This window comes from Ipomoea nil, unplaced genomic scaffold, assembly GCF_001879475.1.
Source record: "Ipomoea nil cultivar Tokyo-kokei standard unplaced genomic scaffold, Asagao_1.1 scaffold1310, whole genome shotgun sequence".
Lineage (NCBI taxonomy): Eukaryota > Viridiplantae > Streptophyta > Magnoliopsida > Solanales > Convolvulaceae > Ipomoea > Ipomoea nil.
In genome coordinates, this window is record NW_017617738.1 from 1,699,827 (window position 1) to 1,762,241 (window position 62,415).

At 35.7% G+C, this 62,415-nt stretch overlaps 1 protein-coding gene and 1 non-coding gene across 2 annotated transcripts; one reads left to right on the forward strand and one right to left on the reverse strand.

The window, feature by feature from the left end:
• Nucleotides 1–27,181: 27,181 nt before the first annotated feature.
• On the reverse strand, nt 27,182–27,254 carry TRNAE-UUC. The gene has a single exon. It is a non-coding gene; the product is annotated as a tRNA-Glu (tRNA).
• Nucleotides 27,255–54,207: 26,953 nt separating this feature from the next.
• Nucleotides 54,208–56,863, forward strand: LOC109185076. Its single transcript, XM_019335072.1, has 9 exons — nt 54,208–54,279; nt 54,456–54,726; nt 54,833–54,938; nt 55,037–55,161; nt 55,229–55,280; nt 55,398–55,482; nt 55,974–56,258; nt 56,342–56,569; nt 56,729–56,863. Exons 1-9 carry the CDS (start codon nt 54,208–54,210, stop codon nt 56,861–56,863), a joined length of 1,359 nt encoding a protein of 452 aa, XP_019190617.1.
• Nucleotides 56,864–62,415: the final 5,552 nt, after the last annotated feature.

Consider the following 62,415-nt stretch of genomic DNA (forward strand, 5'->3'; position numbering starts at 1 on the left):
TATATTATTTGCGAAACATTTAAACAAGCTACAAACAAAGCTTCTTGGTAACTACACGACTTTCACTGCAACCACCAATGCTGAAAATTATGGAATTTTCGACCAGCTGAAAGTAATCTTAAATCAAGTTGAAAGTCTTGTTCCGACCACTTTTGGTATCTGGAAAAACCTTTGTTGCTATTTCCGACCACTTTTTGCTTTCAACTTGATTTAAGATCACTTTCAGGTGGTCGGATATTCATATATAATTTCCAGCAGTGCACTTTGATCATTTTAATCCTTCAAAAGCTTTTAAAAGTCTATTATAATTAAATAGATGAATATTATGTGAAATTATGTTGTAATCAATGTTTGCCACTAAAATTGCATTCAAGTTGGTGTCAAGTAATTTGGTGTGAACTAGGTATTAAATATTGTGGTCACTTAAAATACAACTATTTAGTGCCTCTTAAAATGATTATAATTGTGAAAATACATTTTATAATCACACATTTTTCAACTTTTTTGTGACAAATATGTTCACTATCACTTATTTTTTGTCACATCAATTCCTATGAATTGCTTGTTCTGCTATTAATATGGCATCTTCATCCCAAAGTTTGATTCAAAATTAATCAAATTAATTGAATGACTATCGTAACGACATTAGTCTACTATTTGTACATTAAGAGATATCCAATGTAATGTAGTACAATTTTTACAATATGGTTGTATCAAATATATAATATAAAATAAATTATATATAATAAAAATTAGTTATTTGGACGAATTAATCAAATTAGTTAAAGTATAATTTAGTTTGGTTGATTAGATAACAATTTGTCAAAATAAAAATTCTATTAGTTTGAATCAAACTATGAAAGAGTGTGATACCCGTTTTTTCTAGCCTTTTTACATTTTTTTTTTCCAATTGATCACCCATTTCCTTTCTGATCAAGCCTTTTAAAAATAAAATCACATCATCTTTATCCTATTGAGTCAATAACAATTCTCACAAATAAGTATAAGTATTGTGACTAAATTGTTGTCAAAATAATACAATTAATTGCAACGATTTTAGTTGTCACTCTATCAATTTTTTATAATAACATATTTCGTCACCAAATGTACATTTATTGAGACAACTATTGATATCACTAAAATACTACTTTTAGTGTACGTAAACATTGTCACAAAAGTCTTAGTAATTGTGACAACTTTTCAAAAGTCGTGACTACTACAATAGTGAGAGGATATAGTGACGACAAGTGACGACTTCAAAAATTGGTCACTAATTTCAATAGTGACCAAAATCGATAATTTTGGTGACAACTTCTATTTTCACTAAATGTGAAATTTCTTGTAGTGATCCTCTATCCCTATACTCATTTACTTTACTACTCGAACAAACTCAAATAGATGCGAATTATTTCTTATATTATTTGCGAAACATTTAAACAAGCTACAAACAAAGCTTCTTGGTAACTACACGACTTTCACTGCAACCACCAATGCTGGAAATTATGGAATTTTCGACCAGCTGAAAGTAATCTTAAATCAAGTCAAAAGTCTTGTTCCGACCACTTTTGGTATCTGGAAAAACCTTTGTTGCTATTTCCGACCACTTTTTGCTTTCAACTTGATTTAAGATCATTTTCAGGTGGTCGGATATTTCATATATAATTTCCAGCAGTGCACTTTGATCATTTTAATCCTTCAAAAGCTTTTAAAAGTCTATTATTGCCCCCCCCCCCCCCCCCCCCCCCCCCCCCCCATTTAGATTTTTAGCGTAGTGATAAGCGTTTGGTCTCAACAACCAGTATTAGAGCATTCCATGAGTGCCAATCCTATTGAAAGCATGTTGTGTAGTTGAGGCTAGTAGATGCTCCTACAATCGAAATGTGACACTAACTGCTATGCAAGTAGAGAGAAATAAAGAATAAAATTATGCCTTGCTACTAGCTATAACTTTTTGTGCATTGGTAAGTGCTTAATCCAAACATTTATTATACAACAAATTGAATACATCTTTTTGTCTTATTTTGCCTATTTCATTCATTTAAGGAGACTTGAACAAGTGATTCGTAAATCAATTTTGCCTAATAAAAATAAATGACAATATGTCAACAATTTTATGAAACAAAATAATTTTATTAATGCATTAAATATTTACTATATATACACATTCTTCCCCCCATGGATCGATGTGTATGTAAGTGAAGAATATTATTCTATAAGTAAAAGATGGGTCCCCAAAGCTACATTCATTTTCCATCTTTTCCCAACATTTCCGTGGTGTCTTTCCATGAGATTCTGCGAAAGGAATCATTTGTTTCTCCAACATAAGCTATATGGAAAAATTGGTTCTTTTTTTAACTAACTTACATGGGCAATCAAACAAAACTTTTTGTTCTCTATTTTCATTTTCCCATGGCCCATAATGTGACATATCTTTAATTTGAAGTATAGTGCCTAATGATTTAAACCCTATTTTCCAGTCTACTTCCTACCCAATTATATTTTGAACTGAACTCAAGGTTTCAAATCTTGGATGCAGTAATTCAGTTTTTTTTTTTTTTTTTTTTCCTGCAAATAAACTAATATTAATTGTGGTGCGTGGCTCTACAATATACAATGTAAATGCATGTGTAACTCAATCGGCAGTGATAACTATGATAAGAATCTATATATGATCTATTTGAGTCATTGATTCAAATCTCTAGTTTAGAAAGCATAATATTGAATCAAAACATTTATAAATTTAAAAGTTTGAAGGTATTGGATTTATACTTTTAAATATATTGGGGATGTTTGACAAATAGTTGTTAGCTGACAGCTGATAGCGGATTGGGTTGCGGGTTTGACTAGCTAATAATATTAGCTGGTTGTAGAAGATGCTTGGTAAATTAGTTGTTAGTTGTAGTTGATTACATGCAAAATGATTTTAAGGGTATAATTTATATTTTTTTCAAAAAGGTTATCGAAAATGCTACTTTGAACATCTTTTGAATTTTAGCATTTTGGAGCAATAAGTTGTTACAAAAAGTTAATTAATCAAATAATCATATGAGCTGTTTAACCAAGTCAAACAGCTAATAGTGGTTAAACAAGTTAAAATTGACTGATAGGCTATGTTACCAAACAGGACCATAATATTTAAAAGTTGAGTGATATCAATTCACATAAACAATTTTAGAAAGTTAGATAATATTCAATTTATACTTTAAAGAAAATTATTGATATTCAATAAATTATGAACTTTTGTAGACAAGTCATGTCTTGTAAACGTGTAACTTGTAATTGAGTCTCGTCTTATTTCTTAGCAACTTTAACGTGTCATTAGTCAGTGTTATGGTTGAGAGTTTGAAGTTTGCACAGTATGGTATTGATGGGGATATGGGACCCTAGGGGGTCCATTTTATTGAGAAAGTATTGGCCCAAGTGGGGGTGGTGAAAGAAGGAGGTTGGCCCAAGTCTTGTTGGGCTAGGAAGACAAGCACGCATGGTGGGCCGGGGTGAAGAGCATGGACCGGAAGGGGGGAGGTAAGTATGGCGTGAGGGGGGAGGTAGGTACGACATGACGGGGGAGGTAGGTATGGCGTGAGGGGGAGGTAGGTGCAGGAGGTAGGTATGACATGAGGGGGGAGGTAGGTATGGCGTGAGGGGGGGAGGTAGGTGCGGGAGGTAGGTACGGCGTGAGGGGGGAGGTAGGTGCGAGAGGTAGGTACCGCATGAGGGGAGAAGTAGGTGCGGGAGGTAGGTACGGCATGATGGGGGGAGGTAGGTACGGCGTGGGGGGGAGGTAGGTGCGGTGTGCATGGTGTAGGATGTTAGTCAGCGTGCGCGGTGTGGATGCGGGAGTCGCGGGGATAGCGGCGACGTGACATGCATGGCGACAAAACAAGCAGAGTGGGGGAGGAACAACGTGGGACACGCGGACGCCAGAGGAAGAAGGGGGCTTGCTATAAATAGGGGCCCTAGATCTTTGGCTAAGGGCAACTCAAACACAACAGGAACACTAGTCTAGTGGTCCTAGGTCTATACTCTCAACCCAGCCACCTAGGTTCCATTCCTATCAGCAGCATATTTAGCTATAGCCCACCTTGTGAGCCTTACTCTCTGTATTTGGGCCGCCATTCTGGCCTGTACCTCGGGTTTCCCGTCCTATGTTCCTATACCCGATTTATGGTGGACCCGATCCCAATAAAACCATCATTGGCACCGTCTGTGGGGCCCGTGTTTATAGTCTCTATTTGTCTGAGCAAGGTTCCGAGGTACGCCCAAATGGTTGATTCGCAAGAGGAGCTACCCTATAAGGTAACACACTTAGCACATCGAGACGCTACTCTGGTGAGTACACTTTTACGCTTAGTTAGGTAAAGATTGTGTTTATTTTCCCGGACAATGTGCTCCTATGTACCCGGACAATGTGCTCCTATGTGCTCTGCATGCTTGGCCCACGGCTACCTCAACTATGTGCCCCTGTGTGCTCCTATGTGCTCTGTATGCTTGGCCCACGGCTACCTCAACTAGTGCTCCTATGTGCTCTGCATGCTTGGCCCATGGCTACCTCAATTATGTGCTCTTATGTGTTATGCATGCTTGCCCTACGGCCATGTCGGATGGGGCCTGTGGGTTATCGTAACCCACATGCGCGGACTTGCCCCCGGCAAGCTGCATGGTGTTGGTGGATGGGGCATGTGAGTTATCGCAACCCACATGCGCGGACTTGCCACCGGCAAGCCGCATGGCGTTGGCGGATGGGGCGTGTAGGTTATCACAACCCACATGCGCGGACTTGCCCCGGCAAGCCGCATGGTGTTGGCGGATGGGGCGTGTGGGTATCGCAACCCCCATGCGCGAACTTACCCCCGGCAAGCCGCATGGCGTTGGCGGATGGGGCGTGTGGGTTATCGCAACCCACATGCGCGGACTTGCCCCCGGCAAGCCGCATGGCGTTGGCGGATGGGGAGTGTGGGTTATCGCAACCCACATGCGCGGACTTGCCACCGGCAAGCCGCATGGCGTTGGCGGATGGGGCGTGTAGGTTATCGCAACCCACATGCGCGGACTTGCCCCCAGCAAGCCACATGGTGTTGGCGGATGGGGCGTGTGGGTTATCGCAACCCACATGCGCGGACTTGCCCCCGGCAAGCCGCATGGCGTTGGCGGATGGGGCGTGTGGGTTATCGCAACCCACATGCGCGGACTTGCCCCCGGCAAGCCGCATGGCGTTGGCGGATGGGAAGTGTGGGTTATCGCAACCCACATGCGTGGACTTGCCCCCGGCAAGCCGCATGGCGTTGGCGGATGGGGCGTGTGGGTAATCGCAACCCACATGCGCGGACTTGCCCCCGGCAAGCCGCATGGCGTTAGCGGATGGGGAGTGTGGGTTATCGCCACCCACATGCGCGGACTTGCCCCCGGCAAGTCGCATGGCGTTGGCGGATGGGGCGTGTGGGTTATCGCAACCCACATGCGCGGACCCCTTGCCCCCGGCAAGCCGCATGGCGTTGGCGGATGAGGCGTGTGGGTTATCGCAACCCACATGCGCGGACTTGCCCCCAGCAAGCCGCATGGCGTTGGCGGATGGGGCGTGTGGGTTATCGCAACCCACAGGCGCGGACTTGCCCCCGGCAAGCCGCATGGCGTTGGCGGACGGGGCATATGGGTTATCGCAACCCACACTACCCCATCCTACAACCATCAGTTACCTTAAATCGACAAAAATTAAAAAATAAAAAAGGCAATTATACGTTAAAATTTATTAAAAAACAAAAAAAAAAAAAAAAAAAAAAAAAAAAAAAACCAAAGAAGAAGAAGCGAGCGAAGTAAAAAAAAAAAATGGTCCCATGTAGGTGCAGCACGGAGAAATTAGCAAACGCATGACAAAGCGCCTGGGTAGGAAAGTGTAAAACAACAAAATAGTCGGGTAATGACTAGCAAGGAAGATATCCAATGCAATAAGTGTGTCCAGAAAACCAGATCCTGAAAGCGAGGTGAGGAAGCAAGTAATGAGTCGATGGTCATCAGGGCCGTGCGATAGCGACGCGCGGTAATGGCATGATGCATGGCAATCGCGGGGATGGCAGGGGGTAGCGACGTACGATGGTGTCAGGAATGACAAATATCTACAAAATTTGGAACCAGAATTTGAGTTGGGGAAAGAGATGAGGTGGTGATACCCAATTCTACTTCCTTTAGGCATCCAGATACCTAAAAGAAGTGGGGGACTTGTGATGGGGATATCATGAAAGCTTGGGAACTAGAGGTTAAGTTTGGGAAAGAAAGGAGGTGGTTATACCGAATTCTACTTCCTTTAGGAATCTAGATGCCTAAAAGAAGTGGGGGACTTGTGATGGGGATATGGAACCCTAGGGGGTCCATTTTATTGGGAAAGTATTGGCCCAAGTGGGGGTGGTGAAAGAAGGAGGTTGGCCCAAGTCTTGTTGGGCTAGGAAGACAAGCACGCATGGTGGGCCGAGGTGAAGAGCATGGACCGGAAGGGGGGAGGTAGGTATGGCGTGAGGGGGGAGGTAGGTACGACATGAGGGGGGAGGTAGGTATGGCGTGAGGGGGGGAGGTAGGTGCGGGAGGTAGGTATGACATGAGGGGGGAGGTAGGTATGGCGTGAGGGGGGGAAGTAGGTGCGGGAGGTAGGTACGGCGTGAGGGGGAGGAGGTAGGTACGGCGTGAGGGGGGAGGTAGGTACGGCATGAGGGGAGAGGTAGGTGCGGGAGGTAGGTACGGCGTGATGGGGGGAGGTAGGTACGACGTGGGGGGGAGGTAGGTGCGGTGTGCATGATGTAGGATGTTATTCAGCGTGCGCGGTGTGGATGCGGGAGTCGCGGGGATAGCGGCGACGTGACATGTATGGCGACAAACAAGCGGAGTGGGGGAGGAACAACGTGGGACACGCCGACGCCAGAGGAGGAAGGGGGCTTGCTATAAATTAAATATGGGCCCTGGATCTTTGGCTAAGGACAACTCAGACACGACAGGCACACTAGTCTAGTGATCCTAGGTCTATACTCTAAACCCAGCCACCTAGCTTCGATTCCTATCAGCAGCATATTTAGCTATAGCCCACCCTGTGGGCCTTACTCTCTGTATTTGGGCCGCCATTCTGGCCTGTACCTCGAGCTTTTGTACGCATTGTTCTGGGCCTAGCGCCCTACCACTCGTCCTATGTTCTTATACCCGGTTTATGGTGGACCCGATCCCAATAAAACCATCCGATATGATGCTATATATAATCTTGTAACTTGTAATTGAGTCTTCTTTGCAACTTCAACATGCCATTATTAATTAGTGTCATATATGCTTGGTAGGTTTGGAGTCTGAAACGATGGTATGTATAATCATATAAACTAATTGTTACTTCTAAGTGAGCATCTTCTTGACAACCCTAACATCCAGGCCATTAATTAGCTAGCGTAGTCATACTTGTTAAGTTTAGAGTCTGATCGATGGGATTGATATAACTAGGAGTAATCTCTAGCGGAGTTGATCAGATAGTTAATTTGATAATTATAACATTATAAGTTGTTTGAGTTGGTCAGTTAAGAGATTGTTTATCGCTTTATTATGATCTTTTACTAGTTAGGACTTCACTTATAGTACACATTCGGATAATTATTGTGTATTTTTCTATAAATCAAGGAATTTATATAATTTATATACACTTTGTTTAACTGGGTTGGCCTCTTCTTAACACTCACAACATAGCATTGGCTTCTACCACAAATGTTTCTGTGAACCATGAATAAAATGTACATTTTTAATAGAGTAATGTTAAATATCCCTATTATTTTTTTCCCCTCCAATTCATCCCTCATTATATGTCATTAGTTAATTGGTTACTAAATTCTTTTTTTAAGTAGTGGTGGATTAGCCAATTCATGGACACCTAATGAGTGGAAGTGACATTAGGAGGGGTAAGAAACATTTTCTTTTTTAATATAATATGATACATATATTATGTTATGAATGTACATTATTTGATAGTATATAAAATAATAATGTAACTTCAGTACTCATTCTCAAATAATATACCTTCAATCCACAAATAATATACATTTAGTATATTAAAAATGTAAATTTTATTTATGGATTACAGAACTGTGTGAACCAGAATACATTGAATAATGAATGGGCAGCTCATATGGTCACATGGGTAAAGTTTGGAAAGAATGATCAGGGATCGAGTCTCACCAGTGGCAATGTGGGAGCAACCTCTCAAAGGGGGGGCTCCTTGTGCGCAGTAAGCAAACGTCTAGCCGAGACCTCTCAAAGTGAGGGGCTCCTTGTGCTCAGTAAACAAAGGTCTAGCCGGGTTACCATAATTTATATCTTCCCAATTACTCTGTCGGGCCAGAGTGTGAGAACCTTTGCGGTTGGAGATTCATTTTTTTGGGAAGAAGAATGATTGCGCTTCCACTTAGTGGCTTTAGAGAAATCATTTCCCCATTTTTTGCAATAAATAAATAAACAAGCATATATATATATATATATATATATATATATATATATATATATATATATATAGGGTCACACTCTTATTCGAATAGCCGCCTAGGAGAGAAATAAGAACTATTCAGCGCCGTCCACGTGTCCAGATCAACGAATCAGATGTAATTTTAAAAAAAAAACGATGCGGTAGTATTTTCGTAAATAACTCAAACTTTGGTGCATGTAAATTTGTTATAAGTGCAAGTAGTTGGTGCACCTTGCAAGTAAAAGTGTAGGTACAATCACTTACAAGTGCACCTATTTTCACTTACAAATGCATATAATTTTACCTTGTTAACATTCATGCACTTAGGTGCAACTACTTATAACTAAAGGTGCACCTAGTTATAACGTTAGGTGCACTTAGTTTTGATGTTCAGCGTAAATTTCACTTGCACATGTAATACATTTTACATGCACTTGTAATACATTTTACATGCACTATATGAAACTGCTACTTGCACTTATAATATATTTTACTTGTACATGTAATACATTTTACTTGAACTTCGATGTTCAATTATTTACGAAAATGTCACCTCATTTTTTTTAAATCAGTGTTTCTCATCCTTAAATCTGAACAGATGGACGGCACTGAATTATTCTCATTTCTCTCATGAACGGGCAGTTCACACCTAAACAACCTCATATATATATATATATATATATATATATATATATATATATATATATATATATATATATATATATATATATATATATATATATATATATATATATATATAGGGACGCACTCAGGTGCGAATAAGTGCCCAGGAAAGAAATGCGAACGAATCTGCGCGTGACACGTGTCCAGATCTAATAACTTAAAAAAAAATGCGGTGGCATTTTCGTAAATAATTGAACATCGAAGTGCAAGTAAAATCTCTTATAAGTGCACCTATTTTCACCTATAAGTGCATGTAATTTTGCCTTGTTAGCATTCACTTTCCGCAACCATTCATGCACCTGGGTGTGCTTATAACTATATGTGCAACTATTTATAACTATAGGTGCAACTACTTATAACTATATGTGCACCTACTTTCACCTATAAGTGCATGTAATTTTGTATTGTTAACATTCATTGATCTGAGTTCAGCGGGTAGTAATACTCCTGAAAACCACTCGCAAACATTCATACACCTAGATGCAACTATTTATACCTATGTGTGCAACTACTTAGAACTATAGGTGCAACTACTTAGAACTATAAGTGCAACTAAGTATTGATGCTCAGTGTAAATTTTTACTTGCACCTATAATACATTTTACATGCACTTGTAATACATTTTACTTGCACTTCGATGTTCAATTATTTACGAAAATGCCACCACATTTTTTTAAAAAATCAGTGTTTCTCATCCATTAGATCTGGACACGTGGACGAACAGAATCCATTCCTATTTCACGCCTGGGCGAGCCGTTCGCACCCGAGTGCAACTCTATATATATATATATATATATATATATATATATATATATATATATATATATACACACACACACATACGCAGTAGTGTCTAGAATATAATTTCTTTTTGGAAAGATCAGTCCACGAAAACATCGATGCCTATGGGACAAGAAACATCAAAAATCGTATTAAATTACAATTACAGGAAGGCATTGTAAAGCAAATCCCAAATTAAGCACACCATGCATACACATTATTAAGTTTTGCCATCAACTAGTCAAACCTACTAACTCAATCAGTTAACAACTATTTACCAAGCACTGTTTGTCAATCTTATCCAGATGAAAAGTTTAATTAGCTCAAGGATATGTAATAGATTTTGTTTTTTTTTTTTCCTTTTAACATAATAAAACACTTAACATGCTTGATACACATGCACTACTTGAGTCAGTGAGGCAAAGTTAGCTTGTGATTGATTACAACTAAACGCATTTTAGTCAAATACTAACTAAATACTAAGTCTTAGTCCGCTTAAATAGTTTTCACCACATAAAATACTTAACATTATTAAACATTATTATTATAATAATTCTAATAATAATAATATTAATAATTAATGAAAAATGTTAAACTCAGACTAGACCGACGCATGCAGTCGCCGTGCTTACTGCACGATCGAAAGGCTGCAAATATCTATATATACACATGCAAATATGAGAAGAGAGCAAAGCCAGCAGATGGAAAAGAACAGAATAGACTGACACTAAAATCCACTTGTCCATAACAGAACAGAACATGCATGACATTCCATCAAATGTTTGAAGCAAACGGTTGTTCTAAAGCTGGACAACTACAAGGGTCCATCACTCAATGATTGTTGTTAGGGGGGTCCCATGAATGAACAAGTACTCCGAAAAGGCTAAGTAAAGGAAAATATGAATAGACTGGGCTGCATGAATAGTCCCTTTCATGTCCTCCCAAATTTATTATTGTTAGGGTTCCCTTGGACGACTGTGGTCATGTATGGTACAAGAGGTAAGTTCATGTCTCGAGTGATCACAAAATAATTATATATAATGCTTAATTTTCAGGTCAACTATCTTGTTAGGTGACGAGATGAACATCATGATGCTGCCCATCCCCACTTGTGGGCTGGGCTTGCATGCAAGATAAAAATATCTTTTTTTTTTTCTTATAGCACGATATTTTTTTTTTTTTGAAAGCAACCAATGTGGTTATATTTAGAGATAAATTGAAATAGCGTCAGGGACAAAGTCCCCATACATAGTCGTAGAAAGCTGCGTAGCTGTAGAAGCTAATGTGTGAGCTAATAAATTCCGCGATCTAGGAATAAAATTAACTGAGCAAAAAATAAATGAAGACATGCTAGCTTTGCACGCATCTATAGCATATCCAATATATGATCTGGGCGGAACCCCCAGTGAGGATAAATAGCTCTGTAATGTTTGACAATCCGTGTAAATCTGGACGGCCTGTTCACCACGCTCTCGTAGTCATGATAAAGCTTCTTTACATGCGAGCGCCTCGGCCATGAGCGGGGAGAAGCAGCTCGGTAGTGGGGCACTGTACGCCGCAACGTACCCTCCATTGGCGTCTAGTAACACTGCGCCTACTGTGGCCGTATTCATGGTGTGAAGATATCCAGCATCTATAAAACACCTCCTTCGCCGTGAGTTTCCCATAGCCACAGCAGTCGGTTCTGGCAGTGAAGATCCGGCAGTCACGGCAGCAGTCCCGTTGTCGGAAGCCATACATTGCACTCGACGCCATGCATGCATTGTGGAGGTCGCCATGGCAATCAGTTTCCTGGGTAGGGGTAAACAGGCATCTCATACTGCTCCATTCCGTGCTCTCCAAAGATGATATAGAATTGTAGCTGCATACATAATTCCATTAGTGTCTAGAACATTCAATGTTGCACTAAACCACTCATGGAAAACATTTGTCACAATATTGGGGAGTGGGAGGTTGGATTTAGCCCATATGGAAAAAGCGTAGCCACACGATACTAATGAGTGCATAGTGTCCTCTTGCATGATCCCACACATGGCACACATCGGATCCACATCCACCCTCTTTAATTATAAGTAAATTATTTGTAGTGGGGAAGATATCACTTATAGCTCTCCATAGAAAGGTCTTCCACTTTGGTGGGATTTTTAGTTTCCACATGGTTAGCCATTTATCAAATGCCCCATTATTAGCATTTGTATAGTTCCCAACAATACGCCTATAGCCATCTTTGACAGAATAGCAACCCTTGGGGTACCCATGCCAATACCATACATCATCATAGTTTGGGGAAATTGGTATCTTTAGGATTCGGGGCACATCACTTGGTTGGAAAATATCTGAGATAATAATATGGTGATCCCAAGTCCCTGTATTCTGATCTACCAAGCCAAATACTTTGGCTCCCGCCAGCTGCGGTGGCATCTCCGTATGGACCATAGGATCTAAATCATCCTGAAGTCACGGGTGCTCCCAAATTAAAGTTGAATTTCCGGTCCCAATACGCCTTCTCACTCCACCACAAACCAGATCCTTAGCCACCATAATATTACGCCAACAATAGCGGGGATTATTTCCTAAACATGCCTCAAAGAAAGTCTGTTTAGGGTAATACCTCGCTTGATACACACGAGACACCAATGAGTCAATATTGGTATTAAATTCTCTTAGATCTTTAAAGCCCAGGCCCCCATACTTCTTTGGGATACACAGTTTATCCCATGCTTTCCAATGAATACCATGGCTTGTACCTGATCCCCACCAATAACGGATCATTGTCCTTTCAATGGCCGTGCAAACAGCTAAAGGTAACAGAAAAACACCCATTGAAAACGTAGGCATAGACTGGGCCACACTTTTCAATAAGATTTTCTTACCTGCCTGTGTAAGTAGCTTCTTATTCCATGATCCAATTCTTTGCCTGATTTTATCCTCAATATAAGCAAAAGCTGCTTTCTTATTTTTCCCCAATAAAAGAAGGCAGTCCTAGATATTTCCAAAATTAGGAGCCTGAGTAACTCCTAAAATCTGTGCCAGTTCCTCCCTGTCATCATCTCTCGTATTCTTACTATAACAAATACTTGACTTATGATAGTTGATTGATTACCCAGATAAGCTCTCATACACAGACAAAGAATTTTTAATCTCAGTGGTCTCTTGCACATTAGCCTTAAAGAACAAAAGGCTATCATCAGCAAAAAATAAATTGGAGATTGGGGGCACCTCTAGCAACTCTGCACCCATGAATTAAATCATTATTCTGCGCCTGCTGCAGTTGTAAAGATAGACCTTCTGCACAGATAATAAAAAGATAGGGGGATAGGGGATCTCCTTGCCTTAACCCACGCGTGGGTGTGATTGGGTTACTGCGATATCCATTAATCAGAAAGCTATAAGATACTGTAGAGACACACAACATAATAAGCGTTATCCATTTTTCATCAAAACCCAGAGCTACAAGCATTCCCTGTAGGAAGGACCACTCCATACGGTCATAGGCCTTAGCCATATCTAATTTTAGCGCCGCCCACCCAACGGCCCCACACTGCTTCCTATTCAAAAAATGCCCCACCTCCGCAGCTATTAATATGTTATCTGTAATAAGCCTATCAGGTATAAAAGCACTTTGCGAGTCCGATATAATATCCCCCATCATAGGTTTCATTCTGTGGGTTATCATTTTAGCCATAATCCTGTAAACCACATTACTCAATGCTATAGGCCTTAAATCAGTAACTTGTTCAGGATTAATTTTCTTCGAGATTAAAACCACATCCGTATCATTTAAACCAGAGAGAAAAGAACATGAATTCAGACAATGCACTACAAATTTCGAAACATCCTCACGCACCACATCCCAAAAGTGCTGATAAAAACTCGGGTTCATTCCATCAAGGCTTTGGGCCTTATCAGGGAACATTTCAAAAAGGGCCTCCTTAACCTCATTTATCTCAAAAGGCCGCAACAACAACTCCTTTTGAGCCTAGGTAACCCGTGGTGCCACCCTTCCAAATAACAAATCCCCATTGACCGGACTACTAGAGCAAAAGATTTTATCAAAGTAATCCATGATAATATTCTCCATGGCATCCCCTTCCACCCAATCCCCACTATCATTCAGAAGTCTAGACAAAGTATTCATTTTTCTACGGTGAGAGGCATACCTATGGTAGTATTTCGTGTTGGCATCGGCATTCTAAAGCCAGTGTTGCTTGGCTCTTTGTCTCTAGTAAACATCCTTCTGGGCCTCCATACTACTCAACGTTTCCTCCAGGCGCTGAAACTCAGCCAATGATGCTACGTCAGTGCACCCTCTGAGGCGCAATTGCTCTCTACGTAGGTTCATGATCCGCTCACCAAACTTATGAAAATGATCACCTCTGACCCCCACTGTGACAACCAATGACCGCAATGTAAAATACAGTCCTACAAACCCATACTTCTCCCATCCTCCCATGACTTCTCCACCACCTTCCTGCATCCCTCATCATAGAGCCATGCCATTTCAAAGCGGAAGCCCCTCCTCCCCGCACCACCCCGGTTACCATTATCCTGGATCCCTAGAAACAAAGCCGAGTGGTCTGATGCCTGTGTCAACAGATTAGTCACAGTAGCCCCACTAACAACACCACACCAATCGTCAGTGGCCAGTACCTTATCCAACCTCTCCTCAATACAGTTCGCTGTCCCCTTTCCTTTGTCTCATGTAAACTGGTACCCGTTCATCGGTAGCTGAGATAGCCCACAGTGTTCAATAACCTCCCCAAAGCCGCAAAGGAGATTATCTGGATGTGGGTTACCCCCTCTTTTCTCATGTTGGAATAAGAGATCATTAAAGTCGCACACCATAACCCACGGGAGATCAGATTTTGGTGTTAATGATTTAATCAGATCCCATGCCTCATAACGCCTATGTCGTTGTGGAAAGCCATAATAACATGTCATACGCCAATTTGGAAAACCAGTGATACTAACCTCCACATCAATATGATTCTTTGAAAAACTCATAAGCCTCACTGTGTTATTTTTTCCCCACAGCAAAGCTAGACCACCACTCAAACCATTATTATTAACATAAAAGAGACCATCGAAACCAAGCTTGACATGAACACGTTCAGCATGTATTCGTTCCACCTTAGTTTCCATAAGAAAGATAAAATCTGGCTTCTTACGCGACGCAAGGTCTATATGTAACACCCCACTTTTCTAACTCTTAATTATCTCTCTAAACAGACTTTAACATAATTTAAGCAGCGGAAAACTAGATAAAAGTAGTGAGGGTGTCACCGCCACAACCACCTCTTGGTGAATGCACAGGCTAAAAGGGGTAAAACTATAACATACGATTAAGTCTGGGTACTAAAGTAAATACTGAAAAGTGAGGGGGAAATACGTCACCCCAAAACAGTCTACAAACATCATCATAAAGTATAGGGTCATGAGTCTAAATCCATAAAGACATCATAAATAGAACTAGAGTTTAGACAGTTCAAACTAAGAGACTAATCTAACTCGATCTTCTCTCACTGCTGGGCCCACCTGAAAGGGGTTTTGCAAGCAACACATATACAAACACGAAAACACTCGTTAGCACGAAGCTAAGTATAACCACACTCAACCCTGTAAAGCATTCTAGCATGTACTTGGAAAAGATTTGATATCATTATATCAATAAATTAATCTCAAACCATCTTTAGATTATCGTATTCTTTCTAGATGCTTGCACCCTATAATAACAACTGACATGCTTATCAAGCAATTCATGCTTACAGATAGGATCATGTTTAAAGATCATATAACAGATGTTTACTTACGATCACGCTCTTATCACATAACTTATTAAGTAGAACTTCTGCTACATCAAAATAATCGTGCTCAAGAGAATATCTCCAGTTAGTTTTCTCATTAAACAATCTTTTACGATACTCTATTCGCATACAATCATGTGTAACATTATGATCATGCTTCCCACGCAATCTAGTGTAACAATATAGTCATACTCTAATGCAATCTAGTGCAACAATATACTCATGCTCTTATGCAATCTCGTGGAACAACATAATCATACTCTTATGCAATCTAACGCAACAATATAATCATACTCTTATGCAATGGCACATAGCTGAGCCACAAGGGCCCGGCCACTGCACAACATCTCATCAGAACCATACCCAAGCACTTGGGGCGGGACTCTTCATGGTTCAATACATCAACGAATGATATACCACATGCGTATGGTTTTTGAAAGTATTCTTGGACTCACGTTGGCCCTTTATGCATTTTTGAAATATGATTCATGTGAAATGTCAAATGCTCTATAACATGCTTCTAAATCATGTATACATTAACATGAATTATTCAAGGATATATCATCATGCTCGGTTTGCAAAAATAGCAATTTCTAAACATTTCACTCAACAAGTATGCTTCTATTTTCATGGATCAAATAATACATTTTAATCATGCTTTCATAATAAATCCTATTCTCAAAGGATCATGCTTCTTTACTCAATCAGAACATTATTTGATCACAAAATCATCAATTTCTCAAACACAGATAACTTAGCAAAATATAATTTATGAAACATTTCTTCACAAAATCATTCATAGCATATTCGTTTTTAGTCCAAATTCAACCAAATCAAAGCCAAGACGTGCGTCAAGACGATCCCGAAGAGCCGAGCCACAAGGGCCCGTAACACTCGGTCCGAAACGACACGTAGTTGAGCCACAAGGGCCCGGCCACTACACAACATCTCATCAGAACCATACTCAGGGACTTGGGGCGGGACTCTTCATGGTCCGCCCCTATAGTCCCATTACTACGCCGGGACTAGGCTACGACCCTCTTCTAGGGCCGTGTCCTAGTCCCGTGGTGGCACGACTCTAGCCGGCGGCCCTTCTGATGGGCCGCAGCTAAGGCCGCCACTCTGATCTGGTGCACACTGTGTTGTGCACCAGATAGAGTTCTACCTGCAAAAATTTGTCCAAACACTTCCAAAACAATTCCAACAATTCACAAATACATCCTAGATCACTTCCAAACATAAACACATTAAGAACTCATAATTTCTACTCATTTCTACTCAATACTAGGCTTCATAGAGCCAAAACTAGAGAGGAATCCATGGGGTTATACCTCTTGTAGACCTCTTCTTTTTGCTTGGTTTTTCAGCTTCACTTCACTCAAGGATCTCTACTTCTTTCACCACCTAAACATCTCAAACAACCACACAAGGCCTAAGTCTAAAACCTTAAGAAGAGATGTTATGCAGAGAAAATGAGAGAAGGAGAAAATGAATGGAGAAGAAGCTTACTACTATGGTGTTGGCAGCCAAGGAAGAGATCAGGAGGAAATGAGGCCAACACCATGTTATTTATAAGGGTTCAAAACCCTAGGTTTATACACAATGATTGGTTGAGGGCAAGGAGGTAATTCTTCTAGCTAAAAAGATGAATCAGGATAATATTTTGGATGCTTTGTGGTCCACCTTGCATCATGAACCATGGGCTAAAAGTGATATTTCTTTATTACTTTGGGGTGGAAAGTGAATTTTCCTAAAAGTTAAATAGATGAACACTTGTTCAAAATCCCCTTTTTAATTCTCCTGGTCTCACTCGGGTAAAATTCTCGATTTAAATCTTGGTACGCAAAGTACCCGAAAACTTTGGAATTTTCGAATGAAATTCATTTCTTTGGTGTTGAATTAACTTTAAAATGGAACAAAAATTATTTTATTCAAACACCGATTGCTCGCAAAAATTTTTAATGGAGTAAAAAAGCTACTTTGGGATTTCTTAAAACTGGATTTATAAAATGAAATTTTGGGTTGTTACACTATAACTTCGCGAATTGTTCATGGATTGCCCAAGCCACGACAGTTCCAACTTAGGGTACTCAGCGGGAACAAGTTTTTTGAAACCTCCGTCATTGCAATATCTTCATCAACCCCTTCAACCCTCCCACTATTTCCATCGACTTCCCCCCTCCATCTCTTTGCAGCAACCACCACAGCCGGCTCGGCATCCTGCCGGCCAGAACCGGAGACCGCCACAGCGCCGGTAGATGGCGTTCTCGGCGATGCAACAGTCACAGCCGACACTGCATGGACCGGCTTCCCTTCCTTATCAAGTAACCACGGCGCACCCACCTTCCGTGGACCCCTCCTCTGCCCAGTACGCAACTCATCGGTATAAGGGTATTGATCGACCAATAAAGCCGCCTCCTGGGCCTTCAGACAATACCTATGCAAGTGTCCAAGCATACCACAGAAAAAGCAGAAATTATGCAGGCGTTCATACTTGAAATTTACCCAACAAGTAATCTTATCCCGTTTCAAGAGCGTCATACGTTGTTTGAGTGGTTTCATAACAGGTATCGAAACACTAATACGGTAGAACGTTTTCCATGGTGCATCCCCAAACCGGTCATCAACTTTAATGAATGTCCCCAGAAAATTCCCGATCTGTTCCAGTATCACATCAGAGGTATATCCAAGTGGTAGCTCATGAATATGGATCCACATATCAACAGTATCAAGTTGAATCATAACAGGCAATGTACCATCCCGAACTTGCTTCCAAACCAAGGTATGGTTCTCAAACGACCACGGGTCGCCGTCTAGGACGTGTTGCATGTCAGTTTCATGATAGAAAACGAACAAGAAGAGGCCAGATTGTATCTCAGTCACCTAAACACCCTTCACCGGTTGCCACACCGAGGCCATTACCTGACTCATATACCCAACTTTGATAATTTTCGTCGTCAAAAACCTCCCCACCAACCGCCACGTCTCCCCTACCGCCGCAGACCCCTCATCGTCAACGTGCTCAGCCGGGGCAAATACATCTTCCTCCTCCTCGAGGGCCGTATCAGCCCATCGCCGCGTCAACCCCTCCACCGCTCCATTAGACGCTGCTGCCTCCATAGCGACGAACTCAGATAGCCGGCACATTTGCCATAGAAAGAAACCGGAAGTTTATCGAGCAAGAAACCTTGACGTTCCAAGGAAGAGACCGAAACCCTAGCTAAACCCTAGAGAGAGAATTTTTTACTTTAGTGTGTATGTAGTTTATAGCACGATATGATAGATGACGCTATTTTAATTTATCATTCTTTATAGTTAAGTTTGAAAATTTATGATAAAAATAGTGTCACATTTGGATTGAAGGTTGTTGGATTCGACCTTCCAAATTGTCGACAATCACCCTTCCTAACACTTGCTAGCTAGTCTCAACGGCACTTGGCCTTGTAAGCTGCTAACAATATAATCCCCTCCCAAGACCTACCAGTCTTACTCGTGACTTGCTCTAATATCAATTGTTAAGTTCACGTGCATACCATTGCACCAAAAAATAATATCTAGTAGCGAAAATGCAATTTTATTTCCTTATACTTGTATAGCAATTAGTTTCATTCTTCCAAAAGGTTGAACCCCAACCGTAGGGCTGGGCACTTCGGTCTTCGGTTCAGTTTTTTTCGGTTTCAGTTTCGATTTCAGTTTTTCGGTTTTAGAAAAGTTGAACCATTCGGTTTAATATTATAGTTCGGTTCGGCTTCAGTTCGGTTTCAATCGGTTTAGTTTCGGTTCGGATTTAATTCGGCTGGGCTTCGGTTCGGTTTAAGACTTTACGAGAATTACGATCATCAAATTTCAACATTTCTTAATTTTTCAAACATACTAACAAACAATACCTATCACATAATCCACATCTAAAATATAAACGTTATATAACAAAATAATAATTCAAAGTTTAAACATACTACTAAATAGTAAATACTAACATCACATACTAATAGCAATCTAATTACCAAAACATCACATACTTAGAAATTAGAATCCAAAGTTCAAAGTTCAAACATTACAAACATGAATCACGTAGTTCAAACTTCAAATCCAATGTTTAAAGAGTACAAACATGAAACATCAAATAAAAATATTCAGTTGGAATATTTTTATTGATAAGATGAATAATCATCTATCTGTATAGTTGATATTAAAAGAACAAGTGTCAGTTACTATATAGTTAATTTTTGGACACAATCTGTCATTGCTAGTTCACTCGAAATATATTCCAGTACTAGAAAATAATTATAATGCACTAGAAATCAAAATTAGAATGACTGTAAAGCACATTAAATTTATAGAAAAACATGAAACTAAGGAAAATACTGAATATTGTAAATATAACTCAAGTTAGATATAATTGTGAGGTAAATAACAATTGCGACAAACAACAAAAGTGCAATGTAGAAAACAAGCTATAAAGAAATCAAATAAAAACTTTAAGGTTCGGTACCAGTAAGAATGAGAACTGAACGGCGGAGCAAGCATCAAAGAACTTGAATTTACTTTATTATTATTAATATTATTATTATTAATATTAATATTATGATTATTATTATTATTATTATTATTATTCTTATTATTATTATAATATTATTATTATTATTATTATTATTATTATTATTATTATTATTATTATTATTATTATTATTTATTAAAAAATTATATAGCATTCGGTTCGGTTCGGTTTTTGCCAAACCGTTTGGTTTCAGTTCGGTTCGGTACTAAACCATTCGGATTACAAAATCCCGAACCATTCGGTTTTCTATTACTAGTTCGGTTCGATTCGGTTCGGATAAACCGAACCGAAGTGCTCACCCCTACCCAACCGTATAGCAATTAGTTTCATGTTTCAATGATAGAATGTTGGACTCAACCTTCTAAGTCGTCACCTAACATCATTTTTTTAAAAAAATTTTGAAACAAATTAAAATCTAGTATTTTATATAGTTAGCTTATCATTATTATCATAAATCATAATATATATATTTATTGATTATGATTTTAAAATATATATTATGCAATTATATACATTAAAAACCCCTAATCACATTCATGTTAAGCCTACCCTTAATAATCATGTTAAATTACTTCATAATGATTTGAAATTAGTATATATATTTATAGTATTATTAAACATAGACATAAGCATAAATCATACATATATAACCATTTATTAATTATGATTACACGATAATTCTCCATTTATTTTTTTTAAAATTATTGTTATCTCACTTGATATTTAGTTATCTAAGATATGTTCTTATTTTAAATTTAATTATAAATAGTTTTTTTTCGAAAACTAATTATAAATAGTTTGTTTGGTATTGTAATTATTAAGTAATTGTACTAAGTATTATTATAATTAATGTTTGATTACGAATGTGATATTAATAAATATATATATATATATATATATATATATATATATATATATATATATATATATATATATATATATATATATATATATATATATATATATATATATATAGTAAAATTCTTCTAGTCAAGTTTTCCCCCAAATATTTAGGGGCATTTTTGTAATGTAAAAATAATAATAATAATAATAATAATAATAATAATAATAATAATAATAATAATAATAATAATAATAATAATAATAATAATAATAATAATAATAATGATGATGATGATGATGATGATGATGATGATGATGATGATGATGATGATGATGATGATGATGATGATGATGTATAAAGTAAAATCCTTCTAGCCAAGTTTTCCCCCAAAAATTTAGGGGCGTTTTTGGAATAATAATATTAATAATAATAATAATAATAATAATAATAATAATAATAATAATAATAATAATAATAATAATAATAATAATAATAATAGTAATAATAATAATAATAATAATAATAATAACAATAATAATAATAATAATAATAATAATAATAATAATAATAATAATAATGATGATGATGGTATTACCTTAAATAAATAAATTATTATACTTTCCTTTTGAATTAGTATTTTCTTCCTATAAATACAAATTTATAATTCTTTTAATCCCTAGCCTCCCCCATCATTTCTTTCTCCACATCGGTAGGGTTTCTCCACCTTGTATCTTCTCCATCATTTCCTTTTATGCATTAGTAGGTTGACGAACTAGAGCCGCCTTGCTGTTCCGTTGTCTCATCAATCAATGTATCTCAGACTCATCTCTCTGCTTTCTTTTCGTATGAATTTTCTACCTTTTTCTAAGTATATTCCCCCGCACTTCAATATGTTTTGCAGTTTATATCGTCTAGTATGAGCTTGAATATACTTAAGGAAGCTCTGCTTCAACAAAAGGAAATTGAGGAGGAAGAGCCTTGGTAACAGAACCCTAATGGTTTAGTTTTTATGGAAGATTGTAGAGATGCGATTGAGAATGATAACAATGGTAATTTTGATAATTTTGTAAGATTTTCTGAAACTTAGAGTTAGTATGTTGACTTCGAGATTTGTACATGCCACTCAAGTTTCTATGTTTTTTTAACAAGCAGCGTTAAGGGTTGAAGTGGTTCGCTGGACAAAACAGCAATCAAACAAAAGCTAAATTGAATTGAGGGGTGAGGACGTTGTAGATGAAAGCCTTTTCTCATCCTACTTTGCCTTTTTCTAGAGAGTGTGGGAATGTGATGCTGAAGAAAGAGAAAAAGAAAATGGAGAGATGTTTTTTTTAACCGGAAGTTTCTATGGTTTTCTAATACAAATTTATAATTGTATATTTATATTAATAAACAATTATTAAGACAGGTATAATTTATTTTATATTGTGGACACATTATTTTTAATAAATTTGATTTAATAATATTATTATACCTTAATTATTAAAATTCTACCTAATAATTTTAGTATTAAATGTCATACAATAATTACCATAAAAAATGTTTAATAATTGACAAATTCTATTAGGCAATAAAAAATTACTATTATAAAATCTTTGGTAATATGTATACATTATTTTTAATTATTTCGATTTAATAATATTATATCTTATTTATAAAAATTCAAAATAATACTTTTAGTACTATTGAATATTGATTGACTAAAAATTATCTTAATTATTAAGGCAATTAATAGGTATTTAGCTTTAAAAAGTTTTCAAATTTATTAATTATACATAGTAGCATGGAATCAATTACTAGGACAATTATATTAGGTAATCTAATTAATAATTTACTTTTTAAATTGTATTCCATTTTTAATAATGAATATTTTCTTAATAAAGTATATACACAGACTATGCTTATCAATATAGAATTAAAAGTGTGTGTGTGTGTGTGTGTGTATATATATATATATATATATATATATATATATATATATATATATATATATATAATAATGCTCATATGTGGTCATGTTGTTAGGTGTGGTCGTGTGGCGGAATTTCAGAATACACCAACAGTGTAAGGGAAACACATCACAATGAAATGTAAAAAAAATACTACAAAATACAGAACAGACCCAAAAAAATACACCATATAACTCACCAACTTCAATGGTGTATTTCCAAACACTGTATGGTGTTTTTACTCACACCTAATGGTGAGTTGTTGGTGATGTGTACCTAATTTGTGTGCGTTTTCTGTGGTGCATTTTCTAACGTTGATGGTGTATATCGTACCTAACTATTGGTGTATTCTGAAAATCGCCACATGACCACACGGGAAGGTGTCGCCACACCTGAGTGCGACCCTATATATATATATATATATATATATATATATATATATATATATATACTTAATGTATAATATTATTAGTACAAAATCAATTATACTTGTCTTAATATAATTAATTATTAATATTATTTCTTAACAATTATGTATTGTCACCTTTTTCGGTGTAATTATTATGGTAATTTATATGCATATATATTTTTATACTTAATGTATAATATTTAATATATAGATGCTTTTTAATATAATTTCCTAATTTTTATTAAAGGTAATTATTCTCATAATTTTTCTTTCATTCTTTTGTGTAATTATTATGGTAATTTTATGGTAATGTATTTAAATATTGGAAGAGAACAAATGTTATTATTAATATAATTATTGAAATCATTATGGTAATTGTCACAATATTTGGTAATTATAATTAATATAATTAATAAAATTGAGAAATATAAGATTTCTTCCGTAGAAATATTTGTGACAATTTCATTAAATTATAATTAATAAAATATGAAATATAATTAAAGAAATGAAATTATAAAATTAACAAGACATGAATATTTATGATTTTTTTAAATATACATATATATATATATATATATATATATATATATATATATATATATATATATATATATATATATATATATATATACACTTTTTAAATTTCTAAATATAATTTTTTAAGTATAAATCTATCAATATAAATTATAATTAATGAAATTATATTATTGAATTTTCCTATATACAAATTAATAAATATTATGTGTATATACAATGTATTATACAATCATATTAAAATATGCGTCCGATTAGAGTTTATATTTATTCACACAAAATTTAGAATTTACTTTTTTTATTGATTTTTAAGTACAATTCTCTTAGTTATTATTATTCATATTTTTAAAATTATTATACAATTTGAAATAAATCAAATTAATTATATGAAATTTTTCTATAAATTTATCTAAATATGTACATGATTAGCGATTAGATTAATCATACAAAATTTAAATTTAAATTTTGTATGTTATGAAAATAGATACTTGACCTAATACATAAAAGTCCAACTATATTATTATATTGTACAGTTTAACATCTTTTTATTTTTTCTATTTTAATTTTAAATTCATAATAACAAAAAAATTTCCATGTAACGCACGGGTAAAACACTATATTTTAAAAAATACAATTTTATAAATATCATAAATTAATTAGTACAATATCATTTATGTTTATAATAATTATTAAAGAGAAAAATAAATAATTCAAATATGTGAACCAGTGATTTCAAAGTGAAATTATTATACAGTTACAAATAAATATAGCATGATTAGATTTACTTTAATTAGTTGTTATTCCCTTAATGATATGACTTTTCTTTATCAGTTTTTTATGGGAGACTAAGGAAGTGTTTGGGTTGCTGAAAATTATTATTTTTTTTTAAAAAATACTTACTAATAAAAAATAAATTTAAAATTTTTTTAACCCCTCATAACATGTGTATATCATATATTTTTTAAAAATACAATTTGATAAATATCATAAATTAATTAGTACAATATCATTTCTGTTTATAAATTATAATAATTAAAACAAATTCAAATATGTGAACCAATGATTTCAAAATTAAATTAATATACAGTTACAAATAAATATAACATGATTAGATTTACTTTAATTAGTTTAAATTTCCTTAATGAAATGACATTTATTTTTCAGTTTATATACTAATAAAAAATAATTTTAATTTTTTTAACCCCTCGTAACATGTGTAAATATTATATTTGTTTAAAATACAATTTGATAAATATCATAATTTCTGTTTATAATAGTTAAAGACAAAAATAAATAATTCAAAGATGTGAACCAATGATTTCAAAATTAAATTAATATATAGTTAGAAATAAATATAACATGCTTAGATTTACTTTAATTAGTTTTAATTTTCTTAATGAAATGACTTTTATTTTTTAGTTTTTTATTAGAGACTAAGGGGGTGTTTGAGTTGCTGGAAAATATTTTAAAAATAAAAATACTTACTAATAAAAAATAATTTTAAAATATTTTTTAAATCCATAAACATGAGAAAATTTTATATTTTAAAAAATACAATTTGATAAATCTCATAAATTAATTATTGCAATATCATTTATGTTTACAATGAGAATAATTAAAGAAAAAAAATAAATAATTCAAATATGTGAACCAATGATTTCAAAATGAAATTAATATACAGTTACAAATAAATATAGCATGATTTGATTTACTTTAATTATTTTTAATTTCCTTAGTGAAATGACTTTAATAAAATTAAAATCCTCCTTTACAACATTCCAGCCCAAATTAATATGAATATTAATTAATTAGTAAAAAAATTAATAAAGCTTAATTGGTAACAAAATTTTACATGAAAATTAACTAATATCTAATGAATTGTTACCACAAATTAAAGTTAATATGTACATAAAAATGGAAAATGGTTGCCAAATTCTAAGAATAATTGAATTATTATAATTGTGAAAATAATGGATACAAATTCTACGTAACAAATGAGAAAATTCGTTTGAAATTCTGTGTAATTTTATAAAGATATAATAATTTATTCATTATTATTTACACCAATTTATACTATTAATAAAATTAAAATCATCATATTCCACATTCCCACCCAAATTAATATGAATATTAATTAATTGGTAAAAAAAATTAATAAAATTTAATTGGTAACAAAATTTTATATGAAAATTAACTAATATCTAATGAATTTTTATACAAATTAAAGTTAATATGTACTTAAAAATGGAAAATGGTTATCAAATTCTGAGAATAATTAAACCATTATCATTGTGAGAATAACGGAAGCAAGTTCTACGTAATAAATGAGAAAATTCAGTTGAAATTTTATGTAATTTTATAAGTAATAATAATTTATTAATTATTTTTTACACCAATCTATATCTATACTATTAATAAAAGTAAAATATTCAATTAAAATGTCTTTCATCCTTCTGATACGAGATTGCCCTTCAAGTTCTAACGAAAACAATTCACGTTGATGCTCGCATATGCCATGACTATCAACGAAAGTCAGGGTCAAACACTAACTCACGTTGAGTTATTACTGAAAAAACCAGTCTTTAATCACGGTTAATTGTATGTGACTTTTTCCCGAGTCACCCATCCTGATGGTCTTATGGTTTTAACTCTAGACGAGGATGGATAATGTTCCGTTACTACTACCAATGTCGTCTACAAAGAGATTTTCAATAATGTATAATTCAAGTCATTGATATTATGTTTTTTTATATACAAAGATGACAAAATTGCTATATATCTACATAGAAAATATATCTTTCGTATAAATAATTTATATAACTGAGTTGCTAGACAACGAGCTAATTAGACCAATTAATACAAATTCTAAACACTGATATATAAAATCTCTAAAGTTGCAACGACTACCAAGGTCTGTGATTCAGATCGATACAAAGATTTGATCTACGTATCAGGTCTTTCTGAAGGACAAGGGGGTTCTATCATCTTATGGTGGATTGGCGAATTATTGGGCCGAGCAAGATTGAACCAGCGTAGGCATATTGACAACGAATTTACAGTCTGTCCCCATTAACCACTCGGGCATCGACCCAGGAAGAATCAAATTGAAATTGGTAATCCATGAGAAACTTCCTTTCATAGTACCCTACCCCCAGGGGAATTCGAATCCCCGCTGCCTCCTTGAAAGAGAGATGTCCTGAACCACTAGACGATGGGGGCCTGCTTGTCCAACCGCCCTCATACTATGATTATAGTATGAACAATTTTTTGAAATTGTCAATAGAATGGAATATTCTAATTAGATCCGACGGATCTTTCCCACTTTCAGAATTGTATAGACTTTTTTGATTTGTCATTCATGAATCGTTCATTACCATTCGAAATCTATTATTTTTCTCTTTTTCTATAAATTTCTTAAAATAAAAAAAAATACGGAAGAAAGGAATAGTGAGTTGATATTTGGTGATATGCTTTGGGAAAATAAGTATATCGTTGCCTACCATAGCAATACCGATAAAGGCCCTGATTACTAGAATCACTGAAGAACTCTGCTGTCCAACTAGCTGTTGCGATAACTGCCTCCGCTAGGATCCATATGTACCCTTATATCTCAAGAGAGGACTGCTACTATACCCGAGTTGTTAAAACATTTGCAAACTTAGAAGGGAAGAAGCATTGTGAAGATTCGATCATATCATGATACATAGTTCGTAAATAAAGTCATCAAGGAGTTTTGTGAAATGTTCGGTATTCTCCATTAACTTTCAGCTGCAAGGACACCACAACAAAATAGTGTTGCCGAAAGGAGGAATCAAACTCTCAAAGAAGTCGCAAGTTCAATGATTGCGCTTTCTGGCTTGCCTAAGAGATTTTAGGCTGAGGTTGTTAACACAGTATGTTACACCCAAAATTGTTCCATAATTCATAAAGTTCATGGGAAAACACCCTACGAACTATACAAAAGCAAGAAACCAATTGTGAGCTACTTCCACACATTCGGTAGCAAATGTTTTATTCACAACAACGAAAAGACAAATCTTAAGGCATTCGATAAGAAAGCTGACGAAGGATTATTTTGGGTAATTCAGTTGTTAGAAAAGCCTTCAGAGTGCTTAACAAGAAAACCATATTGGTAGAAGAATCCATCTATGTAGTGTTTGATGAAGGAAGCATCAATTGATAAGTAAGAAGGCTATCTGAAAGGTTTGAAAAGTTGATCAGTCAAAGCTGAGACGTGACTCCGGACAGACAGATCGAATGGTCAGTGAAAGAGAAAGGATTCAAATCGTTGATTCTGAACAGTCAAAAGATCTTACCATTCGGTTGCTCAGCCAGTTGCATATACTCAAACAGTCAGAAGTAAAAGCTACACCAAATGCTCATGAAGTAGATAAACAAGCTCCTCCAACTGATTTTCAACTATATTTAAGATGGTTAAGGGATCATCCACCAGATCAAGTCATTGGTGATGTAAGACAAGGAATGAGGACACGATCATCCATTCATGAAAGCATGATGACTTGCTTTCTTTCAAAAATCGAACCTAAGGTGATGGAAAAAGCTTTAAATGATCCGGATTGGATTCAAGCCATGCAAGAAGAGCTCCATCAATTCGAAAGAAATGATGTGAGGGAGCTAGTTCCTAGACCTTCGCACCAAAATGTAATTGGGACAAAGTGGGTCTTTAGGAACAAAATGGATGAACGAGGAGTCATTGTTAGGAACAAGGCTCGACTTGTTGTGAAATGTTATTGTTAAGAAGGGATAGAGTTTGATGAAACCTTCACTCTGGTGGCAAGATTAGAAGCTATAAGGATATTCCTAGAATATGCCGCTTACAAGGATTTCAATGTCTTCTAAATGGACGTTAAGAGTGTTTTTCTCAACGGTTTATTGGAAAAGGAGGTATATGTTGAGCAACCTCCAGGTTTTATGACGGAAATGGGTGGACATAAGGTCTACAAGCTGAAAAAGGCATTGTATGGATTGAACCAAGTGCCAAGAGCTTGGTATGACACCCTCTCGTCTTTCCTAATCAATTGTGGATTCATGAAAGGTAAAGTGGATAAAACCTTATTCTGAACCAAGGATGGTGATCATATTTTTTTGGTGCAAATCTATGTCGTCGACATCATCTTTGGAAGAACCAACCCTTCATTATGTGAAAAGTTCTCCAAACTAATGAAGAGTACATTCGAAATGAGCATGGTAGGAGAACTCAACTACTTCTTGGGATTGCAAGTCAAGAAAAGTAGAGAATGCATCTTCATCAATCAAACCAAGTACACCAATGATCTAATCAAGAAGTTTGGAGTTGATGGGAAGTCATCCGTCAAAATCCCAATGAACACTTCGTTACGAATGGATGTTGATAACGAAGGAAAGGAAGTAGATCAAGCAAAATATAGAGACATTATTGACTCTCTATTGTACTTAACCGCAAGTAGACTGAATATCTCATTTGTCGTATGTGTTTGTGCAAGATTCTAGTCTAACCCTAAGGAGAGTCATCTCATTGATTCCAAGAAGATCCTAAGATACCTTAAAGGTGAACAAAGTGTTGGACTTTGGTATCCGAAAGGTGGATCATTCGAGCTAGTTGGCTATTCGAATGCTAATTTCACTGGATACAAGATAAATTGAAAGAACACCTCAAGAATTTATCAATTTCCTGGAGAAAGGCTCGTTTTGTGGTTCAGCAAGAAGCAAAACTCCATCGCCACAAGAACAACCAAAGCTGAGTATATAACTGTTGGAAGTTGTTGCGCTCAAATACTTTAATTTGGATGAAACAACTTAAGGATTAAGGAGTTGAAGCCAAGGAAATTAGCATCAAGTGTGACAACACAAGCACCATAGCCATAACTCACAATCTAGTGTTACACTCGACGACCAAGCATATTGACGTCAAGTATCATTTTATCCGAGATCATATTGAGAAGAAGGATATTGAACTTGAATATATAAATACTGAAAATCAACTTGCAGATATTTTAAGGCATGAGTTAAGCATGATTGAGAAAAATTGAAGAATCTGAATGGTGCTTATTCGAGAGGTTATGAAGTACCTTTGAATAGTTGGTAAGTTTGAGAAGTTAAGTGAGGAGTTCGAAAGGTAGAAAGGGGTTTCAGACATCAAAATAAACCAAATGGATAGATAGACAAGATCGAATGGTGATAAGAGCCAAAGACACACATCGTTTAGGGTCTTTAAGGGAGCATTTTATACTTATTTGATATCCTTTCTGTATTATTTATGGTTATTTAAGCTAGAATGTGCAGTGTGCTATAAAACTCCACTACACTTGCATTTCTATGATTTTGGAAAGGTTTTGAGCTTGAAAGAGGGCATTTCGGTGACAATTCAGTAATTGGAGCATATCTTGAGCTAGGAGTGTCCAAATGAGGTGATTCTAATGGCATTGGAACGGCAATTTCAAGGGCTACAACTCTCATGAAGACCATTCCAATCCACGAGGGCTCCCACGCACGTGAGACCGTGCGTGGATTGGGAATAGAAAGTTCCATGCAATGGATCTACACGTGTGGACGAGAGAAAGCTGAAAACAGGGAGCGTACGACCTAGCGTATGCGTACGCGTACATAGAACAGAAATCAGCATATTAAAGAGGCATTGGCGGGATTACAAGGAGGACTTAGGCATTCTTTCATTTGTTTTCATTTCTCCAATTAGAGTTTTGTAGATTAGATATTTCTCTCTATAGGGTTCTTAGTTCTCTCTAGTCTCTCTCATTGCGAAGACTCTTGAAGAAGAAGATTGATAACCTTCCATTCAGGGATCATTGTAGAATCTTTCAACATTTGCAATTCAATTTGGTATTCTCTATTGCTTTCTTAATTCATTTGCTTGTTTGATTCATGATTGCTTTGTTGAATTGCTTAGCTATGAGAGGCTAGATTTCTCTTAGTGTATTGCATCCTATTTCCTTGTGTTGAATGTGTGATTGATCTAGGTATTTGTGACTATGTGTTGATGTCTTGCTGTAAGCCGAGTTTGTATGGTGCACAACATATGTTTGAGGTTTGATTAGGATTAGGCTTGCGAGATATCAAGGCCTAATCATAGACTTGTCTTCCTTGCATTTCCCTTCTCTAAGAACCGATAGGCCGGAGATGGGAATGAGATGTAGACAAGGTTTTTGATGAAATTCTCATAAGGAACGTGGTCACGGAATTGTGGTTCCACACCTATGAAAGACCTAGTAACCGAGAGGTGAACGGCATTGGAAGTCATCTCACATGACTCATTCAACATTAGTTGCACTACTAGGATTGATTCACTTCACACACACAAGGGAGTGGGAATTCCAATTCACTCCATCTTTACTTGCATAGTTTTATTTTGTTTCTTTGCATATTCTTCTTATTGTACTATTATTCTCTCTTGTACAATGCTTTCTCTTAGCTTACCATTGCAAACGAGTGCTTGTGTTTGACCTCATGGCTTTCAATTCCAATTATCCATCCTTGAGACCGACACTTGGGGATTTCACATCTCCGTTTACACTTTCCATCATTCCATCCCACTAAACTACAATCATCAAATGGTCAAGAATGTCAAAATGAACATTAAGTCATGGTCGAATGGTAAAACTGGGTCAAAAAGTGAAGAAGGTCAAATAGACAAATGTTAAAGGAGTTTCGAATGGTCTAAGATTGGGCAAATGGTCCGAAATTTCGAACAGTCAGAGGTAACTGTCAAGCAAGTGATGCGGAAATCAAGGCGACAGGGGGAACGTGTCAACCGATAATCATTCTGAGCCGTTATGGTAACATTTACTTTTACCATAATTATTTTTCGATTATAGTGGGAAATTGCTTTTCCCACTTGTGCACGTTTTGTACCATTTGACACCAGATGAGACATATATTTAATGTGTCTCTCTCTCCTATTTAATGCACATATCACTTTTTGTATTTCTCTTTCCTTATCAGCCCACTCATCCTTATCACTTTTTGTATTTCTCTTTCCTTATCAGCCCACTCATCCGTACTTATAACCAAAATACCCCATCATTATTCCTTTAACTATTAAAATCCTTGAGGGCCAATAAAGTCTTTTGTCCAATTGCTATTAAATTTTCAAAAATTTCAAATACCCGTTTATTAAAGTCCAACCCAATTCAAAAAGGTATTTAAGGTTAAAAACTTATCATTCCTCTCACTTTTGAGCGAATTGCAAAAAGTAAAGCCACACTACTCTCAAACTCTTCCAACTCTAAAACTCATTCAAGCTTTTCGAAACTTTCATTAATGGCGTCTTCTTCATCAACCAGCTCTAACCCATCCAACCCAACTAACGACCTACCACTCTCCAAGAGTTGAGCTATAAGGTCAAGAACAACTTAATGTTAGACAGGGAAGGACTGCTCAAACTCTCCACTGATAGATGGGGAAAACTTGCTTTGCAACTAATTTGGGGAAACTAGGCGGAGAGAAATAACTCATCGGGGCTAGGGCACGGCTCTCTATGGGCCTCGGTTCGAGGACCGTTGTCAGCCTAGCCTGACATGGCCTCAGGTCACGGGCCATAACATGGCCCGTGACCACGTCCCGTTTCAACGGAACGGGCCACTTCGCCCTCCGTTGTCTAGACCCGGCTACAGGTAGGGTCCGATCCAGTCCCAATTCCCACTTGGTCCTCCGACTTTGTACAAAATCCAATTAGGGTCAAAATTGAGTGTAGCCCTTCACTTTTAGGCATTTCAATTTCTTAGTCAATCCTTTGACTTTCTCAAATTCTTTTTCGGGATTACTTGAACCAACATAAACTCAAAACGAATCTTTGTTTAATTCTTTCTTAACGAAGATGGACTCTCTCCATTCTTACTTTACTTGATTAAAACGCTATTTTCAAAATTACTTTTAACATAAACTCTAATCGTTCCCTAACGATTTGGCTTATTATTCCTCACTAACTTGTTCCTACAAGTTTCAGTTTCACATTCAGCACTCTTGCCCAACTTTTCCATAGCATTACTATTTAACACTTAGATTCTTAAATCATTCGAAACAGCACAAAAGACAACAAGAAATAAGGCAACTCAAAAGCACTTAATTTCCAGTTTAGGGTGTTACCTTTCTCCACTCCACATCCTCCAGCCTGGGTCTGCCCCATGACCATAAACTTGCCTGATCCGGCTCCTATTGCACGTCTTAGCTGAGCTCCTCCTCGCCCCTGATTGCCATTTCTATGAGAACCTCCTCTAGACTGATCTCCTCGACTCATCCCTCTGCTGGGTGCCTGGCTAATCGGACCTCTAGGTGGCTGACTCGGGGTCGTACCATGAGATTGCCCCATCCTCGAATACCAACAAACTGCAGCTCTATGACCCGATCTCCCGCATCGAAAGCAATTCACGGGTGCTCCTCCACAAGTGGTCTTAGGATGATCCTTGCCACACCTCGGGCACACCATACTCCTCTCACCAGATGATCCCCCAGATCCTATGTAACACTCCTAAATTTTAATACTAATGTTAATACTAGAAATGCCACTTCCCCAGCAACGGCGCCAATTTGATGCGTAGTATATTTGCAAACAAATAATTCTCGGAGTACGAGTTATCGATTCACAGGGAAGTGGTTGTATCAAGCACTAGTTACTAACTTATTCATTAGAGCTAATCCTAACAATTACTTAGATGATTGATTGGCATAAAATAAATAAAATAAAACAGATGTTCAGGATTTTGAAAACAATAAGAGAGAAGGTGAGATTCATGGGATTCAAGTATTTAATCACCTAGTGCCAATTAACGTTTGCAATATTTAGTTTGGAATTAAGACTTGTATGGGAATGTAAAGTGGAACAGAATTACTCCCGTAATTTCTACCCCTAGTGAATTTCCACTCCCGTGGCTTAAACACCCGATAAGATCGAAGATCAGCATTCAATTATTCACAATTATTACCATCTCCCGATGCACAACAATCTAGAATAAGATTTCCCCAATAAATTCCCATTTCCCAAGGTCCAACCATTAGGTGCAATCGTGTGTGCCCTAATTTATGACCCAACTCCCATTGGTGACACAAACATGGCTATGAAGCTAGTAACTATGGCCATTAATTACAAGCATCAAACAATATTATCACGATTGCAACACAAGTATTAAACCCAAATAATAATAATATATTAAAGAAACTGAGAGCTCAGACACATAGGTTCATAAACACTTTTACCCCAGAATCTCTAAAGAATTTAGCCAAGCATGGCTAAATTATACATAGCAAATATAAATAAAGAATTACAAATCATCAAAAGAGTACAAGAATTAACTAGACGATTTTCCCAAATCTCCCTAGTCTTCTTCTTGCTTTCCAAGACAACTTGTGGCTCTTGATTTCTCTCCTTCTTGTCTCCAAGAACCTCTGAATTCTAAACTATGAATTGTAAATTATATATTCTAATTATTTACTCTAAACTAAACTACTTCATTAGGGTTGAGGAAGGTGGGATTTTATAGTAGGCACAAAGCTAGGGCAAAATAAGAATTTTCCTAAATTAAATAAGGAAGTTGCCGTCTAAAATTGAAGTTGGAACATATTTGTTGCTTCTTGATTTTGGAATGTTGGTGCATGTATTGAAATTTGGAATTGAATTGGAAATTTGGAATTGCTGAAACCAACGCCCTTTTCCTTATGCTGTAATTCCGCCTTTTATTTAAAATCCAAAGCAGCGCCCCTTTTGCATGTCGCGTCTCGCTCGACCCGTCGAAAAGCAACTCGACGCGTCGAGTAATGCTGATTGTGAATTGCAATGTTTTTGGAAATTTTCGACGCGTCGAATTTCTGGACTTCGAACTTGTCCAAAATTGTTCCAAATTTATCCTTGAACTCCCCTTGCTCATATCTTTGACCTAAAATGGTTCAAAAATACTAACAAACACCGTAAAACATTCAAAACAAGTGTGAACCATAATTAAATGATAATAGCAAGGAAAACATGTATTAAATAAGCAAAATTAAAAAACTTAATTACTGGGATGATTCAAAATAACTATAAAAACAAGCACCGATGTGATAACATCAAACTTTTAACGCTTATGAAATAAAGGCAATTCTATTATCAAATCCCAAACAGAGCATAATCTAAACATAATTGTCGGGGTGCTATGCCACATCTGAGCTGGAGAACTCAGATGTACAGGCTAAACTATCCTCAAACCAATATCTATTACAACTTCAAGGCACGCAGGCCGATAATAGAACTATCTGGCTAGATCCATGGGTCCGACTAGCGCGCTTCGGAGCTACTCATCTGTGCCTGAAAGCCAAAATATATATGTTCAGCGAATAATGCTGGTAACCCACTTTAACGCGTCAAGTACAATATAGGTAGATATATATAAGGAAAATCATGCACGCATCCTAAGGTCACAAGACTATTCAACATCCATCATATCAATAATCAATTACTATTTCAGTCACAATCAACAGTAACACGTATGCATATATGGTGGTGCCGCAGGACCATTCACATGACCCGAACCTTGAGTTCCATTGCCAAGGGGTCAGTGCATATAGCCCTGACATGGCCCTGCAGCGCCCTACTTGTACCACAGCACAAGGAGATTGATCGCAACCAATCAATGAACCGCAGCTCATTTATAAACGTTTGATCGCAACCAAACAGTGGACCGCAACCCTATTATCATGTGTATCTGATCGCAACCAGAGTATGGACCGCAACCATATATATATATATATATATATATATATATATATATATATATATATATATATATATATATATATATATATATATATATATATATATAACAGCCGATGGTTCTCAACCAATCCAACTGCCTGTATAGCCGACCGGTCGCAACCGATCGGGTTAACACCTGATGGTTCTCAACCCATCAGATGGTCACTATAGCCAATTGATCGCAACCAATTGTGGTATCATGCACAATTAACACAGAAGCCAAACAACATGCAACCCACATTAACACATAGTGAGGGGGAATCCTTGGTGAACATTTATCCTAATATAACTTATACGTAACACACCACTCGTGACACTCCTAAGGGATCATACACCTTCCTCCTAGGCCAACGGGATACCAATTCAACTAGCATGCAATACACAAGACTCTTTTATCCTAAGAACGGTACCCGATACATCAAACTAGACTTGCGCACGACAAACGGGGTACAACGGGACACGGGGAAACATCAAACGGGGAAAAACACCACGGTTAGCACCAAAATTCCAGCGGGTGCCCGGCGGGCAGTCGGCGGCCCGCTGGGAAGAGGGCATGGGGCAGCGAGTATGTGGCGAGTACCCCTGCCCCCACCTACCCCCCACTGACTCCTATGTAATATTTGGTCCCGGGATCCTTCGTGAAACCTGAAACCATGTCCAGACGCATTCAAACACAAACGACGACACCACGTATTCAAGTAACGGATTTAAACCAAGAACCACACCAAATACATCCTAACACGACTCCTAAACATGCCAAGACTCAACACCCGAACATGCAAAATCCCACCCAAACATACCAAAACCACATAATACGAAATCCTCGTTTATTACCCTAGGGCTCTAGTCATAATCACAATACAAGATCATTCATATAACTTGTCATGGTATCAAGAACATCAAGATTATCACATAAGCATCAAGATTAACACATAAACATCAAGATAATCTCATAAACGCAATATCAATTTCAGGCAAAGCTTTATCAAGACTCGAGCACAGAATCATATATCAAAGGAGCCAATGAAGAAGATATAGTAAGGAAAATAGGTTTTGTTGAGACATGGGTTACCTCTTAGCCTTAATTAGAATCCTTGGCTACTAAGGTTCTTTCTCTAAGATCTCTTCCTCGTGGTTTCTCCTACGTTTGGTGATGGGGAAATTCCTGGGGATTCTTGTGTGGTGGAATTTATTGTTGTGGGGTTTCTAGGTGCCTCCTCGGTCCTTATATATATATTTAAGAGTCCTAACTAAGGTCTGAACGGTAAGGGTTTACTTATCCTATTCCTTATAGGACTAAGGGTCTATTTTAAGGATAAGGGTCCATGATCCATGGTGGACCCTTCTTAATTAATTAAGGGAATTTAAACATCTTTTAATGGTAAGCAATTAAATAATTAGTCTGGGTTAGAGGCCGTAACACGGGGTGTTACATTCTACTCCCTATCTCATCACCAGATTCTTCCTTTCTCCACCTCGATTGTCGTTTATGCCTGCAGAGTTGAATCTATGTCCTTTGCTTGACTGGACATCCAAACTCTCGTTCTTCTTTTTCGATCCAAGCATGGCACCTCGATTGAGTTGCTGAATCCTGGAGTGACCAGCCGCTACGTCGTAAGCCTCAATCAAGGTGGCAAACTTCGTTGCAGCGAACAACTTCTGTGCATCAAAATGCAACCCTCGTACAAACTTTCGAGCCTTACTGGCCTCATCTAGGCCTAAAGTGGGAGCAAAACAAGACAACGCCACAAAACAGGCATGATACTCCTAAACTATTGAGCTTCCTTGCTCAAGGTGCAAGAACTCTTCGTATTTCGCAGCCTTCACATGCTCCGGGTAAAACCTCTCTCTCATTACTGCCTTGAACATCTCCCAATCGAACCCTTCTTTTTCCTTAATAGCCGATCCTTCCATCACCTACCAATGGTCAGCTTCTCCTTGAAGGTAATACACAGCAGACTCTACTCGCTGATCCGTCGGGCAGCCTACCACGTCAAACAGCTTATCGAACGTGCGGATCCAACTCTCAAGGATCTCCGGGTCCTCTTGGCTAAAGTAACTTGGTGGATTACGTCCGCTGATCTTTCTAGACACATCCCCGCCAGTGTTGTTTCCATTCAGCACTGCGGCTCCTATCGTCTGAGTCAGCTGCGTGAGCTAGCGTAGGCTCTCAGTCAGGTCTGTAGAAGAAGATGCTCCATGTCCTAACGATCTGGGAGTCTCTTCCCTAACTCTTCGTGGTGGCATCGCGATAGTCCTTTGACATGATCAGAACGGATCGTTCTTGTTGGCACAACTAAGGATTATCTTTAACTAACTTCTCTATTCTTAGAGCAAGGCTTACAACAAACAAACATACACAGGAACAAGCAAAAACTCTTTTACTTAGCCACTTACACAAAACCTTTCTCTTTCAAACCTTAACTTTCAAGGTTCATTACTTCTAGCTTTCTTAGCTTTTCACTTTCAACTTGAAACTCTTGGGGTCCGTTTACTAACAGAAAAATATTCTCTGTTTTCTGTTTTCTAATTTTTTCAGTTTTCATTCTCTGTTTTCCATTCTCAGTTTTCTATTTAGAAAACTTGTTTACAAACAGAAACTGTTCTCTATCTTATATTTTCTAATTTTTCAGTTTTCACTTAAAATTTAGTTTAGATAATATTAACATATTTTGAACTAATATTTAAAATATGTTTTTTTGGATATATTCATTTGAATGACATGTTTATGAATATATACCTTTTACTTTGAATTCTAATATATGTGAGATTTCAATATTCGATATCTGGACTGAACTTGTATTATGATGTAACATAATTAAAAATATTCAAACTAATAATCTAGTAAGTTCAATCAAAATCTAAAACATTATATAGAGTTCAATTCTTAATTTTGATAATGTAAATAATGTCTAACTTTAAAGTGTAAACAAATAAATTATGTTTAAATAAGTAAACTAAGTAGAGATGATAGAAGATAGTGATAAGTATAATAAGATGATATTAAATGTAATCATAATAATGTGGTTATAGTGATATATAACTAAATAAATGAAAGATGATTCTGTTTTCCATTTTGAAAACAGTTTTTAAGTGTGTTCCAGTTTTTCAGAAATTTCCAGAAATTATTTTCAGTTTTCAAAATGGAAACTGTGTTAGTAAACATATTTTCTGTTTTCTATTTTCCAGTTTCCGGAAATTTCCATAAATTTCCAGTTAGTAAACGGCCCCCTTTTTCTCTTTCAACTTCTCACTTTTAACTTCTCTACTTTACTTTCAAAAGATAAGCAAAAGCACTTAAAGCACATTGATAAAGTACATAAACAGTTAAGCAAGCGTAAGGTAAACTCACAACCTCACCACGTTCCCTAACCGATACTTAGAGTTTCTCTTAACTTTGGTCCTCATACTTAGAAATTGAACTTAGAGTCCTTCTCATCTCAAGTTTCATAACTTAGGGCTCTTTTCCCAATCTTAATCTTCCTAGGATTCCCACTTAAAGTTCTCTTATTAACTTGTATTTCTTATTTTCTTAAGACTTCAACTTAGAGGTTTTTCCTTAACTTGTCCTTCCTAGGACTTTTACTTAGAGTCTCTATACTCAATCCTAAGGGTCAAAACTTCCTAAGTCTCCCGCGGTTCGTACCGCTCTGATACCAACTTATAACACCCAACTTTTCTTAAACTTACTTCACAAACTAAAACCAAAATAAGATAAACTAAGCAGCGGAAAAGTAAACTTAATTAACAAACTTAGTAGGAGTGTCACCTCCACAACCACCTTCTCACGGTGATTGCACAGGCTAAGGGTGAAACTAAACATCAAGTCAAACTAACATCCGAATAACTAGGGGAATACAACCCCGGTGTCCGGCACCAACAAAAGAGATAACATACTACAAAAAACAAATAACAAGAGTTTAGACTACAAGTCATCTAACTAACTAGTCTAACTCATACTCTTTCGTACATACGAGCTGGGCCCACCTGAAAGGGGTTAACAAACAACAAGTAGCATGCAAAATCGATTAGCACGAAGCTAAGTATAATGCCACTCAACCCTGTAAAGTAAATACAGTATATACTTTGGAAAACAGAGTTTACATTCTTGAATCAACCACTTAAACACTTAAATCATACTTTGGCGTTAGCTTCTAGATGCTTGCAACCTAAGTAATAAGTAGGCATACTTATTCAATAAACAACTTATCACATTCTCATCTCATGAACAAACTAAGCTTCTCATTTACTCAAATAAACTCATGCTTCCTCATATAATTCAAATAAAAATTTATGAGTTGTCATATACTTATCATGCATTCTCTTGCAAGACATATAACTCACCACAAGCTCATACTATCAATCACGCAATCTAGTGCAAGACGTATAACTCATAAGCAATTCATGCTATGAAATAACTCATAAGCAATCTTATGCTACTAATCATGCAATCTCGTGCAAGATATATAATAAGCAAACTCATGCTACTAATCATGCAATCTCGTGCAAGGTATATAATAAGCAAACTCATGCTACTAATCATGCAATCTCGTGCAAGATATATAATAAGCAAATCATGCTACTAATCATGCAATCTCGTGCAAGATATATAATAAGCAAACTCATGCTACTAATCATGCAATCTCATGCAAGATATGTAATAAGCAAAATCATGCTACTAATCATGCAATCTCGTGCAAGATATGTAATAAACAAACTCATGCTACTAATCATGCAATCTCGTGCAAGATATGTAAGTATAGGTACATATACATATACACTCTTTTGTAAAAAGAATACTTTTTCTGTGGAGGTTTCTTAGAGCCAAAAATGACTCGCTTTGCTTCTTCCTTTCTTAGAGTCTCCAAGACTCGCTTTCTTAGAGTCGTGTTGACTCGCTTTCTTAGAGTCTCAATGACTCGCTTTCTCTTACTCGTGGGCGTGGCCGGGTCTCACCATAATGTGAATGGACCCATTGGGCACGGCGTATAGCCAGCCAATCTCTCATCCCGCCCACAGAACCAATCTCGTGGTTCCAAAAACTCAAACTCTGTGGAATCAAGTATCGAACTATCAATGTGCACCTCCCTGACCAGGATTCCAAGCCTGGCGGGCAGTTTCCAACCTTGTAACGTGGGAATACGCCGCGTTACACGAAATAGGACCGCAATGTCCGTTGCTTTCTACTCCGAAAGGACATAGTCCAAACGGGTCCTCCAAAAACAAGGTTTTCCTCACAATAGATATATATAAATATATCACTCATGCATCTCAAATATGCAGCACTTATCTTATGCAAAAAAATGCACATACTTCTCAACTCATTCTCAATAGACAAGATAAAGGTTTTCTACATGGAAATGAGATTTTAGAAAATAATACTTAGGCTCACATTGGCCACTTATGCACTTTTAAAACATGAAATGCTCAAATGCACTTTACTGTAACATATGCTTCTACTTTCTATTCACTGTGAAACTCAACAAATTTCATAAATCATACTTGTAACTCATAACTTAGCAAAACTTCTCAATAAACACTTAGCAAGTAGTTGACATGCTATTGGAACTCAAAGATACTTTTAAAACAACATGCTCAATATTTAGAACTTGGCAGTGAACTTCAACAATTTATAACAACCACTTCAGACATGCTTTGCTAGCTAAAATTGACCATTTAGGCTCATGCTTCTCTATTCAACAATCATACTATGACATACTCAGAAAATAAATTAATCCAAGTCTGCAAGTTCACAAGCTCAAATACAGTGAAAAATTTCCAAATACTTCTGCAACATTTTCTTGTACAAAAACATTCATAAATAGCTCAAAACTTAACCAAATTTAACGAAACCAAAGCCAAAACGTGCGTCGAGACGGCCCCGAGGTACCGAGCAACAATGGCCCATGACACCCTGTCCAAAATGACATGTAGCTGAGCCACAAGGGCCCGGCCACTACATTGGAGGCATTCAACGGACCTTGGGGCGGGGCTCAACTAGGCCTGCCCCTCAGACCGCCTAGCCACCGGCTCTTGGCAACGGCCCTCTCCTAGGGTCGTTCCCTAGGCCCGATTGGCAACGGCCTTAGCCAACGGTCCCCTTGTTGGGCCGTTGGCTGGGACCGGTCAACCTACTGGTGCACACAGTCTGTGCACCAGATGGTTTCTTCTCATCTGCAAAAATAGCTCAGGCATTTCTAACTCATCCAAAACATCAACAACACATCATAGACAAGTAATAGATCATTTAATAGCTCAAGTACAACATATATCTAGTATTTCTACTCATTTCGACTCATCAAAGACTTCATAGAGTCTTGTAAAAAGCTTGGGAGTCCATGGGTTATACCTTTGTAGCTTTATCTCCTTCTAGCTTGGCTTCCACCTCCCTCTTCAGCTAGCTACAACCTCCTTCACCTCCTAAACATCTCAAACAAACGATACAACCAACCTAACTTATAAGCTCAGAGAAGGATGGAAGCAAAGATGAAATGGAAGGCTAGGATTAAAAGGGAAAAGATGAAGAATACTTACTGTGCTTGCTTGTGTTCTTGCAGGGGAGCTCAAGGGTGGAAACAAGAGGCTAAGTCTGATAAGGGATCAATATATAGGAGCACAAAACCCTAGGTTGATTCCATATGATTGGTTGGTGGCAAAAATGTAATAACTTTAGCTAGAAAGGTGTTATCAGACAACTTTGGAGTGGTGTGGTCCACCAAGCTTCATGAACCAAGGGCTAGATTTGCTATTTTAAATAGTTTGGGGTTGAAAAAGGAATTTTCCCAAAATAATTTCTAAATGAACACTTGGTTTAAGCTTCTCAGAATTCTCCCGGTTTCACTCAGATATATTTCTTAGTTCAAAACGTGGCACGCAATGTACCTGAAAATTTAGGATATTGAAATTTAAATCCATTATTGGTGTCAAATCATATTTAAAAAGGCTCAAAATAATTTATTCGACACCATTTTCTTCATTAATATTTTATGGAGTGAAAATTGGCTATTTTGGATCTTCTTAAAACCGAATTTATAAAATAAATTTTTGGGTTGTCACACATGCGGCCTGAGGAAAACTTCTCACTCGAATGGTTGGGAACCTCCTCTATTCCTCTTTCCACCAACATCGGCAAGATCCATAGAGTATATGTGAAAAAGTTAGCAGAGAGAAAAGCAAAGAAAGGCAAAACTAAGGCAGTGGAAGATGAGGTGTAGGCTCCTTCCCAAACCGAGAAGACCTTTACTAAGGAGATGAGAATGACCCAAGCCTTCTCTCGGTTTGAAGCAGAATTCATAGATCCAAAACCTCAGGCTGGACCGAGCCAAGCTATGCCAAGTCCACCATTGAGTCCAGTCCGAGATGTTGATGCAGTAGCAGACCGAGCTGTTGCAGCGTGAGAGGTTGTTGAAACTGTTGACCGAGAAGTTGTTGCTGAGGCTGAAGTGTCTAATGTTCCTACGAATGATCAAGTCGAGGACACAACGAATGGTGAAGATTGTGCTCACCGAATGGTACCAGATTTGTTAGCTCGACTGGTTGAGACAACAATTGAAACGAATGGTCAATCCGAACTTGTTCGAGAGGTTGAACGACCGAGCAGTGAAGCTGCCCCACTGGCTAACATTTCGAGCAATCTCCAACCACTCGAGAGGTTGAAGAACGGAGTGGTGAATTTCCTCGAGAGGTGGAAGTTCTAGTAAGCTCTCGTCCCATATCAATCATTTGAGAGGTTGTATAAATGAATGGTGGAGGAGACCAAACTACCTCTTGTGTACCTGAATAGCCTTCCATGTAGTTTGGAGATGAAGGCACTGTTCGAGAATCCGAGTCTGATGACTCATCCAACTCTGGTGGAAACTGGGAAGCACCAATTGGTATGAGTTCGGATAACTTGTTTTCTATAAACCTTGAACAGGTACAAATCTCTGGTAGACTCGCCTTTGTTGTTACTGCTGCCCAATTCGCTGATTTTGCTAAGGAACATAAAAGACTTATGCGAAGGGTACACAAAGTAGTGCGCAACTCTGTCAAAGAGACTGCTAAGACCAGATCAATTTTGGTTAATGAAGTAGCTACTACACGAAAGGTGGTCTATTCAAATAGTCGTCCAACTGAGCCATCATCAGTGGTTGAATCTTTAACCTTCATGGAGATGACGATAAACAAGATGATGACCTATGTATCTCACATTCTAAAATACCAAGCACGGATCATCAGCAACCAGTACTTCACCAAAGATGACACCGAAGAAATCAAGGATGATATACGCATGGTCACTCAAAGCCTTGGTGATCTGCGTGCAAAGGTCGACATCTCAAACCATGGTATTTCCTCCTTTCGTTGTTACAACGCTGATAGTGATGATGCCAAAAAGAGGGGAAAAGGGGAAACCAGCCAAGGGTTGCTAGGTCAAGGATTGCGAGGTCAAGGCTCTAGCAAAGGAAAATGAGACAAGACTACCATCACCCCGGGTGGTGAAGTAATATCATTCGTTCCTTACCAGGAAGGAAGTGGAAAAATGTTTTGAGGTGAAAACCTTCCTGTCTAGATAAGGAAATGGAGCAGCAGAAGAAAACCAGAATATATAGCTGACTGCAACTAAGCCATTGAAGCTCAAAACAAGCTGGATGAAGAGAACTACTGTGAGAAAATAAGAGAAAGATAGAAGCCTACAAGGCTGCCAAAGAAATCCAAGAACGCCTTGCATCCTACTGGAAGGGTATCCGGAATGACTTGGACAAAAAACTAAAAGGGATACTTTTCAATATTATGAAAGATAATGGATTCTCCCTTGCAACCACCGCTGAGTGCATTAGATGGTGGAGATGCGGTGTAATTGAAGGCGAAAATGTCCTTGATGTTTTCCACAACTACCACAACTTTAAGATCACTCTTACTTCTGATCATTTGATTGTAGCGAGAAACATTCTAAGCTCAAGGAATTAAATCAACAAAATCTTGGTTAGGGCAGCTGAGAAGGCGAATAAGCAACAACAAAAACGAGGTTTGAAGTTGCACAACTGAAGACTTTTTGTAATATTTATTTACTAATGTTTTTTGACCACTGAATGTAATTGTAATTATTTTGAGTTTATTAATAAATTTTTTTTTTCAGTGTGGTTGCGTAGTGTTTTAAATTTCCAGTAATTGAAATTCGTTAGAAATATCTTGTCGAGTTAATGACCGATTTGGTCCTCCGACTATTGTGAAACTACCGATTTGGTCCTCCGACTATTGTGAAACTACCGATTTGGTCCTCGACTATAATCCTTACCAAATTAAGTCCTCAACTTTCCAATTTTTGCCCGATTTCGTCCTCTGTCTCTTTGACCGTGAAGCCTCCGTCTTTGCCAAGGACATTAATGTAAATACACACATGATTAACGTAAACACACACCGTGAAGCCTTCGTCTTACCAAATTAAGCCTACGCCCTAAAAAATTTCTTTGCCTTTTCGGTAGCGTAATCAACTTCCGTTCCACTCTATCCAACCACCATAATTATCGTCATCTCTCTCTCTCTCTCTCTCTCTCTCTCTCTCTCTCTCTCTCTCTCTCTCGCCACACTCTCTTTCACCATGATTAGGATAGCAACAAGCAAAGGAGGCCCAGACCAGAGTACTGAAAGAAAGAGGCCATGTGGTTCAAAATAATTCTGATGTGCAAAGTTTTTCCAGTTTGCAGCTAATATTCGGTTTAGCCTCTTAGCAACAGAAACTCCTCCTAATGCAATAAGGAACAAACACATTTGGAAATTAATATTCTTCCTTGAGACGATAGTTACTAGCATCAATACAACATGGAAGGAAAGTAGGCCTACCAGCCAATGTTCCGTCTAATCAATGGCGTGGAAGAAGCCCAGCTAAATTTCAACGGCGGGTTTGAGACCGGACTGGAACTCGGCCGTGAATTTATCGACAAGATCAGCCATTTGGTCCATGTGGGCATTCGATGCAAAGTTCAACTCGCCATACTCTCTTTGAATTGGTTAATGAAGCTAATAATCGTCGTTTGCAATGGCGATCCTTGGGGAAGACAGAGGCTTGGCAGTCAAAGAGACGGAGGACAAAATCGGGCAAAAATTGGAAAGTTGAGGACTTAATTTGGTAAGGATTATAGTCGAGGACCAAATCGGTAGTTTTGCAATAGTCGAATGACCAAATCGGTAGTTTCGCAATAGTCGAATGACCAAATCGGTCATTAACTCTATCTTGTCAAACTCTAATTATGGGCTGAATTGTAATGAAAAATCAATTCAAGTTTAAAAACATTCTATAATATGGGTATAGGTTTTGGCATCATCAAAAAGGGAAAAATTGTTAGGAACATTTGTAATTTAGATTTTTTTTTTGATACCAAAAGTTAGGAATTTGAGTCCCCTACTTTTTTTTTATCTTTTAGACTTAGGTTATTTCTGCTCAAATTCGAATAGTCTGAATGATATCTCAAGAAGTTACATTTTAGATAAACAAAATAGTCTGAATGTTAACTCGAGAACTCACGTTTCGGATAGACTAAACAAAGTTCGTATAGTAACTCAAATGGTTACAATTCGAATAGCTTGAAGTTGAAGACTTGAAGAGTTCGAAAAGAAGATTCCAAGATCGAAAGGTTGCAAACGCCGAATGGTGGAAGGGCCTACCTTTCGAGTAAAAAGGTGGAACGAATGGTAAAGTCAAACATTCGTATATGAGAGCTAGTAGAGTGTTAAGGTTCGAAACGTTAACTCGAATAGTGACAATTCTCTAAGCCATTCGAAAAGAACTGCTCGAGACATTCTCTAAGCAAACAGTTCGAAACCTTAAAACACTAGTAAATGAGACCAAGGCAAAGAGAGTCCTAGGCTCACATCCAAAGGTGGATTTTCCTTTAAAAGTCTAGACATTCTGTGCATAACAAAAAGATATATTTAGCGCAAATTAAGTGTCTAACAACTGGAAAGTTTGACAAGTCTACCTAACTTCCGGATTACACGCTGGTCAATAGACGTTTGAAATAAGTTTTTCTCTAACGGACACATTTATAAAACTCCTATAAATACCTTCATTCAAGACTGAAGAAGGTGTTGGTCTATTCAAAACTTATAAGTGTGAAAAGCAATACTCAAGCAAGACTAGTGAGAGAGAAAAATCTCAAAGTTCTTATCCAGATTCAAAATACTTGTGCTGCGAAGGAAGTTCAAATCCATATTCAAAGAAGCCAAGCTCTTAGTTGGATATTGAAGAAATCTTATCTTCAACCATTTGTATCTCTACTCGGTAGAAGTAGAAAGAGACAAAGTAAACTCGGTGTTGAGTTGAAAAATCTGTGGAATTCAAGGTCGGCTTTGTGTTCAAGGCTTGAACGTCCTTTTTGTACTAAAGTGATAGTGCAAACCTCCCTAAGTGTTTTAAGGAGAGAGTGAAGTAGGCTGAGTTGGCCAGACCACTATAAAAATCGTGTTGTCTCTCTATCTATCTTTTACATTATTGTTTTATTTGTTGCATATCATTCATGCAAACTTAATCTTTCAAGAACAAACTATGTGCAAAACTAACTAACAAGGGGTATAAATTATTTCCGTTGTGTAGAACTCTCGAATCGTTGAAGTAGCAAAAATAATAATAATAATAATAAATAACCCTTCGGAGCTTCGTCTGCAGAATTGTTATTTTTTTTTTCAAAAACTATACAAGTCTATTCACCCCCCCCCCCCCCCCCCCTCTCTAGACTTGTAACCCCTACCCACCAGGACCAACAATGACAATTCATTGGTAATTCCTAAAACATTCTTCATTAATCATTAAGTGCAACAAGAACACAAAATCAAAACATTGAATATTCTTCAATATTCCAAATGCTTATGTTTTTTGTTTTGCATCACTAACATCCTACTTTACTTCTTCAAGAGCGTCAATCAACGAAGAAAATAATTTTACAATGCACACAGTGCACGATAATGAGATCCCCAACGTGTATTACAAGGACGTTGTAAAATTGCTTCGTTATTAAAACTAGTTCCCATTTCAAGTACATCAACAAATATTGAATCAATCAACACCTTTAATTGTTTGTCTCATCGTAAGTTATCCCTACACTTACATGAAGCACACATTGTAATGCACATACAATTGTGAGACAATGACAAACAAACAAAAAAAAAAAAAAAATATGAGTCATCTTCATTTTCCTATGCAACCCACAATTGCTAGTTAGTTGTAATTGATGAGCAAAACAATGAACACAAAAAGCATTTGGAATCTCATTCATAATCAAAGTTCTAAGACCATTGAATTCACCTTGTATATTACTAGCTTGCTCCAACATAGCCATGGCCTCATACTCTTGAAATGCTTAATCCATGCATTGTTATATGATCTTTAATGGCTACCTTAGCTTAATAGATATAGATGCAATATCACAAACAAGAGTTATTTAAAGAAGACGTTCAATAATATGCCCACTTGAATCGACATACTAGATAAACACAATCATATACTCTTTAACTTATATATCTCTCGACTAATAAACTATTATTCCAAATAATTCTTCATCACTACTAGAAAAATCTGAGTTGCAACGGAATATTGCAACAGAACTGATAGAGAATATTCCCCGAGTATATCTCCCTCTACGTACCGTGTACCTATATATATATATATATATATATATATATATATATATATATATATGCAAACGCAATTAAGTGTGTTTGCACAAATTTAATTCTCGTTCGCACACACTTAATCTAATCTAGACCATTAAAAAATATTAGATGGATACACACGATTTGTTCTCACGTTCTCACCTAAGCATGTGTTCTCATTGGAACTCTACTATGTATGTGTGTGTGTGTCTATATATATATATATATATATATATATATATATATATATATATATATATATATATATAAAATCAAAAAAATAATTGTAATTATAAAAGAATTCAACAACCCATGTTTAATTATAATTATACTCTTAAATCAAGAATTTATTTCTGGCAGAAGTTGCAACAAGATAAAGCATGGATCATGCCAATTAATAGGGTTTTGTGTTGCAAAAATTATGCTCAAATACTATCCAGTGATGGTGTTTCTCTCTAAAACAACTATTGCACAAGTTAATTTTATGAAAAATTATGCCACAAGTCATAGTTATGCATTCTTGAAATATTTACTTTTATGAAAAATTTGATAATCTTGCATTGATATACGCTAGGATACCGAATTATACTTTGATAAATTCTGAAACACTAATTTAAAAATACACATTGGGCATTAGACTATTAATGCAATGCGCGTGTGGTAACTAGTATATATATAGAGATTACCACACAATTAGCATAATAATTACATGGAAGAATGAGAATGATAATTTATTTTGTACTAATAATATATTTTATAACATTGATTTTATTTATGCAAAAATAAAGAATAGTATGTGTAAATAATGATAATATGCAATTTGATGTCATCTTAATAAACCTACAATATTCTTATAATGAACCTATAGTATTATAATAATGAACCATAATCAATTATACTTTTTAATGGGCCAACATTACTATATAATAATAATATAATAATAATAATAATAATAATAACAACAACAACAACAACAATAATAATAACAATAATAATAATAATTTTTGTACTGAATATACATTTTGAATATACTAAATGTACATTATTTTTGTACTGAATGTACATTATACAATATAATGTACACTCAAAACAAAAATAATGTATATCCCTTGAATATAATGTACATTATTTGTGTATTGAATGTACATTATATTTACATTAAATATACATTATTTTACAGTAGACCAAATATGGTCCACACAACTTGTGTGGACCATGGTTCATACAATAATGATTGAATATTTTAAATTATAAATATTTAGTAAGAATAAGTGGGTTGGGGCGCATTTAGCCTACCAAACCACTATGTTGTGGGCTGGAATTCAGCCCGGCCTGTATTATGCATCACCGACACCTCTATATAAATATGCAATCGTTATGCGTTGGACCCGTGTCCAGCATGCTTGCTGGACACGGGTAACAGTGCCGTTAGGCACTGTTATCTCCTTTTTTTTTTTTTTTTAATTTCAGACCGCTTCATTGTAAGAGTATATGTTCATAATTTTATTACTATATGTTAATAACTATACATTCATAACTCCATAACTGTACGTTCATAACTCTATAACTGTACATTCATAACTCCATAACTGTACATTCATAACTCCATAATTGTACATTCATAATTTTCGACGCTCTATGTTCACAATTTTAGAGCTCTATGTTCATAATTTTATCACTATATGTTCATAATTGTAAGTTCATAATGTTAGAGCTCTTTGTTCATAATTTGATCAATAACTGTACATTCATAATTCCATACTGTAGATTCATAATCTCATAACTGTAGATTCATAACTCAATAACTGTAGATTCATAACTCTATAACTGTACATTCATAACTCCATAACTGTACATTCATAATCTTCGAAGCTCTATATTCACAATTTTAAAGCTCCATGGTCATAATTTTATCACTATATATGTTCATAATTGTAAGTTCATAATGTTAGAGCTCTGTGTTCATAATTTCATAATTGCATAACTGTATATTCATAACGGCATAACTGTACATTCATAACGGCATAACTGTACATTCATAATCCAAAAAAAAAAAAAAATAACGCCGTTAACGGCAAAACGCGCGCGATTTTTTTTTTTTTTAACTAAATGACGTGTTTTTTAAAAAAACGACGTCGTTTTGGGCCCGTGTCCACAATTCAATGTGGACACGGGTCCAAGGCATAATTTGCCATAAATATGTAAATGAATTAATTACCTAAATGGTCCCTTGACTATAGCGAAATTATCAATTTGATCTTTGATTATTTTTTTTAACCAATTAAGTCCCTCAACTTTAAAAATTTTAACCAATTTGGTCCTCCGTTTGTTTTACTGTTAGTCAATCGTTAATTTGGGACCAAATTGGTAATTTTGCTATAGTCAACGGACCATTTTGGTAATTAACTTTAGGGGTGGACAATTCGATTTAGTTTTCTCGAATCGGACGGTACCGAACCGAACTAGTTTGGCTCGATAATATACCGAACAACCGAACAGTATTGGATTCTTGTATACTGAACCGTTCGATAAAAAAATCGATCCGAATTGTTCGGTAAAAAATTGAACTGAACCGAATACCGTTTGATTTTTTAAAAATATAATAATAATAATAATAATAATAATAATAATAATAATAATAATAATAATAATAATAATAATAATAATAATAATAATAATAATAATAAATAAATAAATAAATAAATAAAGTAAATCCAAGTCCCTTGCCACTTGCTCTGCCGTTCAGCTCATATTCTCACGGGTATCTCTCGTAAATGTTTTATTTGATTTCTTTATGTTTTGTTATCAAAAGTTCTATATTATGTGTTATGGTGTTTATATAGTCCATATCCAAAGTCTAATATATAACAAAATAGCAATCCAAAGTTCAAAGGGTATTCGGTTCGGTTCAGTTTTTACCGAACAATTCAGTTTGGTTCGAGTTTTTACTGAACCGTTCGGTATACAAGAATCTATTACCGTTCGGTTGTTCGGTATACTACCGAATCTAACTAGTTTGGTACGGTTAGGTTCGAGAAAACTTAACCGAATTGACCACCCTTAAAGTTAATTACCAAAATGGTCCCTTGACTAAAGCGAATTACCAATTTGGTCCCAAGTTAACGGTTGACTAACGGTCAAGCAAGCGGAGGACCAAATTGGTTAAGATTTTTAAAGTTGAGGGACTTAATTGGTCAAAAAAATAGTCAAGGACCAAATTGATAATTTTGCTATAATCAATGGACCATTTCGGTAATTAACTCTATGTAAATTGATTAAAAATGGGCCAATTTGACCAATTCATTTTCTCCTTGACCCAAGCAAATTTTAATGTGGACCATGAAGTAAAACGGGGCAATTTATATCGGCAAATTATTGCATGGACCATGGTCCACACAATTGTGTGGACCATGAATATCAGGTACGTTTTTAATATATTAAGGGTACATTATTTTTGTACTGAAGGTACATTATATAAAATAATGTACTCTTTAGTATATTAAAAATGTGCTTTCAAAAATGTACTTTATATACATAAATAATGTACCCTTAGTATATTAAAAATGTACTTTTTATTTATGGTTCACACAATTGTGTGGATCATGGTTCATGCAATAATGATTGATTTATATCATGGACCAAGGTTCATATAGCATTATGGATCATGGATCAAAACAACGAGGTACAAAATTCATACTCATAAGGTACATAATTTCATAACACAACAAAAATTATAACACAAGACACATGTTATATATTTACTTATTTTTCAAATCTGATTTAGTCATTTAGGTACATAATTTGTGTTCATAAACACAAAATTTCACAACACAAGACACATAAATTCATATCATAAGACACAATTACTAATTTGTTTCAGGTACAGAATTCATACTCTTAAGGTACAAAATTTCACAACACAATACATAAAAACTCACAACACAAGACACATACACATGCACCAGGGTCCACAGTTCACTGTGAACCCTGATCCATGGTATAAGGATTGGTAAAACAACGTCGTATCATTTTAATTACACTTTAGTTTCATTTGAAAATATACGTTATTGTATCAGCTATATTTTTTAGTTTCATTTGCCACACACACTAGTTTCATTATAGTAATGTTGAAGTATCATTTTAATTACACTTCAAATTCATTTGACAATATACATTATTGCATGAGCTATATTTTTTAGTTGGAAAAAGTGTCAAATTGGCCCCTAAGTCGGATGGATAGTGCAATTAGGTCTCCTAAGTGAAAAAAGCTCCATTCAAGTCCCCTAAACCTGTAAAATTGTTCAATTAAGTCCAAGTTGACTTGTTTATCAGGTTAGATGCATACGGTGTTGACACGTGCCCTTCTTTTATTTTTTATTAAAAATATTATTTATTATAAATTAATTAAAATAATAATAATAATTAAAAAGAATTTAAAAAAAAAAAAACAGCCGGACGGCCACGGCTGTCCTTGAAGAAGGAAGACCGCCACTGGCTGTCCGGCCAGTGGCTGTTTTTTTTTTTAATTTAAATTTTTTAATTATTATTATTATTATTATTTTAATTAATTTATAATAAATAATATTTTTAATAAAATAAAAATAAAATAAGGACAGTGTCAACACCGTATGCATTTAACCTAATAAACAAGTCAATTTGGACTTAATTGAACAATTTTACTGGTTTAGGGGACTTGAATGAAGCTTTTTTCACTTAAGGGACTCAATTGCACTATCCACTCAACTTAGGGGACCAATTTGACACTTTTTTCTTTTTAGTTTTATTTCCACACACAAATTTCATTATAGCAATACCAAAATATCGTGTTAATTATACTACAATTTTATTTGACAATATACATATATGTAACATGATACGCCATTGGTTCTCGATAACATCAACAAAATAAAAATTAACACCATATTGGACCATGATCCATTGTATAATAACTCAATTGTTATATCATGGACCAGCGTTCATCTTGCATTGTGGACCCTGGTCCAAAAATTATGTGTATGCAGTTGACATATTTTGTACCAACAGTTAGCAATTCATGTGCTTGTAAATAAATTGAAAATGTTAACTGCAGACACATAATATGTTGTTAAAATATTATGTATTGGCAGTTAACATATTATGTGTTTGTAGTTACGATGTTATGGGTCTATAATTAACATATTTTGTGTATCTTCAACTTATTTATAGTCATATAAATTGTCAACTGCATATACAAAATATGTCAACTTCAAACACATTATTTGAATATTATTTTGAACTAAAGTCTACAATGTAAAATAAACCATAGTCCATGGTGTAATCTATCTATATCTATCTATATACATATAAAAGTCATTAATTTTCAGCCAATGAAATGCCTTCATTTTCCCGCCATCCAAAGCTACACTGTTTTTTTTTTTTTTTTTTTGGTCATTCAAATCTGAACGTATCCCACCTAATTTGAAATACTTTTATATTATTTAATTAGTTTTTTAATCAGATTTCAGAAGATATCAGATTGGCTTCAGATATTTAGGCTAATATTTAGGTAGTTGGGTAGAGTTGGTATGGGTATGGCCTTCTTCATACTATGCGTGCATTTTAAGTTTCCAGGGGTATGAGATTGCTATCAAGTCTATAGATTTTGTAATATAATAATACGTATAGGATGTCATCTCCTGGGTTATATATACATACGCAATGATACATAATTTTCTAACTATGCGAAGAGAGAAGTGAAAACCAAAACAATACAATGTCTAGTAAGCAATAAAGGTTAAAGAAGTTCCAATTTGCAGTAACCATCTCTAGAGGATGTCTGGCCCTTTCATCCTTGGTGCTGAACTTCATCCACAGCTTACTACGAAGGCGATTAAGCTGCGTTGTGTAAGGAATTATGTTGTCACTGAAACAAAGGGAGAAAACAACATAAGAAGCCAAGAGTGTGTTTTCGTAGATCAACAAGTGTTATTCCTACATTACCTTCTTATATTTTTTTTAAGCTTGTCTTTAAGTGTTGCTAGGTTCTTCTAACTATGTTATTTTGGTTCTTTGAAATATAGGGTATGTTCATCCATGTGCACATACCTAAGGACATTGTTTGCAAATACAAGAATGAATTCAAGGAGGGGCAAGTTTATGGGATTAGGAATTTCCTATGTATCACAAACTTTTTCAAATACAAAACAAGCACTTTGCGTTATATGATAAAGTTTAAGCATGACACTCTGGTGAAGCAATATAAGCATATCAATTTCCTGAAAACTATGTTTCGGTTCAAGAGTTTCCCTGCTATACTTTCAAAACAAGATGTTGATGAGAAAGTTTTAATGGGTAAGTGATTCATAACCAAAATTGTTATCTTCAAATTCCTTGATTTAAACATACAAAAATATCCTATATGACATATTGTGTTCTTAACATAGTCCTATGTTTTTAGATGTGATTGGTAGAGTTGTGGAGATTTATTCCCCACTGGAGAAGGTAATAGCTGGAAAAAAAAAAAAAAGAACTAGGTTGATAGACTTTGTCCTTAAGGATATGAGGTAAGTTTTGCTTCTTTATTTTCCACATCTGTGTATTACAGTTAGTAAGCTATATATTACATTCTGTATGTCTAACTTTCTTACAATTATGTGTGCAGTAAAAATCCTATTAAGTGCACACTTTGGGATGACCATGTGGATCAACTTCTTCCTTATTTCAACCAAGATGTTGTTGAACCACTGATACTTTTGATCCAACTTTTCCGTGCAAAATTTATGGACAGTAAGTGTAACTTAGTATTTACTGCACACATAATTTGTTTACTTATTTAATCTGTTATACTTCGCAGATGGTGAAGTGCGCATATGCAGCTCTTTTGATGCAATGAGTGTACCTACGAAGTCTTTCCTAATTTAATGGTTGTTTCCTAATGAATCATTAATTGTTTTCTTGGTTTATTGTTTTAGTAGCTTCACATGTGACTCAACTCAATTGCGGTGTATTGATTCTTCATCTAGGCTTGGTGTTGGTTTTCCTAATGGTAGTGGTACTTCCAAGGAAGTGTTGGTCAGTTCTATTGAGGAGATTTACAGTAAAAAACATGTAAGCTATAGTTTTTTGCTTATAATCTATTTCTGTGGGAATATAGTTACCTAAACTGTAACTTTAACTATGTATATAAGGCTGGATTTATCAATAATCACTAAGTAACTAATGGTAGTGCTTATAATCTATTTCTGTGGGAATATAGTTACCTAAACTGTAACTTAAATTATGAAGTGCTTATAATCTATTTTTGTGGGAATATAGTTACCTAAATTGTAACTTTAACTATGTATATAGCGCAGGATTTATCAATAATCACTAACTAACTAACAATAGTGCTTATAATTTATTTTTGTTGGAATATAGTTTCGTAAACTGTAAGTTTAACTACGTATATAAGGTTGGATTTATCAATAACTAACTAACATTAGTGCTTATAATCTATTTCTGTGGGAATATAGTTACCTAAACTGAAAATTTAACTAAGTATGTAAGGCAGGATGTATAATAACTAACTATTAATACCTTTACTGTGTTATGCTGGGCAGTTGGGGGAGTATTGGGTAGCTGGTCGAATTGTTGGTGTTGAGAGTCTATGTGATTGGTACTTTATCTCTTGCAAGACTAATTCTTACAAGAGAAAGCTGTCTGAGAGTCGAGGGATGCTCTATTGTGCTAGGTGTAATAGCTATTGGCAAGAAAGGATTGTGAGGTATAGAGTGATAGTTCGTGTTGCTGATGAAACTGAGGATGCTCCTATGCTCATATGGGATCGGGAATGTGCTGATTTGGTTGGTATAGCAGCTGCTGACTTAAAGGAGAAGTATCTTGGGGTATGCAAAATTTTTTTTAAAATCTTCTTACCTGATTTGTGAGGCTAAACCTTGACACAATAAGTGGTATGAAATTTTCCTAGGGTAATAACTCTATTCCAATGGAGCTAAGACGTTTGTGTGGGATGTCTATGCTATTTCGGATAGCTATGAAGAAAGATCAAGTAGAGAGTTATTACCCTGCTTTCACTATTCTACGTGTTTGTAGAGATGAAGCAGTGCTTACACAACACTGCTCAGGTTTCTTAGCTTGCAACCAATCTGAGATCATGTCAGCTGATGGTGGTTTGGATGTTAGTCAAGCCTGTGAGGTAGATATCTAAACTACAAAAAGGAATGCTTTTAACAAATGACAAACACTTAATAGGTAACGCTTAAGTTTTTTTTTTCTCATTTAGTAAGTGTTTGTTAGTGATGATGAAGAGTGTGAAGGACTGGAAATTGGTTCTGAAGACTTTGACAAGGACTAGTGTGTTGGGCTGGATGAAATTCCTGCGGATCTAGACGATAGGGCTGTTGCTATTCCTCTTAAGAGGTGCCTAATGAAGGATTTTGATGCTATTGGGAGCTCAAAGAAACCTAAGGTTGCTGACTTGCTGTTGTGAAGAAGGAGAAGTAAATGGAGTAGCATTAAAGGGAATAGGTTGAAAATGGCTTGCACTAAGACTAGGTTTTATGTTTTTGGTAATCCACCCTAATGTTTATTTTTGCTGGTGTGTTTTGAAGGCTGAATTGGTTGAACTGTAATATTAAGATTCACTTAATAGTATGGTGACTAGGTGTAGGTGGGTGATGATGTTTTGTGTTTTTGTAAATTGGCTTTGTCTCAGTTGCAAGCTGTTATCCAAGTCTACTTAATGTAATGCTAATTTCAACTCTATGTTTCCTAGGCAAATAGCTAGGGATTATCTTCACATAGGTATAGGTAGGACAACCACTTATTAATCAACCATTTATCATATACTGTCAACATCTTGACAAAGAAAAAAAAAATTACTCAACTTGAAAAAAAGGCAAAAGTTGTAAAAATAAATATCTGAAAACAGATTACCAATATTTGATATTAGGTAATATCCTGATCCCAATAATTTTCATCAAAACTTTCTCCAAAAAATTGGCAGACATTAGAGCTGTCAAAACGGGCCCAACCCGTCGGGGTGGGCCCATTTAACCCGTTTTTACGACGGGTTGGGTCATGCAATTTTAGACCCGGCCCGACCCGTGTAACCCGGGTCCAAACGGGCCAACCCGTGGGTTACACGGGTTGGCCCGTTTAGCCATTATTAATTTTATTTTTTTTAATATATTTTAGTTTAAGTGTAAAATATTTGCTTATGGCAAGACTTAAACCCATAACCTCTCAATTTAATTCACTTCTATTACAAACATCTAACCAATTAGACTAATTGTACTTATTGTTCATATGTTGTATGGTTATATATTTAATTATATTTAATTATTTATATAAATAATCGGCTTTACTAGAAAGCATGTTTCAACTGTAGTACGTAGAATATAATTTTGTTCAAGAATGTATATTTTTTTTTTTTGAATGTATATAATGAAATTATGATGCTAGAAATTCATTTACACAACAAAAGTCATAACTTTAAATAGTTAAGCGAGCTGAGGTTCATTATTGATTTACGGTACAAAATAAAACAAGTATCAATATAGATATCCTTGGTACATAAACATATATTGCTCAACTATTTAGACATATACCACAGCTATACCGGCTGTACGTCTGTACATGAGTAGTTGTACGGAGACTCAATTGTAAATTATTTATATAAATATATAACCATACAACATATGAACATGTATTATATGTTTTCATAATTACATACATTATGTTTCATAATTATATATTATATATTTGTATAATTCATGAATCATTTTATTGGTTGACATTTAATGAACTAGCATTATATATATATATATATATATATATATATATATATATATATATATATATATATATATATATAACGGATAAATAATTATAAACTCAATTATATATAGTTAAATTAATCATATTATGTTTACAAGCTTTATTTATATGATTAATTATAATTTTATGTAAATATTAATATAATTATATAGTTAACATAAAGTTTATTTATTTTATATATTTTATAAACTCTATAAGTTAATTATAGTTACACGTGGGTATATGTGAATATGTGTACTTTTCATATATATCTATATATATTTATTTATATTTATACACAATTTTGTTTCAAAAGTTGTAGGTTGTTCAAGTGGACTAAAGCTTGATTATTTACATGAGAGGTCAAAGGTTCAATTTTTATCATACACAAATATTTATATCAATTAAAAAAATAAATTAAAAAAAAATAAACGGACTGGCGGGCTGGCCCGTTTAGTCCGCCAGCCCGTAGTATACGGGTTGGGCCAAGTTTCCCAACTCGTATTGAAAAACGGGTCGGGTCGGGCTCGTTTTCTGACAACCCGTGACGGGCCAGCCCATATGGGCCGGGCTGGCCCGTTTTGACAGCTCTAGCAGACATGTTTATCATCATTTGCCTCTATCATGATTAGATAATATCATAGAATAACATGTAAAGAGTGGCTAAAACACATATAAGATTCAGTTTGATGGACTTGCTTATAAGTTATATTCTAAAAACCACACATGATGTTGTTATTTTACACTTAGACCTTGCCCTATTAGTTTGATCTACAGTTTACTATAGATGATAAAAAGACATATTACTCAACAAATGATGATATAGTAAGAAATTAGGAAAAAAAAAAACCTAAATTGCCATACTCTATAAAACCAAATAGACATTATGTTTAATTAGATATAGATAAGACATACACATATTAGTCAACAAATCATCCTATACTAACTACTTCGAAAAGAAGAAAAAAAAAGGACTAAGTTTGTAACGGGATTGTTTAAACAATTACTACTACATAAACACATAATAATCAGTAAATCATAATATATTAACAACTTAGAAAAAAAAATGGGCACATAAAATTACAATGGTCTGTCAAGCAATAAGGGGTGATCACAGTTAACCACAATTGGAATGTAATATCATAGTAAACATTACAATACCATAACATGTATAATTGAATCCAATTGTGGTTTGTTGTAAGTTATACTATATTTCGAAAGAGAAAACACAAACATATTTTTCTCAACCTACTGAAACACAAAGATCTAATAACGCCTCCACTGAGGCTTGAACTCACAATCTTCCACATGGAAATCCAACCCGAGTACCATTGGACCAAATAGTCCTAGTGAAAACACAAACATATAGTTCTGCTTGAAGTTATTAGTCACCAATAGGTAATATGATAACAACTTTTTTTTAAAGAAAATGTATAATGATAACTTTTACACTGGTCTATCAAAGCAATGAGCACTGAAAACAGTTTGGCAGAAATTGAGTAACCGAAAAAAAAAATAAAAAAATTACCCAACTTAATAAATGCAAGTAATCAGCAAAGGGATGCAACATACACAACGAAATTTTGATGTAAAAGAACAAAAAAATAAAAGATTAAGATACAATGGAACTGTTAGTGTTTTATTATTTAAAGAAAAAATCCCAACATGTAATTGGCGATATTATTTTGGCAAATTAAGATAGGGTTTAGCTTGGTGTCTGACCGTCCTTGAAGAAGACTGATTGATCAGTAAAATCAACAGGCGCATCTCTTGATCAAGCCACCGAAGGTTTGATAAATGAAAGTTTCTAAAAGCTGGCAGACTCGTTTATGAGATGAATATTTTGGAAAGAATATCAGCGAATCATATCTTAATGTATGGACATAATCTTCTTGAAGATGCAAGATCTTTTTCTACACAAAGTCCTACCTTTTACAACCAGAGCTATATTTGGAGAGTATCCAAGTCAAAGAAGTATATATACACATATACTCTCAAAAGTTAGGGTTGCATTGATTGAAGCCGCAACACTCTATACTAAAAAGATACACATCTCTGATTTTATGCCTCTTCTCAAGAACAAGAGTTCATGGTGATTACGAAGTGAACTTGAGAAGAATCAATACTGCTTAAACAATTGGACGCGAAGATCACTCAATTGTGGGAACAACGTGGGGCTGCGTCAGTGAAGCGGACTGCATCAGAGTTAGCTCTCCATTGAAGGGATTTCACTGGACTTCTGAATGCATGGCTCTCCGACTTCAACAATCCACTAAACCTATGTAGACTGGGTACTGACCTTGTGAGGATCACTTGGGTGAGATCGTTTTTTCTTTACCTTTGTACATTGGATTCTGAGTTAGTGGATTGGACGCATCGGTGATCGTCCCCCAGATGTAGATACACACTGTATCGAACTGGGTAAACAAACTTGTGTGTTGCATTTACTTTCTGCCTTAGTCTTCCGCATTCCTTTATATCTGATTATCTATCTGAATGATTGACTGATCGATAATCTGAGTTTATCAGTCCACTACTCTGTTGGCAAAAAAAGTAAATTGAATATCATAGATTAAGAGAATATGCAAAATTACAGGAACCATACCTTTGCATGTTGGAATTAAAACTTTAGTAACTTTAAACTTACTAACTCATTTGCATCGTTATCTGGTTTTTGGTTGTATGTTCGTCTTAATGTTGCACCATCTACACAGGCATTTCAAAAATTTTGTGTTAGTATTATGAAGATACATGCAGCCTGATTAGTACTTCAAATAATTTGTAAATACAATGCCTGTGTATATAATGATTAAATTAATTTCCTGTTTGTTCTATTTTTTTGTATTTAATTTTGCTGTTTTTTATGTTTCTGTTTATTATATGTGTGTGCAGATGGTGGAGAAAAGAAAAACCAAATCTGATATGATTTTGAAATGATTTTTTTTCTTATTTAAAATTCTAAAAATAGCTATCACATTAATTGAATAGAATCCAAGTTACACAAAATCCAATACATACAATATTCTACTTTATTTATAGACATAGCCTTACTATCAAGCATTAATTGCTGATGGTAAGTTTTGACTTTTTAAAACTAATGTGTGATAGTAACTTTTCAAATTCTCTCAAATTTGATATACATATACACACACACACACACACACATACATATATATATATATATATATATATATATATATATATATATATATATATATATATATATATATATAGAGAGAGAGAGAGAGAGGATCAAATGAGGACACTTCCACACATGTGGACTGTGGATGAATTATAACTGTAGATTTTTTGATGATATGTGGTTGTGATTTTTTTAATTTTTTTTTCCTTTGTTTTTATTTCTTTTTTCCGCAGCATTATTTGGGGTGTTTCAGTCATTTGCTTTTTATTCTTTTTTTAGTTTTAATTATTTTGGGATATTATGCATGTTTTTAAGATGATTAATTAAGGTTAGGAAGGATTTTATTTCTCCATTCCCGATTCTCGATGCTTTCTCAGTGATTCATTGTTCTTTCTACGCAGGTTTGCTTGTTTCCACCGTTGTGCTTGTTTGGAGTCGTTTGCCGATATGGATTCACCGGGTATGTCATTGTTCCGTCATTTATCGTTTGTTCGAAGGGTGCATCATCATTCACTGTAATTGTGCATTTACGGGGCGTGATTGGTGTTTATTCGTCTCGTATGTCATTTTTTTTGCATTTTTGCTATTAACGGTTCGGGTGTTTGCCGATAGGGGTGTGCATGGTGTTAGACTTTATGTATGCTTTTGGTGTATATGTCCATGTAGTTTTTACGGGTTTGTCATTGTTATTTGTCGTTATTTATCATATAATGGGTTGTGGACATTTATTCTTATATATTTGTGCATTGATTTCCTGTTATGTAAACTCAATCGGCTGTTGTCCATTTATTTATTTATTTTTTTTTTGAGTTGGCGTGGTTTGTTATGAATTGTGCACCGATTGTTTCTGTAATTGTGCATTTATGGAAACCTGTTGCGTTTGTTAGGCATTTGTGCAGTTTGCTTTGTGTTCTTTTTAGTCTGTTTGCATTTTGCTTTACCGGTGGTAGGGTTGTGCATGGTGTTAAGTTCTTGTGTGCAACGGTTAGTATGGAGTGTCCATGTATGTCTTTTTTCTCTTCGTTATTCATTGTCATGGGTTGTGATTTTTGTTATCTTTGTTGACTGTATATGTGCATTTA

What these genes read in the sequence shown, in the direction of transcription:
- LOC109185076 (XM_019335072.1), top strand. Translation starts at nt 54,208, where the DNA reads ATGTCTGGCCCTTTCATCCTTGGTGCTGAACTTCATCCACAGCTTACT. An exon ending in AGGCGATTAAGCTGCGTTGT is followed by an intron (nt 54,280 to 54,455) that starts GTAAGGAATTAT and finishes TTTGAAATATAG; the next exon opens with GGTATGTTCATCCATGTGCA. An exon ending in GCAATGAGTGTACCTACGAA is followed by an intron (nt 55,281 to 55,397) that starts GTCTTTCCTAAT and finishes TTCTTCATCTAG; the next exon opens with GCTTGGTGTTGGTTTTCCTA.